Source organism: Ochotona princeps, chromosome 1, assembly GCF_030435755.1.
Source record: "Ochotona princeps isolate mOchPri1 chromosome 1, mOchPri1.hap1, whole genome shotgun sequence".
Lineage (NCBI taxonomy): Eukaryota > Metazoa > Chordata > Mammalia > Lagomorpha > Ochotonidae > Ochotona > Ochotona princeps.
The window spans coordinates 138,011,321-138,082,418 of NC_080832.1; positions in this window are offsets into that span (position 1 = coordinate 138,011,321).

Genomic DNA, 71,098 nt, shown 5'->3' on the forward strand with positions numbered 1-71,098 from the left:
TCATATCCACTTTCAGACATATGTGCTGCCGGAGCATTTGGTTTCCATGGCAGCGGGAAATGGCTTGGGCACTGAACTTGTCTTTGGCCGTGGAGTTTTGAGCGCCTTGAGTGAGGAGCTCCATGTTCGTTTTGTGTGGGTGCTGAAGCTGCTTGATTCCATCCCACTGGGCTCAATGGGCATGGGACCGGAAGTGACCCAACAGGGTTTCCTGGATAGCTGCCAGGACAGCTGATGGTATGTGAAGTTCATGAGGCAGGTGGAGTTGTTTTGGCACTGGAAGAGCTGTGCTGCTGCTTCGGGCAGTTGCCATTCACCAGCACACTCCCTTCCCTAGGTGTCATATCCACTTTCAGACATATGTGCTGCCAGAGCACTTGGTTTCCATGGCAGCGGGAAATGGCTTGGGCACTAAACTTGTCTTTGGCTGTGGCGTTTTGAGCACCTTGAGTGAGGAGCTCCATGTTCGTTTTGTGTGGGTGCTGAAGCTGCTTGATTCCATCCCACTGGGCTCAATGGGCATGGGACCGGAAGTGACCCAACAGGGTTTCCTAATCAGCTGCCAGGACAGCTGATGGTATGTGAAGTTCATGAGGCAGGTGGAGTTGTTTTGGCACTGGAAGAGCTGTGCTGCTGCTTCGGGCAGTTGCCATTCACCAGCACACTCCCTTCCCTAGGTGTCATATCCACTTTCAGACTTATGTGCTGCCAGAGCACTTGGTTTCCATGGCAGCGGGAAATGGCTTGGGCACTGAACTTGTCTTTGGCTATGGAATTTTGAGCACCTTGAGTGAGGAGCTCCATGTTAGTTCTGTGTGGGTGCTGAAGCTGCTTGATTCCATCCCACTGGGCTCAATGGGCATGGGACCGGAAGTGACACAACAGGGTTTCCTAGATAGCTGCCAGGACAGCTGATGGTATGTGAAGTTTATGAGGCAGGTGGAGTTGTTTTGGCAGTGGAAGAGCTGTGCTGCTGCTTCGGGCAGTTGCCATTCACCAGCACACTCCCTTCCCTAGGTGTCATATCCACTTTCAGACATATGTGCTGCCAGAGCACTTGATTTCTATGGCAACGGGAAATGGCCTGGGCACTCTATTGTGTTTTGGCTGTGAAGTTTTGAGCACCTTGAGTGAGGAGCTCCATGTTCATTTTGTGTGGGTGCTCAAGCTGCTTGATTCCATTCCACTGGGCTCAATGGGCATGGGACCGGAAGTGACCCAACAGGGTTTCCTAGATAGATGCCAGGACAGCTGATGGTATGTGAAGTTCATGAGGAAAGTGGAAATGTTTTGGCAGTGGAAGAGCTGTGCTGCTGCGTCGGGCAGTTGCCATTCACCAGCACACTCCCTTCCCTAGGTGTCATATCCACTTTCAGACATATGTGCTGCCAGAGCACTTGGTTTCCATGGCAGCGGGAAATGGCTTGGGCACTGAACTTGTTTTTGGCTATGGAGTTTTGAGCGCCTTGAGTGAGGAGCTCCATGTTCGTTTTGTGTGGGTGCTGAAGCTGCTTGATTCCATCCTACTGGGCTCAATGGGCATGGAAACGGAAGTGAGCCAACAGGGTTTCCTAGATAGCTGCCAAGACAGCTGATGGTATGTGAAGTTCATGAGGCAGGTGGAGTTGTTTTGGCACTGGAGAGCTGTGCTGCTGCTTCGGGCAGTTGCCATTCACCAACAGACTCCCTTCCCTAGGTGTCATATCCACTTTCAGACATATGTGCTGCCAGAGCACATGGTTTCCATGGCAGCGGGAAATGACTTGGGCACTGAACTTGTCTTTGGCCGTGGAGTTTTGAGCGCCTTGAGTGAGGAGCTCCATGTTCGTTTTGTGTGGGTGCTGAAGCTGCTTGATTCGATCCCACTGGGCTCAATGGGCATGGGACCGGAAGTGACCCAACAGGGTTTCCTAGATAGCTGCCAGGACAGCTGATGGTATGTGAAGTTCATGAGGCAGGTGGAGTTGTTTTGGCACTGGAAGAGCTGTGCTGCTGCTTCGGGCAGTTGCCATTCACCAGCACACTCCCTTCCCTAGGTGTCATATCCACTTTCAGACATATGTGCTGCCAGAGCACTTGGTTTCCATGGCAGCGGGAAATGGCTTGGGCACTGAACTTGTCTTTCGCTGTGGCGTTTTGAGCGCCTTGAGTGAGGAGCTCCATGTTCGTTTTGTGTGGGTGCTGAAGCTGCTTGATTCCATCCCACTGGGCTCAATGGGCATGGGACCGGAAGTGACCCAACAGGGTTTCCTAGATAGCTGCCAGGACAGCTGATGGCATGTGAAGTTCATGAGGCAGGTGGAGTTGTTTTGGCAGTGGAAGAGCTGTGCTGCTGCTTCGAGCAGTTGCCATTCACCAACACACTCCCTTCCCTAGTTCTCATATCCACCTTCAGACATATGTGCTTTCAGAGCACTTGGTTTCTATGGCAGCGGGAAATGGCTTGGGCACTGAACTTGTCTTTGGCTGTGGAGTTTTTACTGCCTTGAGTGAGGAGCTCCATGTTCGTTTTGTGTGGGTGCTGAAGCTGCTTGATTCCATCCCACTGGGCTCAATGGGCATGGGAGCGGAAGTGACCCAACAGGGTTTCCTAGATAGCTGCCAGGACAGCTGATGGTATGTGAAGTTCATGAGGCAGGTGGAGTAGTTTCGGCACTGGAAGAGCTGTGCTGCTGCGTCGGGCAGTTGCCATTCACCAACACACTCCCTTCCCTAGGTGTCATATCCACTTTCAGACAAATGTGCTGCCAGAGCACTTGGTTTCCATGGCAGCAGGAAATGGCTTGGGCACTGAACTTGTCTTTGGCTGTGAAGTTTTGAGCGCCTTGAGTGAGGAGCTCCATGTTCGTTTTGTGTGGGTGCTGAAACTGCTTGATTCCATCCCACTGGGCTCAATGGGCATGGGACCGGAAGTGACCCAACAATTTTTCCTTGATAGCTGCCAGGACAGCTGATGGTATGTGAAGTTCATGAGGCAGGTGGAGTTGTTTTGGCACTGGAAGAGCTGTGCTGCTGCTTCGGGCAGTTGTCATTCACCACCACACTCCCTTCCCTAGGTGTCATATCCACTTTCAGACATATGTGCTGCCAGAGCACTTGGTTTCTATGGCAGCGGGAAATGGCTTGGGCACTGAACTTGTCTTTGGCTGTGGAGTTTAGAGCGCCTTGAGTGAGGTGCTCCATGTTCGTTTTGTGTGGGTGCTGAAGCTGCTTGATTGCATCCCACTGGGCTCAATGGGCATGGGACCGGAAGTGACCCAACAGGGTTTCCTAGATAGCTGCCAGGACAGCTGATGGTATGTGAAGTTCATGAGGCAGGTGGAGTTGTTTTGGCACTGGAAGAGCTGTGCTGCTGCTTCAGGCAGTTGCCATTCACCAACACACTCCCTTCCCTAGGTGTCATATCCACTTTCAGACATATGTGCTGCCAGAGCACTTGATTTCCATGTCAGCGGGAAATGGCTTGGGCACTGAACTTGTCTTTGGCTGTGGAGTTTAGAGCGCCTTGAGTGAGGAGCTCCATGTTCGTTTTGTGTGGGTGCTGAAGCTGCTTGATTCCATCCCACTGGGCTCAATGGGCATGGGACCGGAAGTGACTCAACAGGGTTTCCTAAATAGCTGCCAGGAGAGCTGATGGTATGTGAAGTTCATGAGGCAGGTGGAGTTGTTTTGGCACTGGAAGAGCTGTGCTGCTGCTTCGGGCAGTTGCCATTCACCAGCACATTCAATTCCCTAGGTGTCATATCCACTTTCAGACATATGTGCTGCCAGAGCACTTGATTTCCGTGGCAGCGGGAAAAGGCTTGGGCACTGAACATGTCTTTCGCCATGTAGTTTTTAGCGCCTTGAGTGAGGAGCTCCATGTTCGTTTTGTGCGGGTGCTGAAGCTGCTTGATTCCATCCCTCTGGGCTAAATGGGCATGGGACCGGAAGTGACCCAACAGGGTTTCCTAGATAGCTGCCAGGACAGCTGATGGTATGTGAAGTTCATGAGGCAGGTGGAGTTGTTTTGGCAGTGGAAGAGCTGTGCTGCTGCTTCGGGCAGTTGCCATTCACCACCACACTCCCTTCCCTAGGTGCCATATCCACTTTCAGACATATGTGCTGCCAGAGCACTTGGTTTCCATGGCAGCGGGAAATGGCTTGGGCACTGAACTTGTCTTTGGCCGTCGAGTTTTGAGCGCCTTCAGTGAGGAGCTCCATGTTCATTTTGTGTGGGTGCTGAAGCTGCTTGATTCCATCCCACTGGGCTCAATGGGCATGGGACCGGAAGTGACCCAACAGGGTTTCCTAGATAGCTGCCAGGACAGCTGATGGAATGTGAAGTTCATGAGGCAGGTGGAGTTGTTTTGGCACTGGAAGAGCTGTGCTGCTGCTTCGGGCAGTTGCCATTCACCAGCACACTCCCTCCCTAGGTGTCATATCCTCTTTCTGACATATGTGCTGCCAGAGCACTTGGTTTCCATGGCAGCGGGAAATGGCTTGGGCACTGAACTTGTCTTTGGCCGTGGAGTTTTGAGCGCCTTGAGTGAGGAGCTCCATGTTCGTTTTGTGTGGGTGCTCAAGCTGCTTGATTCCATCCCACTGGGCTCAATGGGCATGGGACCGAAAGTGACCCAACAGGGTTTCCTAGATAGCTGCCAGGACAGCTGATGGTATGTGAAGTTCATATGGAAGGTGGAGTTGTTTTGGCACTCGAAGAGCTGTGCTGCTGCTTCGGGCAGTTGCCATTCACCAACACACTCCCTTCCCTAGGTGCCATATCCTCTTTCAGACATATGTGCTGCCAGAGCACTTGGTTTCCATGGCAGCGGGAAATGGCTTGGGCACTGAATTTGTCTTTGGCTGTGGAGTTTAGAGCGCCTTGAGTGAGGAGCTCCATGTTCGTTTTTTGTGGGTGCTGAAGCTGCTTGATTCCATCCCTCTGGGCTCAATGGGCATGGGACCGGAAGTGACCCAACAGGGTTTCCTAGATAGCGGCCAAGGCAGCTGATGGTATGTGAAGTTCATGAGGCAGGTGGAGTTGTTTTGGCAGTGGAAGAGCTGTGCTGCTGCTTCGGGCAGTTGCCATTCACCAACAGACTCCCTTCCCTAGGTGTCATATCCACTTTCAGACATATGTGCTGCCAGAGCACTTGGTTTCCATGGCAGCGGGAAATGGCTTGGACACTGAACTTGTCTTTGGCGAAGAGTTTTGAGCGCCTTGAGTGAGGAGCTCCATGTTAGTTTTGTCTGGATGCTGAAGCTGCTTGATTCCATCCCAGTGCGCTCAATGGGCATGGGACCGGAAGTGACCCAACAGGGTTTCCTAGATAGCTGCCAGGACAGCTGATGGTATGTGAAGTTCATGAGGCAGGTGGAGTTGTTTTGGCAGTGGAAGAGCTGTGCTGCAGCTTCGGACATTTGAAATTCACCAGCACACTCCCTTCCCTAGGTGTCATATCCACTTTCAGACATATGTGCTGCCAGAGCACTTGGTTTCCATGGCAGCGGCAAATAACTTGGGCACTGAACTTGTCTTTGGCTGTGGAGTTTTTACTGCCATGAGTGAGGAGCTCCATGTTCGTTTTGTGTGGGTGCTGAAGCTGCTTGATTCCATCCCACTGGGCTCAATGGGCATGGGACCGGCAGTGACCCAACAGGGTTTCCTAGATAGCTGCCAGGACAGCTGATGGTATGTGAAGTTCATGAGGAAAGTGGAAATGTTTTGGCACTGGAAGAGCTGTGCTGCTGCGTCGGGCAGTTGCCATTCACCAGCACACTCCCTTCCCTAGGTGTCATATCCACTTTCAGACATATGTGCTGCCAGAGCACTTGGTTTCCATGGCAGCGGGAAATGGCTTGGGCACTGAACTTGTCTTTGATGAAGAGTTTTGAGCGCCTTGAGTGAGGAGCTCCATGTTCGTTTTGTGTGGGTGCTCAAGCTGCTTGATTCCATCCCAGTGGGCTCAATGGGCATGGGAAACGGAAGTGAGCCAACAGGGTTTCCTAGATAGCTGCCAAGACAGCTGATGGTATGTGAAGTTCATGAGGCAGGTGGAGTTGTTTTGGCACTGGAGAGCTGTGCTGCTGCTTCGGGCAGTTGCCATTCACCAACACACTCCCTTCCCTAGGTGTCATATCCACTTTCAGACATATGTGCTGCCAGAGCACATGGTTTCCATGGCAGCGGGAAATGACTTGGGCACTGAACTTGTCTTTGGCCGTGGAGTTTTGAGCGCCTTGAGTGAGGAGCTCCATGTTCGTTTTGTGTGGGTGCTGAAGCTGCTTGATTCCATCCCACTGGGCTCAATGGGAATGGGACCGAAAGTGACCCAACAGGGTTTCCTAGATAACTGCCAGGACAGCTGATGGTATGTGAAGTTCATGAGGCAGGTGGAGTTGTTTTGGCAGTGGAAGAGCTGTGCTGCTGCTTCAGGCAGTTGCCATTCACCAGCACACTCCCTTCCCTAGGTGTCATATCCACTTTCAGACATATGTGCTGCCGGAGCACTTGGTTTCCATGGCAGCGGGAAATGGCTTGGGCACTGAACTTGTCTTTGGCCGTGGAGTTTTGAGCACCTTGAGTGAGGAGCTCCATGTTCGTTTTGTGTGGGTGCTCAAGCTGCTTGATTGCATCCCACTGGGCTCAATGGGCATGGGACCGGAAGTGACCCAACAGGGTTTCCTGGATAGCTGCCAGGACAGGTGATGGTATGTGAAGTTCATGAGGCAGGTGGAGTTGTTTTGGCACTGGAAGAGCTGTGCTGCTGCGTCGGGCAGTTGCCATTCACCAGCACACTCCCTTCCCTAGGTGTCATATCCACTTTCAGACATATGTGCTGCCAGAGCACTTGGTTTCCATGGCAGCGGGAAATGGCTTGGGCACTGAACTTGTCTTTGGCTGTGGCGTTTTGAGCACCTTGAGTGAGGAGCTCCATGTTCGTTTTGTGTGGGTGCTGAAGCTGCTTGATTCCATCCCACTGGGCTCAATGGGCATGGGACCGGAAGTGACCCAACAGGGTTTCCTAAACAGCTGCCAGGACAGCTGATGGTATGTGAAGTTCATGAGGCAGGTGGAGTTGTTTTGGCAGTGGAAGAGCTGTGCTGCTGCTTCGGGCAGTTGCCATTCACCAGCACACTCCCTTCCCTAGGTGTCATATCCACTTTCAGACATATGTGCTGCCAGAGCACTTGGTTTCCATGGCAGCAGGAAATAGCTTGGGCACTGAACTTGTCTTTGGCCGTAGAGTGTTGAGCGCATTGAGTGAGGAGCTCCATGTTCGTTTTGTGTGGGTGCTGAAGCTGCTTGATTCCATCCCACTGGGCTCAATGGGCATGGGACCGGAAGTGACCCAACAGGGTTTCCTAGATAGCTGCCAAGACAGCTGATGGTATGTGAAGTTCATGAGGCAGGTGGAGTTGTTTTGGCACTGGAAGAGCTGTGCTGCTGCTTCGGGCAGTTGCCATTCACCAACAGCAAACTCCCTTCCCTAGGTGTCATATCCACTTTCAGACCTATGTGCTGCCAGAGCACTTGGTTTCCATGGCAGCGGGAAATGGCTTGGACACTGAACTTGTCTTTGGATGTGAATTTTTTACTGCCTTGAGTGAGGAGCTCCATGTTCGTTTTGTGTGGGTGCTGAAGCTGCTTGATTTCATCCCACTGGGCTCAATGGGCATGGGACCGCAAGTGACCCAACAGGGTTTCCTGGATAGCTGCCAGAACAATTGATGGTATGTGAAGTTCATAAGGCAGGTGGAGTTGTTTTGGCACTGGAAGAGCTGTGCTGCTGCTTCGGGCAGTTGCCATTCACCAGCACACTCCCTTCATTAGGTGCCATATCCACTTTCAGACCTATGTGCTGCCAGAGCACTTGGTTTCCATGGCAGCGGGAAATGGCTTGGGCACTGAACTTGTCTTTGGCTGTGGCGTTTTGAGCACCTTGAGTGAGGAGCTCCATGTTCGTTTTGTGTGGGTGCTGAAGCTGCTTGATTCCATCCCACTGGGCTCAATGGGCATGGGACCGGAAGTGACCCAACAGGGTTTCCTAGATAGCTGCCAAGACAGCTGATGGTATGTGAAGTTCATGAGGCAGGTGGAGTTGTTTTTTCACTGGAAGAGCTGTGCTGCTGCTTCGGGCAGTTGCCATTCACCAGCAAACTCCCTTCCCTAGGTGTCATATCCACTTTCAGACCTATGTGCTGCCAGAGCACTTGGTTTCCATGGCAGCGGGAAATGGCTTGGACACTGAACTTGTCTTTGGATGTGAATTTTTTACTGCCTTGAGTGAGGAGCTCCATGTTCGTTTTGTGTCGGTGCTGAAGCTGCTTGATTTCATCCCACTGGGCTCAATGGGCATGGGACCGCAAGTGACCCAACAGGGTTTCCTGGATAGCTGCCAGGACAATTGATGGTATGTGAAGTTCATAAGGCAGGTGGAGTTGTTTTGGCACTGGAAGAGCTGTGCTGCTGCTTCGGGCAGTTGCCATTCACCAGCACACTCCCTTCATTAGGTGCCATATCCACTTTCAGACCTATGTGCTGCCAGAGCACTTGGTTTCCATGGCAGCGGGAAATGACTTGGGCACTGAACTTGTCTTTGGCTGTGGCGTTTTGAGCGCCTTGAGTGAGGAGCTCCATGTTGGTTTTGTGTGGGTGCTGAAGCTGCTTGATTCCATCCCACTGGGCTCAATGGGCATGGGACCGGAAGTGACCCAACAGGGTTTCCTAGATAGCTGCCAGGACAGCTGATGGCATGTGAAGTTCATGAGGCAGGTGGAGATGTTTTGGCAGTGGAAGAGCTGTGCTGCTGCTTCGAGCAGTTGCCATTCACCAACACACTCCCTTCCCTAGGTGTCATATCCACCTTCACACATATGTGCTGTCAGAGCACTTGGTTTCCATGGCAGCGGGAAATGGCTTGGGCACTGAACTTGTCTTTGGTGAAGAGTTTTGAGCGCCTTGAGTGAGGAGCTCCATGTTCGTTTTGTGTGGGTGCTGAAGCTGCTTGATTCCATCCCAGTGCGCTCAATGGGCATGGGACCGGAAGTGACCCAACAGGGTTTCCTAGATAGCTGCCAAGACAGCTGATGGTATGTGAAGTTCATCAGGCAGGTGGAGTTGTTTTGGCACTGGAGAGCTGTGCTGCTGCTTCGGGCAGTTGCCATTCACCAACAGACTCCCTTCCCTAGGTGTCATATCCACTTTCAGACATATGTGCTGCCAGAGCACATGGTTTCCATGGCAGCGGGAAATGACTTGGGCACTGAACTTGTCTTTGGCCATGGAGTTTTGAGCGCCTTGAGTGAGGAGCTCCATGTTCGTTTTGTGTGGGTGCTGAAGCTGCTTGATTCCATCCCACTGGGCTCAATGGGCATGGGACCGGAAGTGACCCAACAGGGTTTCCTAGATAACTGCCAGGACAGCTGATGGTATGTGAAGTTCATGAGGCAGATGGAGTTGTTTTGGCACTGGAAGAGCTGTGCTGCTGCTTCAGGCAGTTGCCATTCACCAGCACACTCCCTTCCCTAGGTGTCATATCCACTTTCAGACATATGTGCTGCCAGAGCACTTGATTTCTATGGCAGCGGGAAATTGCCTGGGCACTGAATTGTGTTTTGCATTGTAGTTTTGAGCACCTTGAGTGAGGAGCTCCATGTTCGTTTTGTGTGGGTGCTGAAGCTGCTTGATTCCATCCCACTGGGCTCAATGGGCATGGGACCGGAAGTGACCCAATAGGGTTTCCTATATAGCTGCCGAGACAGCTGATGGTATGTGAAGTTCATGAGGCAGGTGGAGTTGTTTTGGCAGTGGAAGAGCTGTGCTGCTGCTTCGGACATTTGAAATTCACCAGCACACTCCCTTCCCTAGGTGTCATATCCACTTTCAGACTTATGTGCTGCCAGAGCACTTGGTTTCCATGGCAGCGGGAAATGGCTTGGGCACTGAACTTGTCTTTGGACGTGGAGTTTTGAGCACCTTGTGTGAGGAGCTCCATGTTCGTTTTGTGTGGGTGCTCAAGCTGCTTGATTGCATCCCTCTGGGCTCAATGGGCATGGGACCGGAAGTGACCCAACAGGGTTTCCTAGATAGCTGCCAGGACAGCTGATTCTTTGTGAAGTTCATGAGGAAAGTGGAGTTGTTTTGGCACTGGAAGAGCTGTGCTGCTGCTTCGGGCAGTTGCCATTCACCAGCACACTCCCTTCCCTAGGTGCCATATCCACTTTCAGACATATGTGCTGCCAGAGCACTTGGTTTCCATGGCAGCGGGAAATGGCTTGGGCACTGAACTTGTCTTTGGCTGTGGCGTTTTGAGCGCCTTGAGTGAGGAGCTCCATGTTCGTTTTGTGTGGGTGCTGAAGCTGCTTGATTCCATCCCACTGGGCTCAATGGGCATGGGACCGGAAGTGACCCAACAGGGTTTCCTAGATAGCTGCCAGGACAGCTGATGGCATGTGAAGTTCATGAGGCAGGTGGAGTTGTTTTGGCAGTGGAAGAGCTGTGCTGCTGCTTCGAGGAGTTGCCATTCACCAACACACTCCCTTCCCTAGGTGTCATATCCACCTTCAGACATATGTGCTGTCAGAGCACTTGGTTTCCATGGCAGCGGGAAATGGCTTGGGCACTGAACTTGTCTTTGGCCGTGGAGTTTTGAGCGCCTTGAGTGAGGAGCTCCATGTTCGTTTTGTGTGGGTGCTGAAGCTGCTTGATTCCATCCCACTGAGCTCAATGGGCATGGGACCGGAAGTGACCCAACAGGGTTTCCTAGATAGCTGCCAGGACAGCTGATGGTATGTGAAGTTCATGAGGCAGGTGGAGTTGTTTTGGCACTGGAAGAGCTGTGCTGCTGCTTCGGGCAGTTGCCATTCACCAACACACTCCCTTCCCTAGGTGTCATATCCACTTTCAGACATATGTGCTGCCAGAGCACTTGGTTTCCATGGCAGCGGGAAATGGCTTGGGCACTGAACTTGTCTTTGGCTGTGAAGTTTTTACCGCCATGAGTGAGGAGCTCCATGTTCGTTTTGTGTGGGTGCTGAAGCTGCTTGATTCCATCCCACTGGGCTCAATGGGCATGGGACCGGAAGTGACCCAACAGGGTTTCCTAGATTGCTGCCAGGACAGCTGATGGTATGTGAAGTTCATGAGGCAGGTGGAGTTGTTTTGGCAGTGGAAGAGCTGTGCTGCTGCTTCGGGCAGTTGCCATTCACCAACACACTCCCTTCCCTAGGTGTCATATCCACTTTCAGATATATGTGCTGCCAGAGCACTTGATTTCCATGGCAGCGGGAAATGACTTGGGCACTGAACTTGTCTTTGGCTGTGGAGTTTTGAGCGCCTTGAGTGAGGAGCTCCATGTTCGTTTTGTGTGGGTGCTGAAGCTGCTTGATTCCATCCCACTGGGCTCAATGGGCATGGGACCGGAAGTGACCCAACAGGGTTTCCTGGATAGCTGCCAGGACAGCTGATGGTATGTGAAGTTCATGAGGCAGGTGGAGTTGTTTTGGCACTGGAGAGCTGTGCTGCTGCTTCGGGCAGTTGCCATTCACCAGCACACTCCCTTCCCTAGGTGTCATATCCACTTTCAGACATATGTGCTGCCAGAGCACTTGGTTTCCATGGCAGCGGGAAATGGCTTGGGCACTGAACTTGTCTTTGGCCATGTAGTTTAGAGCGCCTTGAGTGAGGAGCTCCATGTTCGTTTTGTGTGGGTGCTGAAGCTGCTTGATTCCATCCCACTGGGCTCAATGGGCATTTGACCGGAAGTGACCCAACAGGGTTTCCTAGATAGCTGCCAGGACAGCTGATGGCATGTGAAGTTCATGAGGCAGGTGGAGTTGTTTTGGCAGTGGAAGAGCTGTGCTGCTGCTTCGAGCAGTTGCCATTCACCAACACACTCCCTTCCCTAGTTGTCATATCCACCTTCAGCATATGTGCTGTCAGAGCACTTGATTTCTATGGCAGCGGGAAATGGCTTGGGCACTGAACTTGTCTTTGGCTGTGGCGTTTTGAGCGCCTTGAGTGAGGAGCTCCATGTTCGTTTTGTGTGGGTGCTGAAGCTGCTTGATTCCATCCCACTGGGCTCAATGGGCATGGGACCGGAAGTGACCCAACAGGGTTTCCTAGATAGCTGCCAGGACAGCTGATGGCATGTGAAGTTCATGAGGCAGGTGGAGTTGTTTTGGCAGTGGAAGAGCTGTGCTGCTGCTTCGAGGAGTTGCCATTCACCAACACACTCCCTTCCCTAGGTGTCATATCCACCTTCAGACATATGTGCTGTCAGAGCACTTGGTTTCCATGGCAGCGGGAAATGACTTGGGCACTGAACTTGTCTTTGGCTGTGGAGTTTTGAGCGCCTTGAGTGAGGAGCTCCATGTTCGTTTTGTGTGGGTGCTGAAGCTGCTTGATTCCATCCCACTGGGCTCAATGGGCATGGGACCGGAAGTGACCCAACAGGGTTTCCTGGATAGCTGCCAGGACAGCTGATGGTATGTGAAGTTCATGAGGCAGGTGGAGTTGTTTTGGCACTGGAGAGCTGTGCTGCTGCTTCGGGCAGTTGCCATTCACCAGCACACTCCCTTCCCTAGGTGTCATATCCACTTTCAGACATATGTGCTGCCAGAGCACTTGATTTCCATGGCAGTGGGAAATGGCTTGGGCACTGAACTTGTCTTTGGCCGTGGAGTTTTGAGCAACTTGTGTGAGGAGCTCCATGTTCGTTTTTTGTGGGTTCTCAAGCTGCTTGATTGCATCCCACTGGGCTCAATGGGCATTTTACGGGAAGTGACCCAACAGGGTTTCCTAGATAGCTGCCAGGACAGATGATGGTATGTGAAGTTCATGAGGCAGGTGGAGTTGTTTTGGCACTGGAAGAGCTGTGCTGCTGCTTCGGGCAGTTGCCATTCACCAGCACACTCCCTTCCCTAGGTGTCATATCCACTTTCAGACATATGTGCTGCCAGAGCACTTGGTTTCCATGGCAGCGGGAAATGGCTTGGGCACTGAACTTGTCTTTGGCCATGTAGTTTAGAGCGCCTTGAGTGAGGAGCTCCATGTTCGTTTTGTGTGGGTGCTGAAGCTGCTTGATTCCATCCCACTGGGCTCAATGGGCATTTGACCGGAAGTGACCCAACAGGGTTTCCTAGATAGCTGCCAGGACAGCTGATGGCATGTGAAGTTCATGAGGCAGGTGGAGTTGTTTTGGCAGTGGAAGAGCTGTGCTGCTGCTTCGAGCAGTTGCCATTCACCAACACACTCCCTTCCCTAGTTGTCATATCCACCTTCAGCATATGTGCTGTCAGAGCACTTGATTTCTATGGCAGCGGGAAATGGCTTGGGCACTGAACTTGTCTTTGGCTGTGGAGTTTAGAGCGCCTTGAGTGAGGAGCTCCATGTTCGTTTTGTGTGGGTGCTGAAGCTGCTTGATTCCATCCATCTAGGCTCAATGGGCATGGGACCGGAAGTGACCCAACAGGGTTTCCTAGATAGCTGCCAGAACAGCTGATGGTATGTGAGGTTCATGAGGCAGGTGGAGTTGTTTTGGCAGTGGAAGAGCTGTGCTGCTGCTTCGTGCAGTTGCCATTCACCACCACACTCCCTTCCCTAGGTGCCATATCCTCTTTCAGACATATGTGCTGCCAGAGCACTTGATTTCCATGGCAGCGGGAAATGGCTTGGGCCCTGAACTTGTCTTTGGCTGTGGAGTTTAGAGCGCCTTGAGTGAGGAGCTCCATGTTCGTTTTTTGTGGGTGCTGAAGCTGCTTGATTCCATCCCACTGGGCTCAATGGGCATGGGACCGGAAGTGACCCAACAGGGTTTCCTAGAGAGCTGCCAGGACAGCTGATGGTATGTGAAGTTCATGAGGCAGGTGGAGTTGTTTTGGCAGTGGAAGAGCTGTGCTGCTGCTTCGGGCAGTTGCCATTCACCAACACACTCCCTTCCCTAGGTGTCATATCCACTTTCAGACATATGTGCTGCCAGAGCACTTGGTTTCCATGGCAGCGGGAAATGGCTTGGGCACTGAACTTGTCTTTGGCCGTGAAGTTTTTACTGCCATGAGTGAGGAGCTCCATGTTCGTTTTGTGTGGGTGCTCAAGCTGCTTGATTCCATCCCACTGGGCTCAATGGGCATGGGACCGGAAGTGACCCAACAGGGTTTCCTAGATAGCTGCCAGGACAGCTGATGGTATGTGAAGTTCATGAGGCAGGTGGAGATGTTTTGTCAGTGGAAGAGCTGTGCTGCTGCTTCGGGCAGTTGCCATTCACCAACACACTCCCTTCCCTAGGTGTCATATCCACTTTCAGACTTATGTGCTGCCAGAGCACTTGGTTTCCATGGCAGCGGGAAAATGCCTTGGGCACTGAACTTGTCTTTGGCCGTGGAATTTTAAACGCCTTGAGTGAGGAGCTCCATGTTCGTTTTGTGTGGGTGCTGAAGCTGCTTGATTCCATCCCACTGGGCTCAATGGGCATGGGACCGGAAGTGACCCAACAGGGTTTCCTAGATAGCTGCCTGGACAGCTGATGGTATGTGAAGTTCATGAGGCAGGTGGAGTTGTTTTGGCACTGGAAGAGCTGTGCTGTTTCTTCGGGCAGTTGCCATTCACAACCACACTCCCTTCCCTAGGTGTCATATCCACTTTCAGACATATGTGCTGCCAGAGCACTTGGTTTCCATGGCAGCGGAAAATGGCTTGGGCACTGAACTTGTCTTTGGCCGTGGAGTTTTGGGCACCTTGAGTGAGGAGCTCCATGTTCGTTTTGTGTGGGTGCTCAAGCTGCTTGATTGCATCCCACTGGGCTCAATGGGCATGGGACCGGAAGTGACCCAACAGGGTTTCCTGGATAGTTGCCAGGACAGGTGATGGTATGTGAAGTTCATGAGGCAGGTGGAGTTGTTTTGGCACTGGAAGAGCTGTGCTGCTGCGTCGGGCAGTTGCCATTCACCAGCACACTCCCTTCCCTAGGTGTCATATCCACTTTCAGACATATGTGCTGCCAGAGCACTTGGTTTCCATGGCAGCGGGAAATGGCTTGGGCACTGAACTTGTCTTTGGCTGTGGCGTTTTGAGCACCTTGAGTGAGGAGCTCCATGTTCGTTTTGTGGGTGCTGAAGCTGCTTGATTCCATCCCACTGGGCTCAATGGGCATGGGACCGGAAGTGACCCAACAGGGTTTCCTAAACAGCTGCCAGGACAGCTGATGGTATGTGAAGTTCATGAGGCAGGTGGAGTTGTTTTGGCAGTGGAAGAGCTGTGCTGCTGCTTCGGGCAGTTGCCATTCACCAGCACACTCCCTTCCCTAGGTGTCATATCCACTTTCAGACATATGTGCTGCCAGAGCACTTGGTTTCCATGGCAGCAGGAAATAGCTTGGGCACTGAACTTGTCTTTGGCCGTAGAGTGTTGAGCGCATTGAGTGAGGAGCTCCATGTTCGTTTTGTGTGGGTGCTCAAGCTGCTTGATTCCGTCCCACTGGGCTCAATGGGCATGGGACCGGAAGTGACCCAACAGGGTTTCCTAGATAGCTGCCAAGACAGCTGATGGTATGTGAAGTTCATGAGGCAGGTGGAGTTGTTTTGGCACTGGAAGAGCTGTGCTGCTGCTTCGGGCAGTTGCCATTCACCAGCAAACTCCCTTCCCTAGGTGTCATATCCACTTTCAGACCTATGTGCTGCCAGAGCACTTGGTTTCCATGGCAGCGGGAAATGGCTTGGACACTGAACTTGTCTTTGGATGTGAATTTTTTACTGCCTTGAGTGAGGAGCTCCATGTTCGTTTTGTGTGGGTGCTGAAGCTGCTTGATTTCATCCCACTGGGCTCAATGGGCATGGGACCGCAAGTGACCCAACAGGGTTTCCTGGATAGCTGCCAGGACAATTGATGGTATGTGAAGTTCATAAGGCAGGTGGAGTTGTTTTGGCACTGGAAGAGCTGTGCTGCTGCTTCGGGCAGTTGCCATTCACCAGCACACTCCCTTCATTAGGTGCCATATCCACTTTCAGACCTATGTGCTGCCAGAGCACTTGGTTTCCATGGCAGCGGAAAATGGCTTGGGCACTGAACTTGTCTTTGGCTGTGGCGTTTTGAGCACCTTGAGTGAGGAGCTCCATGTTCGTTTTGTGTGGGTGCTGAAGCTGCTTGATTCCATCCCACTGGGCTCAATGGGCATGGGACCGGAAGTGACCCAACAGGGTTTCCTAGATAGCTGCCAAGACAGCTGATGGTATGTGAAGTTCATGAGGCAGGTGGAGTTGTTTTTTCACTGGAAGAGCTGTGCTGCTGCTTCGGGCAGTTGCCATTCACCAGCAAACTCCCTTCCCTAGGTGTCATATCCACTTTCAGACCTATGTGCTGCCAGAGCACTTGGTTTCCATGGCAGTGGGAAATGGCTTGGACACTGAACTTGTCTTTGGATGTGAATTTTTTACTGCCTTGAGTGAGGAGCTCCATGTTCGTTTTGTGTCGGTGCTGAAGCTGCTTGATTTCATCCCACTGGGCTCAATGGGCATGGGACCGCAAGTGACCCAACAGGGTTTCCTGGATAGCTGCCAGGACAATTGATGGTATGTGAAGTTCATAAGGCAGGTGGAGTTGTTTTGGCACTGGAAGAGCTGTGCTGCTGCTTCGGGCAGTTGCCATTCACCAGCACACTCCCTTCATTAGGTGCCATATCCACTTTCAGACCTATGTGCTGCTAGAGCACTTGGTTTCCATGGCAGCGGGAAATGACTTGGGCACTGAACTTGTCTTTGGCTGTGGAGTTTTGAGCACCTTGAGTGAGGAGCTCCATGGTCGTTTTGTGTGGGTGCTGAAGCTGCTTGATTCCATCCCACTGGGCTCAATGGGCATGGGACCGGAAGTGACCCAACAGGGTTTCCTAGATAGCTGCCAGGACAGCTGATGGCATGTGAAGTTCATGAGGCAGGTGGAGATGTTTTGGCAGTGGAAGAGCTGTGCTGCTGCTTCGAGCAGTTGCCATTCACCAACACACTCCCTTCCCTAGGTGTCATATCCACTTTCAGACATATGTGCTGCCAGAGCACTTGATTTCTATGGCAGCGGGAAATTGCCTGGGCACTGAATTGTGTTTTGCATTGTAGTTTTGAGCACCTTGAGTGAGGAGCTCCATGTTCGTTTTGTGTGGGTGCTGAAGCTGCTTGATTCCATCCCACTGGGCTCAATGGGCATGGGACCGGAAGTGACCCAATAGGGTTTCCTATATAGCTGCCGAGACAGCTGATGGTATGTGAAGTTCATGAGGCAGGTGGAGTTGTTTTGGCAGTGGAAGAGCTGTGCTGCTGCTTCGGACATTTGAAATTCACCAGCACACTCCCTTCCCTAGGTGTCATATCCACTTTCAGACTTCTGTGCTGCCAGAGCACTTGGTTTCCATGGCAGCGGGAAATGGCTTGGGCACTGAACTTGTCTTTGGACGTGGAGTTTTGAGCACCTTGTGTGAGGAGCTCCATGTTCGTTTTGTGTGGGTGCTCAAGCTGCTTGATTGCATCCCTCTGGGCTCAATGGGCATGGGACCGGAAGTGACCCAACAGGGTTTCCTAGATAGCTGCCAGGACAGCTGATTCTTTGTGAAGTTCATGAGGAAAGTGGAGTTGTTTTGGCACTGGAAGAGCTGTGCTGCTGCTTCGGGCAGTTGCCATTCACCAGCACACTCCCTTCCCTAGGTGCCATATCCACTTTCAGACATATGTGCTGCCAGAGCACTTGGTTTCCATGGCAGCGGGAAATGCCTTGGGCACTGAACTTGTCTTTGGCTGTGGCGTTTTGAGCGCCTTGAGTGAGGAGCTCCATGTTCGTTTTGTGTGGGTGCTGAAGCTGCTTGATTCCATCCCACTGGGCTCAATGGGCATGGGACCGGAAGTGACCCAACAGGGTTTCCTAGATAGCTGCCAGGACAGCTGATGGCATGTGAAGTTCATGAGGCAGGTGGAGTTGTTTTGGCAGTGGAAGAGCTGTGCTGCTGCTTCGAGGAGTTGCCATTCACCAACACACTCCCTTCCCTAGGTGTCATATCCACCTTCAGACATATGTGCTGTCAGAGCACTTGGTTTCCATGGCAGCGGGAAATGGCTTGGGCACTGAACTTGTCTTTGGCCGTGGAGTTTTGAGCGCCTTGAGTGAGGAGCTCCATGTTCGTTTTGTGTGGGTGCTGAAGCTGCTTGATTCCATCCCACTGAGCTCAATGGGCATGGGACCGGAAGTGACCCAACAGGGTTTCCTAGATAGCTGCCAGGACAGCTGATGGTATGTGAAGTTCATGAGGCAGGTGGAGTTTTTTTGGCACTGGAAGAGCTGTGCTGCTGCTTCGGGCAGTTGCCATTCACCAACACACTCCCTTCCCTAGGTGTCATATCCACTTTCAGACATATGTGCTGCCAGAGCACTTGGTTTCCATGGCAGCGGGAAATGGCTTGGGCACTGAACTTGTCTTTGGCTGTGAAGTTTTTACCGCCATGAGTGAGGAGCTCCATGTTCGTTTTGTGTGGGTGCTGAAGCTGCTTGATTCCATCCCCCTGGGCTCAATGGGCATGGGACCGGAAGTGACCCAACAGGGTTTCCTGGATAGCTGCCAGGACAGCTGATGGTATGTGAAGTTCATGAGGCAGGTGGAGTTGTTTTGGCACTGGAGAGCTGTGCTGCTGCTTCGGGCAGTTGCCATTCACCAGCACACTCCCTTCCCTAGGTGTCATATCCACTTTCAGACATATGTGCTGCCAGAGCACTTGATTTCCATGGCAGTGGGAAATGGCTTGGGCACTGAACTTGTCTTTGGCCGTGGAGTTTTGAGCAACTTGTGTGAGGAGCTCCATGTTCGTTTTTTGTGGGTTCTCAAGCTGCTTGATTGCATCCCACTGGGCTCAATGGGCATTTTACGGGAAGTGACCCAACAGGGTTTCCTAGATAGCTGCCAGGACAGCTGATGGTATGTGAAGTTCATGAGGCAGGTGGAGTTGTTTTGGCACTGGAAGAGCTGTGCTGCTGCTTCGGGCAGTTGCCATTCACCAGCACACTCCCTTCCCTAGGTGTCATATCCACTTTCAGACATATGTGCTGCCAGAGCACTTGGTTTCCATGGCAGCGGGAAATGGCTTGGGCACTGAACTTGTCTTTGGCCATGTAGTTTAGAGCGCCTTGAGTGAGGAGCTCCATGTTCGTTTTGTGTGGGTGCTGAAGCTGCTTGATTCCATCCCACTGGGCTCAATGGGCATTTGACCGGAAGTGACCCAACAGGGTTTCCTAGATAGCTGCCAGGACAGCTGATGGCATGTGAAGTTCATGAGGCAGGTGGAGTTGTTTTGGCAGTGGAAGAGCTGTGCTGCTGCTTCGAGCAGTTGCCATTCACCAACACACTCCCTTCCCTAGTTGTCATATCCACCTTCAGCATATGTGCTGTCAGAGCACTTGATTTCTATGGCAGCGGGAAATGGCTTGGGCACTGAACTTGTCTTTGGCTGTGGAGTTTAGAGCGCCTTGAGTGAGGAGCTCCATGTTCGTTTTGTGTGGGTGCTGAAGCTGCTTGATTCCATCCATCTAGGCTCAATGGGCATGGGACCGGAAGTGACCCAACAGGGTTTCCTAGATAGCTGCCAGAACAGCTGATGGTATGTGAGGTTCATGAGGCAGGTGGAGTTGTTTTGGCAGTGGAAGAGCTGTGCTGCTGCTTCGGGCAGTTGCCATTCACCAACACACTCCCTTCCCTAGGTGTCATATCCACTTTCAGACATATGTGCTGCCAGAGCACTTGGTTTCCATGGCAGCGGGAAATGGCTTGGGCACTGAACTTGTCTTTGGCCGTGAAGTTTTTACTGCCATGAGTGAGGAGCTCCATGTTCGTTTTGTGTGGGTGCTGAAGCTGCTTGATTCCATCCCACTGGGCTCAATGGGCATGGGACCGGAAGTCACCCAACAGGGTTTCCTGGATAGCTGCCAGGACAGCTGATGGTATGTGAAGTTCATGAGGCAGGTGGAGATGTTTTGTCAGTGGAAGAGCTGTGCTGCTGCTTCGGGCAGTTGCCATTCACCAACACACTCCCTTCCCTAGGTGTCATATCCACTTTCAGACTTATGTGCTGCCAGAGCACTTGGTTTCCATGGCAGCGGGAAAATGCCTTGGGCACTGAACTTGTCTTTGGCCGTGGAATTTTAAACGCCTTGAGTGAGGAGCTCCATGTTCGTTTTGTGTGGGTGCTGAAGCTGCTTGATTCCATCCCACTGGGCTCAATGGGCATGGGACCGGAAGTGACCCAACAGGGTTTCCTAGATAGCTGCCTGGACAGCTGATGGTATGTGAAGTTCATGAGGCAGGTGGAGTTGTTTTGGCACTGGAAGAGCTGTGCTGTTTCTTCGGGCAGTTGCCATTCACAACCACACTCCCTTCCCTAGGTGTCATATCCACTTTCAGACATATGTGCTGCCAGAGCACTTGGTTTCCATGGCAGCGGAAAATGGCTTGGGCACTGAACTTGTCTTTGGCCGTGGAGTTTTGAGCACCTTGAGTGAGGAGCTCCATGTTCGTTTTGTGTGGGTGCTGAAGCTGCTTGATTCCATCCCACTGGGCTCAATGGGCATGGGACCGGAAGTGACCCAACAGGGTTTCCTAGATAGCTGCCAGGACAGCTGATGGTATGTGAAGTTTATGAGGCAGGTGGAGTTGTTTTGGCACTGGAAGAGCTGTGCTGCTGCTTCGGGAAGTTGCCATTCACCAGCACACTCCCTTCCCTAGTTGTCATATCCAGTTTCAGACATATGTGCTGCCAGAGCACTTGGTTTCCATGGCAGCAGGCAATGGCTTGGACACTGAACTTGTCTTTGGATGTGAAGTTTTTACTGCCTTGAGTGAGGAGCTCCATGTTCGTTTTGTGTGGGTGCTGAGGCTGATTGATTCCATCCCACTGGGCTCAATGGGCATTTGACCGGAAGTGACCCAACAGGGTTTCCTAGATAGCTGCCAGGACAGCTGATGGTATGTGAAGTTCATGAGGAAGGTGGAGTTGTTTTGGCAGTGGAAGAGCTGTGCTGCTGCTTCAGTCAGTTGCCATTCACCAGCACACTCCCTTCCCTAGGTGTCATATCCACTTTCAGACATATGTGCTGCCAGAGCACTTGGTTTCCATGGCAGCAGGGAATGGCTTGGACACTGAACTTGTCTTTGGATGTGAAGTTTTTACTGCCTTGAGTGAGGAGCTCCATGTTCGTTTTGTGTGGGTGCTCAAGCTGCTTGATTTCATCCCACTGGGCTCAATGGGCATGGGACCGGAAGTCACCCAACAGGGTTTCCTAGATAGCTGCCAGGACAGCTGATGGTATGTGAAGTTCATGAGGCAGGTGGAGTTGTTTTGGCACTGGAAGAGCTGTGCTGCTGCTTCGGGCTGTTGCCATTCACCAGCACACTCCCTCCCTAGGTGTCATATCCACTTTCAGACATATGTGCTGCCGGAGCATTTGGTTTCCATGGCAGCGGGAAATGGCTTGGACACTGAACTTGTCTTTGGCCGTGGAGTTTTGAGCACCTTGAGTGAGGAGCTCCATGTTCGTTTTGTGTTGGTGCTCAAGCTGCTTGATTTCATCGCACTGGGCTCAATGGGCATGGGACCGGAAGTGACCCAACAGGGTTTCCTAGATAGCTGCCAGGACAGCTGATGGTATGTGAAGTTCATGAGGAAAGTGGAAATGTTTTGGCAGTGGAAGAGCTGTGCTGCTGCTTCGGGCAGTTGCCATTCACCAGCACACTCCCTTCCCTAGGTGTCATATCCACTTTCAGACATATGTGCTGCCAGAGCACTTGGTTTCCATGGCAGCGGGAAATGGCTTGGGCACTGAACTTGTCTTTGGTGAAGAGTTTTGAGCGCCTTGAGTGAGGAGCTCCATGTTCGTTTTGTGTGGGTGCTGAAGCTGCTTGATTCCATCCCAGTGCGCTCAATGGGCATGGGACCGGAAGTGACCCAACAGGGTTTCCTAGATAGCTGCCAGGACAGCTGATTCTTTGTGAAGTTCATGAGGCAGGTGGAGTTGTTTTGGCACTGGAAGAGCTGTGCTGCTGCTTCGGACATTTGAAATTCACCAGCACACTCCCTTCCCTAGGTGTCATATCCACTTTCAGACATATGTGCTGCCAGAGCACTTGGTTTCCATGGCAGCGGGAAATGGCTTGGGCACTGAACTTGTCTTTGGCCGTGGAGTTTTAAGCACCTTGTGTGAGGAGCTCCATGTTCGTTTTGTGTGGGTGCTCAAGCTGCTTGATTCCATCCCTCTGGGCTAAATGGGCATGGGACCGGGAGTGACCCAACAGGGTTTCCTAGATAGCTGCCAGGACAGCTGATGGTATGTGAAGTTCATGAGGAAAGTGGAGTTGTTTTGGCAGTGGAAGAGCTGTGCTGCTGCTTCGGGCAGTTGCCATTCACCAGCACACTCCCTTCCCTAGGTGTCATATCCACTTTCAGACATATGTGCTGCCAGAGCACTTGGTTTCCATGGCAGCGGGAAATAGCTTGGGCACTGAACTTGTCTTTGGCCGTAGAGTGTTGAGCGCCTTGAGTGAGGAGCTCCATGTTCGTTTTGTGTGGGTGCTGAAGCTGCTTGATTCCATCCCACTGGGCTCAATGGGCATGGGACCGGAAGTGACCCAACAGGGTTTCCTAGATAGCTGCCAAGACAGCTGATGGTATGTGAAGTTCATGAGGCAGGTGGAGTTGTTTTGGCAGTGGAAGAGCTGTGCTGCTGCTTCGGACATTAGAAATTCACCAGCACACTCCCTTCCCTAGGTGTCATATCCACCTTCAGACATATGTGCTGCCAGAGCACTTGGTTTCCATGGCAGCGGGAAATGGCTTGGGCACTGAACTTGTCTTTGGCCGTAGAGTTTTGAGCACCTTGTGTGAGGAGCTCCATGTTCGTTTTGTGTGGGTGCTGAAGCTGCTTGATTCCATCCCACTGGGCTCAATGGGCATGGGACCGGAAGTGACCCAACAGGGTTTCCTAGATAGCTGCCAGGACAGCTGATGGTATGTGAAGTTCATGAGGCAGGTGGAGTTGTTTTGGCAGTGGAAGAGCTGTGCTGCTGCTTCGGGCAGTTGCCATTCACCACCACACTCCCTTCCCTAGGTGTCATATCCACTTTCAGACATATGTGCTGCCAGAGTACTTGGTTTCCATGGCAGCGGGAAATGGCTTGGACACTGAACTTGTCTTTGGATGTGAATTTTTTACTGCCTTGAGTGAGGAGCTCCATGTTAGTTTTGTGTGGGTGCTGAAGCTGCTTGATTCCATCCCACTGGGCTCAATGGGCATGGGACCGGAAGTGACCCAACAGGGTTTCCTGGATAGCTGCCAGGACAATTGATGGTATGTGAAGTTCATGAGGCAGGTGGAGTTGTTTTGGCAGTGGAAGAGCTGTGCTGCTGCTTCGGGCAGTTGCCATTCACCAGCACACTCCCTTCCCTAGGTGCTATATCCACTTTCAGACATATGTGCTGCCAGAGCACTTGGTTTCCATGGCAGCGGGAAATGGCTTGGGCACTGAACTTGTCTTTGGCTGTGGCGTTTTGAGCGCCTTGAGTGAGGAGCTCCATGTTCGTTTTGTGTGGGTGCTGAAGCTGCTTGATTCCATCCCACTGGGCTCAATGGGCATGGGACCGGAAGTGACCCAACAGGGTTTCCTAGATAGCTGCCAGGACAGCTGATGGTATGTGAAGTTCATGAGGCAGGTGGAGTTGTTTTCGCACTGGAAGAGCTGTGCTGCTTCTTCGGGCAGTTGCCATTCACCAGCACACTCCCTTCCCTAGGTGTCATATCCACTTTCAGACATATGTGCTGCCAGAGCACTTGGTTTCCATGGCAGCAGGGAATGGCTTGGACACTGAACTTGTCTTTGGATGTGAAGTTTTTACTGCCTTGAGTGAGGAACTCCATGTTCGTTTTGTGTGGGTGCTGAAGCTGCTTGATTCCATCCCAGTAGGCTCAATGGGCATGGAAACGGAAGTGAGCCAACCGGGTTTCCTAGATAGCTGCCAAGACAGCTGATGGTATGTGAAGTTCATGAGGCAGGTGGAGTTGTTTTGGCAGTGGAAGAGCTGTGCTGCTGCTTCGAGGAGTTGCCATTCACCAACACACTCCCTTCCCTAGGTGTCATATCCACCTTCAGACATATGTGCTGTCAGAGCACTTGGTTTCCATGGCAGCGGGAAATGGCTTGGGCACTGAACTTGTCTTTGGCCGTGGAGTTTTGAGCGCCTTGAGTGAGGAGCTCCATGTTGGTTTTGTGTGGGTGCTGAAGCTGCTTGATTCCATCCCACTGAGCTCAATGGGCATGGGACCGGAAGTGACCCAACAGGGTTTCCTAGATAGCTGCCAGGACAGCTGATGGTATGTGAAGTTCATGAGGGAGGTGGAGTTGTTTTGGCACTGGAAGAGCTGTGCTGCTGCTTCGGGCAGTTGCCATTCACCACCACACTCCCTTCCCTAGGTGTCATATCCACTTTCAGACATATGTGCTGCCAGAGCACTTGGTTTCCATGGCAGCGGGAAATGGCTTGGGCACTGAACTTGTCTTTGGCTGTGAAGTTTTTACCGCCATGAGTGAGGAGCTCCATGTTCGTTTTGTGTGGGTGCTGAAGCTGCTTGATTCCATCCCACTGGGCTCAATGGGCATGGGACCGGAAGTGACCCAACAGGGTTTCCTAGATTGCTGCCAGGACAGCTGATGGTATGTGAAGTTCATGAGGCAGGTGGAGTTGTTTTGGCAGTGGAAGAGCTGTGCTGCTGCTTCGGGCAGTTGCCATTCACCAACACACTCCCTTCCCTAGGTGTCATATCCACTTTCAGATATATGTGCTGCCAGAGCACTTGATTTCCATGGCAGCGGGAAATGACTTGGGCTCTGAACTTGTCTTTGGCTGTGGAGTTTTGAGCGCCTTGAGTGAGGAGCTCCATGTTCGTTTTGTGTGGGTGCTGAAGCTGCTTGATTCCATCCCACTGGGCTCAATGGGCATGGGACCGGAAGTGACCCAACAGGGTTTCCTGGATAGCTGCCAGGACAGCTGATGGTATGTGAAGTTCATGAGGCAGGTGGAGTTGTTTTGGCACTGGAGAGCTGTGCTGCTGCTTCGGGCAGTTGCCATTCACCACCACACTCCCTTCCCTAGGTGTCATATCCACTTTCAGACATATGTGCTGCCAGAGCACTTGATTTCCATGGCAGTGGGAAATGGCTTGGGCACTGAACTTGTCTTTGGCCGTGGAGTTTTGAGCAACTTGTGTGAGGAGCTCCATGTTCGTTTTTTGTGGGTTCTCAAGCTGCTTGATTGCATCCCACTGGGCTCAATGGGCATTTGACGGGAAGTGACCCAACAGGGTTTCCTAGATAGCTGCCAGGACAGCTGATGGTATGTGAAGTTCATGAGGCAGGTGGAGTTGTTTTGGCACTGGAAGAGCTGTGCTGCTGCTTCGGGCAGTTGCCATTCACCAGCACACTCCCTTCCCTAGGTGTCATATCCACTTTCAGACATATGTGCTGCCAGAGCACTTGGTTTCCATGGCAGCGGGAAATGCCTTGGGCACTGAACTTGTCTTTGGCCATGTAGTTTAGAGCGCCTTGCGTGAGGAGCTCCATGTTCGTTTTGTGTGGGTGCTGAAGCTGCTTGATTCCATCCCACTGGGCTCAATGGGCATGGGACCGGAAGTGACCCAACAGGGTTTCCTAGATAGCTGCCAGGACAGCTGATGGCATGTGAAGTTCATGAGGCAGGTGGAGTTGTTTTGGCAGTGGAAGAGCTGTGCTGCTGCTTCGAGCAGTTGCCATTCACCAACACACTCCCTTCCCTAGTTGTCATATCCACCTTCAGCATATGTGCTGTCAGAGCACTTGATTTCTATGGCAGCGGGAAATGGCTTGGGCACTGAACTTGTCTTTGGCTGTGGAGTTTAGAGCGCCTTGAGTGAGGAGCTCCATGTTCGTTTTGTGTGGGTGCTGAAGCTGCTTGATTCCATCCATCTAGGCTCAATGGGCATGGGACCGGAAGTGACCCAACAGGGTTTCCTAGATAGCTGCCAGAACAGCTGATGGTATGTGAAGTTCATGAGGCAGGTGGAGTTGTTTCGGCAGTGGAAGAGCTGTGCTGCTGCTTCGTGCAGTTGCCATTCACCACCACACTCCCTTCCCTAGGTGCCATATCCTCTTTCAGACATATGTGCTGCCAGAGCACTTGGTTTCCATGGCAGCGGGAAATGGCTTGGGCCCTGAACTTGTCTTTGGCTGTGGAGTTTAGAGCGCCTTGAGTGAGGAGCTCCATGTTCGTTTTTTGTGGGTGCTGAAGCTGCTTGATTCCATCCCACTGGGCTCAATGGGCATGGGACCGGAAGTGACCCAACAGGGTTTCCTAGAGAGCTGCCAGGACAGCTGATGGTATGTGAAGTTCATGAGGCAGGTGGAGTTGTTTTGGCAGTGGAAGAGCTGTGCTGCTGCTTCGGGCAGTTGCCATTCACCAACAGACTCCCTTCCCTAGGTGTCATATCCACTTTCAGACATATGTGCTGCCAGAGCACTTGGTTTCCATGGCAGCGGGAAATGGCTTGGGCACTGAACTTGTCTTTGGCCGTGAAGTTTTTACTGCCATGAGTGAGGAGCTCCATGTTCGTTTTGTGTGGGTGCTGAAGCTGCTTGATTCCATCCCACTGGGCTCAATGGGCATGGGACCGGAAGTGACCCAACAGGGTTTCCTAGAGAGCTGCCAGGACAGCTGATGGTATGTGAAGTTCATGAGGCAGGTGGAGATGTTTTGTCAGTGGAAGAGCTGTGCTGCTGCTTCGGGCAGTTGCCATTCACCAACACACTCCCTTCCCTAGGTGTCATATCCACTTTCAGACTTATGTGCTGCCAGAGCACTTGGTTTCCATGGCAGCGGGAAAATGCCTTGGGCACTGAACTTGTCTTTGGCCGTGGAATTTTGAACGCCTTGAGTGAGGAGCTCCATGTTCGTTTTGTGTGGGTGCTGAAGCTGCTTGATTCCATCCCACTGGGCTCAATGGGCATGGGACCGGAAGTGACCCAACAGGGTTTCCTAGATAGCTGCCTGGACAGCTGATGGTATGTGAAGTTCATGAGGCAGGTGGAGTTGTTTTGGCACTGGAAGAGCTGTGCTGCTGCGTCGGGCAGTTGCCATTCACCACCACACTCCCTTCCCTAGTTGTCATATCCAGTTTCAGACATATGTGCTGCCAGAGCACTTGGTTTCCATGGCAGCAGGCAATGGCTTGGACACTGAACTTGTCTTTGCATGTGAAGTTTTTACTGCCTTGAGTGAGGAGCTCCATGTTCGTTTTGTGTGGGTGCTGAAGCTGCTTGATTCCATCCCACTGGGCTCAATGGGCATGGGACCGGAAGTGACCCAACAGGGTTTCCTAGATAGCTGCCAGGACAGCTGATGGTATGTGAAGTTCATGAGGCAGGTGGAGTTGTTTTGGCACTGGAAGAGCTGTGCTGCTTCTTCGGGCAGTTGCCATTCACCAGCACACTCCCTTCCCTAGGTGTCATATCCACTTTCAGACATATGTGCTGCCAGAGCACTTGGTTTCCATGGCAGCAGGGAATGGCTTGGACACTGAACTTGTCTTTGGATGTGAAGTTTTTACTGCCTTGAGTGAGGAACTCCATGTTCGTTTTGTGTGGGTGCTGAAGCTGCTTGATTCCATCCCAGTGGGCTCAATGGGCATGGAAACGGAAGTGAGCCAACCGGGTTTCCTAGATAGCTGCCAAGACAGCTGATGGTATGTGAAGTTCATGAGGCAGGTGGAGTTGTTTTGGCAGTGGAAGAGCTGTGCTGCTGCTTCGAGGAGTTGCCATTCACCAACACACTCCCTTCCCTAGGTGTCATATCCACCTTCAGACATATGTGCTGTCAGAGCACTTGGTTTCCATGGCTGCGGGAAATGGCTTGGGCACTGAACTTGTCTTTGGCCGTGGAGTTTTGAGCGCCTTGAGTGAGGAGCTCCATGTTCGTTTTGTGTGGGTGCTGAAGCTGCTTGATTCCATCCCACTGAGCTCAATGGGCATGGGACCGGAAGTGACCCAACAGGGTTTCCTAGATAGCTGCCAGGACAGCTGATGGTATGTGAAGTTCATGAGGCAGGTGGAGTTGTTTTGGCACTGGAAGAGCTGTGCTGCTGCTTCGGGCAGTTGCCATTCACCAACACACTCCCTTCCCTAGGTGTCATATCCACTTTCAGACATATGTGCTGCCAGAGCACTTGGTTTCCATGGCAGCGGGAAATGGCTTGGGCACTGAACTTGTCTTTGGCTGTGAAGTTTTTACCGCCATGAGTGAGGAGCTCCATGTTCGTTTTGTGTGGGTGCTGAAGCTGCTTGATTCCATCCCACTGGGCTCAATGGGCATGGGACCGGAAGTGACCCAACAGGGTTTCCTAGATTGCTGCCAGGACAGCTGATGGTATGTGAAGTTCATGAGGCAGGTGGAGTTGTTTTGGCAGTGGAAGAGCTGTGCTGCTGCTTCGGGCAGTTGCCATTCACCAACACACTCCCTTCCCTAGGTGTCATATCCACTTTCAGATATATGTGCTGCCAGAGCACTTGATTTCCATGGCAGCGGGAAATGACTTGGGCACTGAACTTGTCTTTGGCTGTGGAGTTTTGAGCGCCTTGAGTGAGGAGCTCCATGTTCGTTTTTTGTGGGTGCTGAAGCTGCTTGATTCCATCCCACTGGGCTCAATGGGCATGGGACCGGAAGTGACCCAACAGGGTTTCCTGGATAGCTGCCAGGACAGCTGATGGTATGTGAAGTTCATGAGGCAGGTGGAGTTGTTTTGGCACTGGAGAGCTGTGCTGCTGCTTCGGGCAGTTGCCATTCACCACCACACTCCCTTCCCTAGGTGTCATATCCACTTTCAGACATATGTGCTGCCACAGCACTTGATTTCCATGGCAGTGGGAAATGGCTTGGGCACTGAACTTGTCTTTGGCCGTGGAGTTTTGAGCAACTTGTGTGAGGAGCTCCATGTTCGTTTTTTGTGGGTTCTCAAGCTGCTTGATTGCATCCCACTGGGCTCAATGGGCATTTGACGGGAAGTGACCCAACAGGGTTTCCTGGATAGCTGCCAGGACAGCTGATGGTATGTGAAGTTCATGAGGCAGGTGGAGTTGTTTTGGCACTGGAAGAGCTGTGCTGCTGCTTCGGGCAGTTGCCATTCACCAGCACACTCCCTTCCCTAGGTGTCATATCCACTTTCAGACATATGTGCTGCCAGAGCACTTGGTTTCCATGGCAGCGGGAAATGGCTTGGGCACTGAACTTGTCTTTGGCCATGTAGTTTAGAGCGCCTTGAGTGAGGAGCTCCATGTTCGTTTTGTGTGGGTGCTGAAGCTGCTTGATTCCATCCCACTGGGCTCAATGGGCATGGGACCGGAAGTGACCCAACAGGGTTTCCTAGATAGCTGCCAGGACAGCTGATGGCATGTGAAGTTCATGAGGCAGGTGGAGTTGTTTTGGCAGTGGAAGAGCTGTGCTGCTGCTTCGAGCAGTTGCCATTCACCAACACACTCCCTTCCCTAGTTGTCATATCCACCTTCAGCATATGTGCTGTCAGAGCACTTGATTTCTATGGCAAAGGGAAATGGCTTGGGCACTGAACTTGTCTTTGGCTGTGGAGTTTAGAGCGCCTTGAGTGAGGAGCTCCATGTTCGTTTTGTGTGGGTGCTCAAGCTGCTTGATTCCATCCATCTAGGCTCAATGGGCATGGGACCGGAAGTGACCCAACAGGGTTTCCTAGATAGCTGCCAGAACAGCTGATGGTATGTGAGGTTCATGAGGCAGGTGGAGTTGTTTCGGCAGTGGAAGAGCTGTGCTGCTGCTTCGTGCAGTTGCCATTCACCACCACACTCCCTTCCCTAGGTGCCATATCCTCTTTCAGACATATGTGCTGCCAGAGCACTTGGTTTCCATGGCAGCGGGAAATGGCTTGGGCCCTGAACTTGTCTTTGGCTGTGGAGTTTAGAGCGCCTTGAGTGAGGAGCTCCATGTTCGTTTTTTGTGGGTGCTGAAGCTGCTTGATTCCATCCCACTGGGCTCAATGGGCATGGGACCGGAAGTGACCCAAAAGGGTTTCCTAGAGAGCTGCCAGGACAGCTGATGGTATGTGAAGTTCATGAGGCAGGTGGAGTTGTTTTGGCAGTGGAAGAGCTGTGCTGCTGCTTCGGGCAGTTGCCATTCACCAACAGACTCCCTTCCCTAGGTGTCATATCCACTTTCAGACATATGTGCTGCCAGAGCACTTGGTTTCCATGGCAGCGGGAAATGGCTTGGGCACTGAACTTGTCTTTGGCCGTGAAGTTTTTACTGCCATGAGTGAGGAGCTCCATGTTCGTTTTGTGTGGGTGCTGAAGCTGCTTGATTCCATCCCACTGGGCTCAATGGGCATGGGACCGGAAGTGACCCAACAGGGTTTCCTAGAGAGCTGCCAGGACAGCTGATGGTATGTGAAGTTCATGAGGCAGGTGGAGATGTTTTGTCAGTGGAAGAGCTGTGCTGCTGCTTCGGGCAGTTGCCATTCACCAACACACTCCCTTCCCTAGGTGTCATATCCACTTTCAGACTTATGTGCTGCCAGAGCACTTGGTTTCCATGGCAGCGGGAAATGGCTTGGGCACTGAACTTGTCTTTGGCCGTGGAGTTTTGAGCACCTTGAGTGAGGAGCTCCATGTTCGTTTTGTGTGGGTGCTGAAGCTGCTTGATTCCATCCCACTGGGCTCAATGGGCATGGGACCGGAAGTGACCCAACAGGGTTTCCTAGATAGCTGCCAGGACAGCTGATGGTATGTGAAGTTTATGAGGCAGGTGGAGTTGTTTTGGCACTGGAAGAGCTGTGCTGCTGCTTCGGGCAGTTGCCATTCACCAGCACACTCCCTTCCCTAGTTGTCATATCCAGTTTCAGACATATGTGCTGCCAGAGCACTTGGTTTCCATGGCAGCAGGGAATGGCTTGGACACTGAACTTGTCTTTGGATGTGAAGTTTTTACTGCCTTGAGTGAGGAGCTCCATGTTCGTTTTGTGTGGGTGCTGAAGCTGCTTGATTTCATCGCACTGGGCTCAATGGGCATGGGACCGGAAGTGACCCAACAGGGTTTCCTAGATAGCTGCCAGGACAGCTGATGGTATGTGAAGTTCATGAGGCAGGTGGAGTTGTTTTGGCACTGGAAGAGCTGTGCTGCTGCTTCGGGCTGTTGCCTTTCACCAGCACACTCCCTCCCTAGGTGTCATATCCACTTTCAGACATATGTGCTGCCGGAGCATTTGGTTTCCATGGCAGCGGGAAATGGCTTGGGCACTGAACTTGTCTTTGGCCGTGGAGTTTTGAGCACCTTGAGTGAGGAGCTCCATGTTCGTTTTGTGTGGGTGCTCAAGCTGCTTGATTTCATCGCACTGGGCTCAATGGGCATCGGACCGGAAGTGACCCAACAGGGTTTCCTAGATAGCTGCCAGGACAGCTGATGGTATGTGAAGTTCATGAGGAAAGTGGAAATGTTTTGGCAGTGGAAGAGCTGTGCTGCTGCTTCGGGCAGTTGCCATTCACCAGCACACTCCCTTCCCTAGGTGTCATATCCACTTTCAGACATATGTGCTGCCAGAGCACTTGGTTTCCATGGCAGCGGGAAATAGCTTGGGCACTGAACTTGTCTTTGGTGAAGAGTTTTGAGCGCCTTGAGTGAGGAGCTCCATGTTCGTTTTGTGTGGGTGCTGAAGCTGCTTGATTCCATCCCAGTGCGCTCAATGGGCATGGGACCGGAAGTGACCCAACAGGGTTTCCTAGATAGCTGCCAGGACAGCTGATGGTATGTGAAGTTCATGAGGCAGGTGGAGTTGTTTTGGCACTGGAAGAGCTGTGCTGCTGCTTCGGACATTTGAAATTCACCAGCACACTCCCTTCCCTAGGTGTCATATCCACTTTCAGACATATGTGCTGCCAGAGCACTTGGTTTCCATGGCAGCGGGAAATGGCTTGGGCACTGAACTTGTCTTTGGCCGTGGAGTTTTAAGCACCTTGTGTGAGGAGCTCCATGTTCGTTTTGTGTGGGTGCTCAAGCTGCTTGATTCCATCCCACTGGGCTCAATGGGCATGGGACCGGAAGTGACCCAACAGGGTTTCCTAGATAGCTGCCAGGACAGCTGATGGTATGTGAAGTTCATGAGGAAAGTGGAGTTGTTTTGGCACTGGAAGAGCTGTGCTGCTGCTTCGGGCAGTTGCCATTCACCAGCACACTCCCTTCCCTAGGTGTCATATCCACTTTCAGACATATGTGCTGCCAGAGCACTTGGTTTCCATGGCAGCGGGAAATAGCTTGGGCACTGAACTTGTCTTTGGCCGTAGAGTGTTGAGCGCCTTGAGTGAGGAGCTCCATGTTCGTTTTGTGTGGGTGCTGAAGCTGCTTGATTCCATCCCACTGGGCTCAATGGGCATGGGACCGGAAGTGACCCAACAGGGTTTCCTAGATAGCTGCCAAGACAGCTGATGGTATGTGAAGTTCATGAGGCAGGTGGAGTTGTTTTGGCAGTGGAAGAGCTGTGCTGCTGCTTCGGACATTAGAAATTCACCAGCACACTCCCTTCCCTAGGTGTCATATCCACCTTCAGACATATGTGCTGCCAGAGCACTTGGTTTCCATGGCAGCGGGAAATGGCTTGGGCACTGAACTTGTCTTTGGCCGTAGAGTTTTGAGCACCTTGTGTGAGGAGCTCCATGTTCGTTTTGTGTGGGTGCTGAAGCTGCTTGATTCCATCCCACTGGGCTCAATGGGCATGGGACCGGAAGTGAGCCAACAGGGTTTCCTAGATAGCTGCCAGGACAGCTGATGGTATGTGAAGTTCATGAGGCAGGTGGAGTTGTTTTGGCAGTGGAAGAGCTGTGCTGCTGCTTCGGGCAGTTGCCATTCACAACCACACTCCCTTCCCTAGGTGTCATATCCACTTTCAGACATATGTGCTGCCAGAGTACTTGGTTTCCATGGCAGCGGGAAATGGCTTGGACACTGAACTTGTCTTTGGATGTGAATTTTTTACTGCCTTGAGTGAGGAGCTCCATGTTAGTTTTGTGTGGGTGCTGAAGCTGCTTGATTCCATCCCACTGGGCTCAATGGGCATGGGACCGGAAGTGACAAAACAGGGTTTCCTGGATAGCTGCCAGGACAATTGATGGTATGTGAAGTTCATGAGGCAGGTGGAGTTGTTTTCGCACTGGAAGAGCTGTGCTGCTGCTTCGGGCAGTTGCCATTCACCAGCACACTCCCTTCCCTAGGTGCTATATCCACTTTCAGACATATGTGCTGCCAGAGCACTTGGTTTCCATGGCAGCGGGAAATGGCTTGGGCACTGAACTTGTCTTTGGCTGTGGCGTTTTGAGCGCATTGAGTGAGGAGCTCCATGTTCGTTTTGTGTGGGTGCTGAAGCTGCTTGATTCCATCCCACTGGGCTCAATGGGCATGGGACCGGAAGTGACCCAACAGGGTTTCCTAGATAGCTGCCAGGACAGCTGATGGTATGTGAAGTTCATGAGGCAGGTGGAGTTGTTTTCGCACTGGAAGAGCTGTGCTGCTTCTTCGGGCAGTTGCCATTCACCAGCACACTCCCTTCCCTAGGTGTCATATCCACTTTCAGACATATGTGCTGCCAGAGCACTTGGTTTCCATGGCAGCAGGGAATGGCTTGGACACTGAACTTGTCTTTGGATGTGAAGTTTTTACTGCCTTGAGTGAGGAGCTCCATGTTCGTTTTGTGTGGGTGCTGAAGCTGCTTGATTCCATCCCAGTGGGCTCAATGGGCATGGAAACGGAAGTGAGCCAACCGGGTTTCCTAGATAGCTGCCAAGACAGCTGATGGTATGTGAAGTTCATGAGGCAGGTGGAGTTGTTTTGGCACTGGAAGAGCTGTGCTGCTGCTTCGGGCAGTTGCCATTCACCAACACACTCCCTTCCCTAGGTGCTATATCCACTTTCAGACATATGTGCTGCCAGAGCACATGGTTTCCATGGCAGCGGGAAATGACTTGGGCACTGAACTTGTCTTTGGCCGTGGAGTTTTGAGCGCCTTGAGTGAGGAGCTCCATGTTCGTTTTGTGTGGGTGCTGAAGCTGCTTGATTCCATCCCACTGGGCTCAATGGGCATTGGACCGGAAGTGACCCAACAGGGTCTCCTAGATAACTGCCAGGACAGCTGATGGTATGTGAAGTTCATGAGGCAGGTGGAGTTGTTTTGGCAGTGGAAGAGCTGTGCTGCTGCTTCAGGCAGTTGCCATTCACCAGCACACTCCCTTCCCTAGGTGTCATATCCACTTTCAGACATATGTGCTGCCAGAGCACTTGATTTCTATGGCAGCGGGAAATTGCCTGGGCACTGAATTGTGTTTTGCATTGTAGTTTTGAGCGCATTGAGTGAGGAGCTCCATGTTCGTTTTGTGTGGGTGCTGAAGCTGCTTGATTCCATCCCACTGGGCTCAATGGGCATGGGAACGGAAGTGACCCAACAGGGTTTCCTAGATAGCTGCCAAGACAGCTGATGGTATGTGAAGTTCATGAGGCAGGTGGAGTTGTTTTGGCAGTGGAAGAGCTGTGCTGCTGCTTCGGACAGTTGCCATTCACCAACACACTCCCTTCCCTAGGTGTCATATCCACTTTCAGACATATGTGCTGCCAGAGCACTTGGTTTCCATGGCAGCGGGAAATGGCTTGGGCACTGAACTTGTCTTTGGCCGTGGAGTTTTGAGCACCTTGTGTGAGGAGCTCCATGTTCGTTTTGTGTGGGTGCTCAAGCTGCTTGATTTCATCCCACTGGGCTCAATGGGCATGGGACCGGAAGTGACCCAACAGGGTTTCCTGGATAGCTGCCAGGACAATTGATGGTATGTGAAGTTCATGAGGCAGGTGGAGTTGTTTTGGCACTGGAAGAGCTGTGCTGCTGCTTCGGGCAGTTGCCATTCACCAGCACACTCCCTTCCCTAGGTGCTATATCCACTTTCAGACATATGTGCTGCCAGAGCACTTGGTTTCCATGGCAGCGGGAAATGGCTTGGGCAGCTAACTTGTGTTTGGCCGTGGCCTTTTGAGCGCCTTGAGTGAGGAGCTCCATGTTCGTTTTGTGTGGGTGCTGAAGCTGCTTGATTCCATCCCACTGGGCTCAATGGGCATGGGACCGGAAGTGACCCAACAGGGTTTCCTAGATAGATGCCAGGACAGCTGATGGTATGTGAAGTTCATGAGGAAAGTGGAAATGTTTTGGCAGTGGAAGAGCTGTGCTGCTGCGTCAGGCAGTTGCCATTCACCAGCACACTCCCTTCCCTAGGTGTCATATCCACTTTCAGACATATGTGCTGCCAGAGCACTTGGTTTCCATGGCAGCGGGAAATGGCTTGGGCACTGAACTTGTCTTTGGTGAAGAGTTTTGAGCGCCTTGAGTGAGGAGCTCCATGTTCGTTTTGTGTGGGTGCTGAAGCTGCTTGATTCCATCCCAGTGGGCTCAATGGGCATGGAAACGGATGTGAGCCAACAGGGTTTCCTTGATAGCTGCCAAGACAGCTGATGGTATGTGAAGTTCATGAGGCAGGTGGAGTTGTTTTGGCAGTGGAAGAGCTGTGCTGCTGCTTCGGGCAGTTGCCATTCACCAACAGACTCCCTTCCCTAGGTGTCATATCCACTTTCAGACATATGTGCTGCCAGAGCACATGGTTTCCATGGCAGCGGGAAATGACTTGGGCACTGAACTTGTCTTTGGCCGTGGAGTTTTGAGCGCCTTGAGTGAGGAGCTCCATGTTCGTTTTGTGTGGGTGCTGAAGCTGCTTGATTCCATCCCACTGGGCTCAATGGGCATGGGACCGGAAGTGACCCAACAGGGTTTCCTAGATAACTGCCAGGACAGCTGATGGTATGTGAAGTTCATGAGGCAGGTGGAGTTGTTTTGGCAGTGGAAGAGCTGTGCTGCTGCTTCAGGCAGTTGCCATTCACCAGCACACTCCCTTCCCTAGGTGTCATATCCACTTTCAGACATATGTGCTGCCAGAGCACTTGATTTCTATGGCAGCGGGAAATTGCCTGGGCACTGAATTGTGTTTTGCTTTGTAGTTTTGAGCGCATTGAGTGAGGAGCTCCATGTTCGTTTTGTGTGTGTGCTGAAGCTGCTTGATTCCATCCCACTGGGCTCAATGGGCATCGGACCGGAAGTGACCCAACAGGGTTTCCTAGATAGCTGCCAGGACAGCTGATGGTATGTGAAGTTCATATGGAAGGTGGAGTTGTTTTGGCACTGGAAGAGCTGTGCTGCTGCTTCGGGCAGTTGCCATTCACCAACACACTCCCTTCCCTAGGTGTCATATCCACTTTCAGACATATGTGCTGCCAGAGCACTTGGTTTCCATGGCAGTGGGAAATGGCTTGGGCACTGAACTTGTCTTTGGCTGTGGAGTCTTGAGCGCCTTGAGTGAGGAGCTCCATGTTCGTTTTTTGTGGTTGCTGAAGCTGCTTGATTCCATCCCACTGGGCTCAATGGGCATGGGACCGGAAGTGACCCAACAGGGTTTCCTAGATAGCTGCCAGGACAGCTGATGGTATGTGAAGTTCATGAGGCAGGTGGAGTTGTTTTGGCAGTGGAAGAGCTGTGCTGCTGCTTCGGGCAGTTGCCATTCACCAACAGACTCCCTTCCCTAGGTGTCATATGCACTTTCAGACATATGTGCTGCCAGAGCACTTGGTTTCCATGGCAGCGGGAAATGGCTTGGACACTGAACTTGTCTTTGGAGAAGAGTTGAGCGCCTTGAGTGAGGAGCTCCATGTTAGTTTTGTCTGGATGCTGAAGCTGCTTGATTCCACCCCATTGCGCTCAATGGGCATGGGACCGGAAGTGACCCAACAGGGTTTCCTAGAGAGCTGCCAGGACAGCTGATGGTATGTGAAGTTCATGAGGCAGGTGGAGTTGTTTTGGCACTGGAAGAGCTGTGCTGCTGCTTCGGGCAGTTGCCATTCACCAGCACACTCCCTTCCCTAGGTGTCATATCCACTTTCAGACATATGTGCTGCCAGAGCACTTGGCTGCCATGGCAGAGGGAAATGGCTTGGGCACTGAACTTGTCTTTAGCTGCGGAGTTTTTAGCGCCTTGAGTGAGGAGCTCCATGTTCGTTTTGTGTGGGTGCTGAAGCTGCTTGATTCCATCCTACTGGGCTCAATGGGCATGGGACCGGAAGTGACCCAACAGGGTTTCCTAGATAGCTGCCAGGACAGCTGATGGTATGTGAAGTTCATGAGGAAGGTGGAGATGTTTTGGCAGTGGAAGAGCTGTGCTGCTGCTTCGGGCAGTTGCCATTCACCAACAGACTCCCTTCCCTAGGTGTCATATCCACTTTCAGACTTATGTGCTGCCAGAGCACTTGGTTTCCATGGCAGCGGAAAATGACTTGGGCACTGAACTTGTCTTTGGCCGTGGAGTTTTGAGCGCCTTGAGTGAGGAGCTCCATGTTCGTTTTGTGTGGGTGCTGAAGCTGCTTGATTCCATCCCACTGGGCTCAATGGGCATGGGACCGGAAGTGACCCAACAGGGTTTCCTAGATAGCTGCCAGGACAGCTGATGGTATGTGAAGTTCATGAGGCAGGTGGAGTTGTTTTGGCAGTGGAAGAGCTGTGCTGTGGCTTCGGGCAGTTGCCATTCACAACCACACTCCCTTCCCTAGGTGTCATATCCACTTTCAGACATATGTGCTGCCAAAGCACTTGGTTTCCATGGCAGCGGGAAATGGCTTGGGCACTGAACTTGTCTTTGGCCGTGGAGTTTTGAGCACCTTGAGTGAGGAGCTCCATGTTCGTTTTGTGTGGGTGCTGAAGCTGCTTGATTCCATCCCACTGGGCTCAATGGGCATGGGACCGGAAGTGACCCAACAGGGTTTCCTAGATAGCTGCCAGGACAGCTGATGGTATGTGAAGTTTATGAGGCAGGTGGAGTTGTTTTGGCACTGGAAGAGCTGTGCAGCTGCGTCGGGCAGTTGCCATTCACCAGCACACTCCCTTCCCTAGGTGTCATATCCACTTTCAGACATATGTGCTGCCAGAGCACTTGGTTTCCATGGCAGCGGGAAATGGCTTGGGCACTGAACTTGTCTTTGGCCGTGGAGTTTTGAGCACCTTGAGTGAGGAGCTCCATGTTCGTTTTGTGTGGGTGCTCAAGCTGCTTGATTGCATCCCACTGGGCTCAATGGGCATGGGACCGGAAGTGACCCAACAGGGTTTCCTAGATAGCTGCCAAGACAGCTGATGGTATGTGAAGTTCATGAGGCAGGTGGAGTTGTTTTGGCACTGGAAGAGCTGTGCTGCTGCTTCGGGCAGTTGCCATTCACCAGCACACTCCCTTCCCTAGGTGTCATATCCACTTTCAGACATATGTGATGCCAGAGTACTTGGTTTCCTTGGCAGCGGGAAATGTCTTGGACACTGAACTTGTCTTTGGATGTGAATTTTTTACTGCCTTGAGTGAGGAGCTCCATGTTCGTTTTGTGTGGGTGCTGAAGCTGCTTGATTCCATCCCACTGGGCTCAATGGGCATGGGACCGGAAGTGACCCAACAGTTTTTCCTAGATAGCTGCCAGGACAGCTGATGGTATGTGAAGTTCATGAGGCAGGTGGAGTTGTTTTGGCACTGGAAGAGCTGTGCTGCTGCTTCGGGCAGTTGCCATTCACCAACACACTCCCTTCCCTAGGTGTCATATCCACTTTCAGACATATGTGCTGCCAGAGCACTTGGTTTCCATGGCAGCGGGAAATGGCTTGGGCACTGAACTTGTCTTTGGCTGTGGAGTTTTGAGCGCCTTGAGTGAGGAGCTCCATGTTCGTTTTTTGTAGGTGCTGAAGCTGCTTGATTCCATCCCTCTAGGCTCAATGGGCATGGGACCGGAAGTGACCCAACAGGGTTTCCTTGATAGCTGCCAGCACAGCTGATGGTATGTGAAGTTCATGAGGGAGGTGGAGTTGTTTTGGCAGTGGAAGAGCTGTGCTGCTGCTTCGGGCAGTTGCCATTCACCAGCACATTCCCTTCCCTAGGTGTCATATCCACTTTCAGACATATGTGCTGCCAGAGCACTTGGTTTCCATGGCAGCGGGAAATGGCTTGGGCACTGAACTTCTCTTTGGCCGTGGAGTTTTGAGCGCTTGAGTGAGGAGCTCCATGTTCATTTTGTGTGGGTGCTCAAGCTGCTTGATTCCATCCCACTGGGCTCAATGGGCATGGGACCGGAAGTGAGCCAACAGGGTTTCCTAGATAGCTGCCAGGACAGCTGATGGTATGTGACGTTCATGAGGCAGGTGGAGTTGTTTTGGCACTGGAAGAGCTGTGCTGCTGCTTCGGGCAGTTGACATTCACCAACACACTCCCTTCCCTAGGTGTCATATCCACTTTCAGATATATGTGCTGCCAGAGCACTTGGTTTCCATGGCAGCGGGAAATGGCTTGGGCACTGAACTTGTCTTTGGCTGTGGAGTTTTAAGTGCCTTGAGTGAGGAGCTCCATGTTCGTTTTGTGTGGGTGCTGAAGCTGCTTGATTCCATCCCACTGGGCTCAATGGGCATGGGACCGGAAGTGACCCAACAGGGTTTCCTGGATAGCTGCCAGGACAGCTGATGGTATGTGAAGTTCATGAGGCAGGTGGAGTAGTTTTTTCACTGGAAGAACTGTGCTGCTGCTTCGGGCAGTTGCCATTCACCACCACACTCCCTTCCCTAGGTGTCATATCCACTTTCAGACATATGTGCTGCCAGAGCACTTGGTTTCCATGGCAGCGGGAAATGGCTTGGGCACTGAACTTGTCTTTGGCTGTGGAGTTTTGAGCGCCTTGAGTGAGGAGCTCCATGTTCGTTTTTTGTGGTTGCTGAAGCTGCTTGATTCCATCCCACTGGGCTCAATGGGCATGGGACCGGAAGTGACCCAACAGGGTTTCCTAGATAGCTGCCAGGACAGCTGATGGTATGTGAAGTTCATGAGGCAGGTGGAGTTGTTTTGGCACTGGAAGAGCTGTGCTGCTGCTTCGGGCAGTTGCCATTCACCAACAGACTCCCTTCCCTAGGTGTCATATGCACTTTCAGACATATGTGCTGCCAGAGCACTTGGTTTCCATGGCAGCGGGAAATGGCTTGGACACTGAACTTGTCTTTGGCTGTGGAGTTTTGAGCGCCTTGAGTGAGGAGCTCCATGTTAGTTTTGCGTGGGTGCTGAAGCTGCTTGATTCCACCCCATTGCGCTCAATGGGCATGGGACCGGAAGTGACCCAACAGGGTTTCCTAGAGAGCTGCCAGGACAGCTGATGGTATGTGAAGTTCATGAGGCAGGTGGAGTTGTTTTGGCACTGGAAGAGCTGTGCTGCTGCTTCGGGCAGTTGCCATTCACCAGCACACTCCCTTCCCTAGGTGTCATATCCACTTTCAGACATATGTGCTGCCAGAGCACTTGGCTGCCATGGCAGAGGGAAATGGCTTGGGCACTGAACTTGTCTTTAGCTGCGGAGTTTTTAGCGCCTTGAGTGAGGAGCTCCATGTTCGTTTTGTGTGGGTGCTGAAGCTGCTTGATTCCATCCCAGTGGGCTCAATGGGCATGGAAACGGATGTGAGCCAACAGGGTTTCCTTGATAGCTGCCAAGACAGCTGATGGTATGTGAAGTTCATGAGGCAGGTGGAGTTGTTTTGGCAGTGGAAGAGCTGTGCTGCTGCTTCGGGCAGTTGCCATTCACCAACAGACTCCCTTCCCTAGGTGTCATATCCACTTTCAGACATATGTGCTGCCAGAGCACATGGTTTCCATGGCAGCGGGAAATGACTTGGGCACTGAACTTGTCTTTGGCCGTGGAGTTTTGAGCGCCTTGAGTGAGGAGCTCCATGTTCGTTTTGTGTGGGTGCTGAAGCTGCTTGATTCCATCCCACTGGGCTCAATGGGCATGGGACCGGAAGTGACCCAACAGGGTTTCCTAGATAACTGCCAGGACAGCTGATGGTATGTGAAGTTCATGAGGCAGGTGGAGTTGTTTTGGCAGTGGAAGAGCTGTGCTGCTGCTTCAGGCAGTTGCCATTCACCAGCACACTCCCTTCCCTAGGTGTCATATCCACTTTCAGACATATGTGCTGCCAGAGCACTTGATTTCTATGGCAGCGGGAAATTGCCTGGGCACTGAATTGTGTTTTGCTTTGTAGTTTTGAGCGCATTGAGTGAGGAGCTCCATGTTCGTTTTGTGTGTGTGCTGAAGCTGCTTGATTCCATCCCACTGGGCTCAATGGGCATCGGACCGGAAGTGACCCAACAGGGTTTCCTAGATAGCTGCCAGGACAGCTGATGGTATGTGAAGTTCATATGGAAGGTGGAGTTGTTTTGGCACTGGAAGAGCTGTGCTGCTGCTTCGGGCAGTTGCCATTCACCAACACACTCCCTTCCCTAGGTGTCATATCCACTTTCAGACATATGTGCTGCCAGAGCACTTGGTTTCCATGGCAGTGGGAAATGGCTTGGGCACTGAACTTGTCTTTGGCTGTGGAGTCTTGAGCGCCTTGAGTGAGGAGCTCCATGTTCGTTTTTTGTGGTTGCTGAAGCTGCTTGATTCCATCCCACTGGGCTCAATGGGCATGGGACCGGAAGTGACCCAACAGGGTTTCCTAGATAGCTGCCAGGACAGCTGATGGTATGTGAAGTTCATGAGGCAGGTGGAGTTGTTTTGGCAGTGGAAGAGCTGTGCTGCTGCTTCGGGCAGTTGCCATTCACCAACAGACTCCCTTCCCTAGGTGTCATATGCACTTTCAGACATATGTGCTGCCAGAGCACTTGGTTTCCATGGCAGCGGGAAATGGCTTGGACACTGAACTTGTCTTTGGAGAAGAGTTGAGCGCCTTGAGTGAGGAGCTCCATGTTAGTTTTGTCTGGATGCTGAAGCTGCTTGATTCCACCCCATTGCGCTCAATGGGCATGGGACCGGAAGTGACCCAACAGGGTTTCCTAGAGAGCTGCCAGGACAGCTGATGGTATGTGAAGTTCATGAGGCAGGTGGAGTTGTTTTGGCACTGGAAGAGCTGTGCTGCTGCTTCGGGCAGTTGCCATTCACCAGCACACTCCCTTCCCTAGGTGTCATATCCACTTTCAGACATATGTGCTGCCAGAGCACTTGGCTGCCATGGCAGAGGGAAATGGCTTGGGCACTGAACTTGTCTTTAGCTGCGGAGTTTTTAGCGCCTTGAGTGAGGAGCTCCATGTTCGTTTTGTGTGGGTGCTGAAGCTGCTTGATTCCATCCTACTGGGCTCAATGGGCATGGGACCGGAAGTGACCCAACAGGGTTTCCTAGATAGCTGCCAGGACAGCTGATGGTATGTGAAGTTCATGAGGAAGGTGGAGATGTTTTGGCAGTGGAAGAGCTGTGCTGCTGCTTCGGGCAGTTGCCATTCACCAACAGACTCCCTTCCCTAGGTGTCATATCCACTTTCAGACTTATGTGCTGCCAGAGCACTTGGTTTCCATGGCAGCGGAAAATGACTTGGGCACTGAACTTGTCTTTGGCCGTGGAGTTTTGAGCGCCTTGAGTGAGGAGCTCCATGTTCGTTTTGTGTGGGTGCTGAAGCTGCTTGATTCCATCCCACTGGGCTCAATGGGCATGGGACCGGAAGTGACCCAACAGGGTTTCCTAGATAGCTGCCAGGACAGCTGATGGTATGTGAAGTTCATGAGGCAGGTGGAGTTGTTTTGGCAGTGGAAGAGCTGTGCTGTGGCTTCGGGCAGTTGCCATTCACAACCACACTCCCTTCCCTAGGTGTCATATCCACTTTCAGACATATGTGCTGCCAAAGCACTTGGTTTCCATGGCAGCGGGAAATGGCTTGGGCACTGAACTTGTCTTTGGCCGTGGAGTTTTGAGCACCTTGAGTGAGGAGCTCCATGTTCGTTTTGTGTGGGTGCTGAAGCTGCTTGATTCCATCCCACTGGGCTCAATGGGCATGGGACCGGAAGTGACCCAACAGGGTTTCCTAGATAGCTGCCAGGACAGCTGATGGTATGTGAAGTTTATGAGGCAGGTGGAGTTGTTTTGGCACTGGAAGAGCTGTGCAGCTGCGTCGGGCAGTTGCCATTCACCAGCACACTCCCTTCCCTAGGTGTCATATCCACTTTCAGACATATGTGCTGCCAGAGCACTTGGTTTCCATGGCAGCGGGAAATGGCTTGGGCACTGAACTTGTCTTTGGCCGTGGAGTTTTGAGCACCTTGAGTGAGGAGCTCCATGTTCGTTTTGTGTGGGTGCTCAAGCTGCTTGATTGCATCCCACTGGGCTCAATGGGCATGGGACCGGAAGTGACCCAACAGGGTTTCCTAGATAGCTGCCAAGACAGCTGATGGTATGTGAAGTTCATGAGGCAGGTGGAGTTGTTTTGGCACTGGAAGAGCTGTGCTGCTGCTTCGGGCAGTTGCCATTCACCAGCACACTCCCTTCCCTAGGTGTCATATCCACTTTCAGACATATGTGATGCCAGAGTACTTGGTTTCCTTGGCAGCGGGAAATGTCTTGGACACTGAACTTGTCTTTGGATGTGAATTTTTTACTGCCTTGAGTGAGGAGCTCCATGTTCGTTTTGTGTGGGTGCTGAAGCTGCTTGATTCCATCCCACTGGGCTCAATGGGCATGGGACCGGAAGTGACCCAACAGTTTTTCCTAGATAGCTGCCAGGACAGCTGATGGTATGTGAAGTTCATGAGGCAGGTGGAGTTGTTTTGGCACTGGAAGAGCTGTGCTGCTGCTTCGGGCAGTTGCCATTCACCAACACACTCCCTTCCCTAGGTGTCATATCCACTTTCAGACATATGTGCTGCCAGAGCACTTGGTTTCCATGGCAGCGGGAAATGGCTTGGGCACTGAACTTGTCTTTGGCTGTGGAGTTTTGAGCGCCTTGAGTGAGGAGCTCCATGTTCGTTTTTTGTAGGTGCTGAAGCTGCTTGATTCCATCCCTCTAGGCTCAATGGGCATGGGACCGGAAGTGACCCAACAGGGTTTCCTTGATAGCTGCCAGCACAGCTGATGGTATGTGAAGTTCATGAGGGAGGTGGAGTTGTTTTGGCAGTGGAAGAGCTGTGCTGCTGCTTCGGGCAGTTGCCATTCACCAGCACATTCCCTTCCCTAGGTGTCATATCCACTTTCAGACATATGTGCTGCCAGAGCACTTGGTTTCCATGGCAGCGGGAAATGGCTTGGGCACTGAACTTCTCTTTGGCCGTGGAGTTTTGAGCGCTTGAGTGAGGAGCTCCATGTTCATTTTGTGTGGGTGCTCAAGCTGCTTGATTCCATCCCACTGGGCTCAATGGGCATGGGACCGGAAGTGAGCCAACAGGGTTTCCTAGATAGCTGCCAGGACAGCTGATGGTATGTGACGTTCATGAGGCAGGTGGAGTTGTTTTGGCACTGGAAGAGCTGTGCTGCTGCTTCGGGCAGTTGACATTCACCAACACACTCCCTTCCCTAGGTGTCATATCCACTTTCAGATATATGTGCTGCCAGAGCACTTGGTTTCCATGGCAGCGGGAAATGGCTTGGGCACTGAACTTGTCTTTGGCTGTGGAGTTTTAAGTGCCTTGAGTGAGGAGCTCCATGTTCGTTTTGTGTGGGTGCTGAAGCTGCTTGATTCCATCCCACTGGGCTCAATGGGCATGGGACCGGAAGTGACCCAACAGGGTTTCCTGGATAGCTGCCAGGACAGCTGATGGTATGTGAAGTTCATGAGGCAGGTGGAGTAGTTTTTTCACTGGAAGAACTGTGCTGCTGCTTCGGGCAGTTGCCATTCACCACCACACTCCCTTCCCTAGGTGTCATATCCACTTTCAGACATATGTGCTGCCAGAGCACTTGGTTTCCATGGCAGCGGGAAATGGCTTGGGCACTGAACTTGTCTTTGGCTGTGGAGTTTTGAGCGCCTTGAGTGAGGAGCTCCATGTTCGTTTTTTGTGGTTGCTGAAGCTGCTTGATTCCATCCCACTGGGCTCAATGGGCATGGGACCGGAAGTGACCCAACAGGGTTTCCTAGATAGCTGCCAGGACAGCTGATGGTATGTGAAGTTCATGAGGCAGGTGGAGTTGTTTTGGCACTGGAAGAGCTGTGCTGCTGCTTCGGGCAGTTGCCATTCACCAACAGACTCCCTTCCCTAGGTGTCATATGCACTTTCAGACATATGTGCTGCCAGAGCACTTGGTTTCCATGGCAGCGGGAAATGGCTTGGACACTGAACTTGTCTTTGGCTGTGGAGTTTTGAGCGCCTTGAGTGAGGAGCTCCATGTTAGTTTTGCGTGGGTGCTGAAGCTGCTTGATTCCACCCCATTGCGCTCAATGGGCATGGGACCGGAAGTGACCCAACAGGGTTTCCTAGAGAGCTGCCAGGACAGCTGATGGTATGTGAAGTTCATGAGGCAGGTGGAGTTGTTTTGGCACTGGAAGAGCTGTGCTGCTGCTTCGGGCAGTTGCCATTCACCAGCACACTCCCTTCCCTAGGTGTCATATCCACTTTCAGACATATGTGCTGCCAGAGCACTTGGCTGCCATGGCAGAGGGAAATGGCTTGGGCACTGAACTTGTCTTTAGCTGCGGAGTTTTTAGCGCCTTGAGTGAGGAGCTCCATGTTCGTTTTGTGTGGGTGCTGAAGCTGCTTGATTCCATCCTACTGGGCTCAATGGGCATGGGACCGGAAGTGACCCAACAGGGTTTCCTAGATAGCTGCCAGGACAGCTGATGGTATGTGAAGTTCATGAGGCAGGTGGAGATGTTTTGGCAGTGGAAGAGCTGTGCTGCTGCTTCGGGCAGTTGCCATTCACCAACACACTCCCTTCCCTAGGTGTCATATCCACTTTCAGACTTATGTGCTGCCAGAGCACTTGGTTTCCATGGCAGCGGAAAACGACTTGGGCACTGAACTTGTCTTTGGCCGTGGAGTTTTGAGCGCCTTGAGTGAGGAGCTCCATGTTCGTTTTGTGTGGGTGCTGAAGCTGCTTGATTCCATCCCACTGGGCTCAATGGGCATGGGACCGGAAGTGACCCAACAGGGTTTCCTAGATAGCTGCCAGGACAGCTGATGGTATGTGAAGTTCATGAGGCAGGTGGAGTTGTTTTGGCAGTGGAAGAGCTGTGCTGTGGCTTCGGGCAGTTGCCATTCACAACCACACTCCCTTCCCTAGGTGTCATATCCACTTTCAGACATATGTGCTGCCAAAGCACTTGGTTTCCATGGCAGCGGGAAATGGCTTGGGCACTGAACTTGTCTTTGGCCGTGGAGTTTTGAGCACCTTGAGTGAGGAGCTCCATGTTCGTTTTGTGTGGGTGCTGAAGCTGCTTGATTCCATCCCACTGGGCTCAATGGGCATGGGAACGGAAGTGACCCAACAGGGTTTCCTAGATAGCTGCCAAGACAGCTGATGGTATGTGAAGTTCATGAGGCAGGTGGAGTTGTTTTGGCACTGGAAGAGCTGTGCTGCTGCGTCGGGCAGTTGCCATTCACCAGCACACTCCCTTCCCTAGGTGTCATATCCACTTTCAGACATATGTGCTGCCAGAGCACTTGGTTTCCATGGCAGCAGGGAATGGCTTGGACACTGAACTTGTCTTTGGATGTGAAGTTTTTACTGCCTTGAGTGAGGAGCTCCATGTTCGTTTTGTGTGGGTGCTCAAGCTGCTTGATTTCATCCCACTGGGCTCAATGGGCATGGGACCGGAAGTGACCCAACAGGGTTTCCTAGATAGCTGCCAGGACAGCTGATGGTATGTGAAGTTCATGAGGCAGGTGGAGTTGTTTTGGCACTGGAAGAGCTGTGCTGCTGCTTCGGGCAGTTGCCATTCACCAGCACACTCCCTCCCTAGGTGTCATATCCACTTTCAGACATATGTGCTGCCGGAGCATTTGGTTTCCATGGCAGCGGGAAATGGCTTGGGCACTGAACTTGTCTTTGGCCGTGGAGTTTTGAGCACCTTGAGTGAGGAGCTCCATGTTGGTTTTGTGTGGGTGCTCAAGCTGCTTGATTGCATCCCACTGGGCTCAATGGGCATGGGACCGGAAGTGACCCAACAGGGTTTCCTAGAGAGCTGCCAAGACAGCTGATGGTATGTGAAGTTCATGAGGCAGGTGGAGTTGTTTTGGCACTGGAAGAGCTGTGCTGCTGCTTCGGGCAGTTGCCATTCACCAGCACACTCCCTTCCCTAGGTGTCATATCCACTTTCAGACATATGTGCTGCCAGAGTACTTGGTTTCCATGGCAGCGGGAAATGGCTTGGACACTGAACTTGTCTTTGGCTGTGGAGTTTTGAGCGCCTTGAGTGAGGAGCTCCATGTTCGTTTTTTGTGGTTGCTGAAGCTGCTTGATTCCATCCCACTGGGCTCAATGGGCATGGGACCGGAAGTGACCCAACAGGGTTTCCTAGATAGCTGCCAGGACAGCTGATGGTATGTGAAGTTCATGAGGCAGGTGGAGTTGTTGTGGCACTGGAAGAGCTGTGCTGCTGCTTCGGGCAGTTGCCATTCACCAACACACTCCCTTCCCTAGGTGTCATATCCACTTTCAGACATATGTGCTGCCAGAGCACTTGGTTTCCATGGCAGCGGGAAATGGCTTGGGCACTGAACTTGTCTTTGGCTGTGGAGTTTAGAGCGCCTTGAGTAAGGTGCTCCATGTTCGTTTTGTGTGGGTGCTGAAGCTGCTTGATTCCATCCCACTGGGCTCAATGGGCATGGGACCGGAAGTGACCCAACAGGGTTTCCTAGATAGCTGCCAGGACAGCTGATGGTATGTGAAGTTCATGAGGCAGGTGGAGTTGTTTTGGCACTGGAAGAGCTGTGCTGCTGCTTCGGACAGTTGCCATTCACCAGCACATTCCCTTCCCTAGGTGTCATATCCACTTTCAGACATATGTGCTGCCAGAGCACTTGATTTCCATGGCAGCGGGAAAAGGCTTGGGCACTGAACATGTCTTTCGCCATGTAGTTTTTAGCGCCTTGAGTGAGGAGCTCCATGTTCGTTTTGTGCGGGTGCTGAAGCTGCTTGATTCCATCCCACTGGGCTCAATGGGCATGGGACCGGAAGTGACCCAACAGGGTTTCCTAGATAGCTGCCAGGACAGCTGATGGTATGTGAAGTTCATGAGGCAGGTGGAGTTGTTTTGGCACTGGAAGAGCTGTGCTGCTGCTTCGGGCAGTTGCCATTCACCTCCACACACCCTTCCCTAGGTGCCATATCCTCTTTCAGACATATGTGCTGCCAGAGCACTTGGTTTCCATGGCAGCGGGAAATGGCTTGGGCACTGAACTTGTCTTTGGCTGTGGCGTTTAGAGCGCCTTGAGTGAGGAGCTCCATGTTCGTTTTTTGTGGGTGCTGAAGCTGCTTGATTGCATCCCACTGGGCTCAATGGGCATGGGACCGGAAGTGACCCAACAGGGTTTCCTAGATAGCTGCCAGGACAGCTGATGGTATGTGAAGTTCATGAGGCAGGTGGAGTTGTTTTGGCACTGGAAGAGCTGTGCTGCTGCTTCGGGCAGTTGCCATTCACCAACACACTCCCTTCCCTAGGTGTCATATCCACTTTCAGACATATGTGCTGCCAGAGCACTTGATTTCCATGTCAGCGGGAAATGGCTTGGGCACTGAACTTGTCTTTGGTCTTGGACTTTTGAGCGCCTTGAGTGAGGCGCTCCATGTTCGTTTTGTGTGGGTGCTGAAGCTGCTTGATTCCATCCCACTGGGCTCAATGGGCTTGGGAGAGGAGGTGACCCAACAGGGTTTCCTAGATAGCTGCCAGGACAGCTGATGGTATGTGAAGTTCATGTGGAATGTGGAGTTGTTTTGATAGTGGAAGAGCTGTGCTGCTGCTTCGGGCAGTTGCCATTCACCACCACACTCCCTTCCCTAGGTGTCATATTCACTTTCAGACATATGTGCTGCCAGAGCACTTGGTTTCCATGGCAGCGGGAAATGGCTTGGGCACTGAACTTGTCTTTGGCTGTGGAGTTTTGAGCGCCTTGAGTGAGGAGCTCCATGTTCGTTTTTTGTAGGTGCTGAAGCTGCTTGATTCCATCCCTCTAGGCTCAATGGGCATGGGACCGGAAGTGACCCAACAGGGTCTCCTAGATAGCTGCCAGGACAGCTGATGGTATGTGAAGTTCATGAGGGAGGTGGAGTTGTTTTGGCAGTGGAAGAGCTGTGCTGCTGCTTCGGGCAGTTGCCATTCACCAGCACACTCCCTTCCCTAGGTGTCATATCCACTTTCAGACATATGTGCTGCCAGAGCACTTGGTTTCCATGGCAGCGGGAAATGGCTTGGGCACTGAACTTGTCTTTGGCCGTGGAGTGTTGGGCGCCTTGAGTCAGGAGCTCCATGTTCGTTTTGTGTGTGTGCTGAAGCTGCTTGATTCCATCCCACTGGGCTCAATGGGCATGGGACCGGAAGTGACCCAACAGGGTTTCCTAGATAGCTGCCAAGACAGCTGATGGTATGTGAAGTTCATGAGGCAGGTGGAGTTGTTTTGGCACTGGAAGAGCTGTGCTGCTGCTTCGGTCAGTTGCCATTCACCAACACACTCCCTTCCCTAGGTGAAATATCCACTTTCAGATATATGTGCTGCCAGAGCACTTGGTTTCCATGGCAGCGGGAAATGGCTTGGGCACTGAACTTGTCTTTGGCTGTGGAGTTTTAAGTGCCTTGAGTGAGGAGCTCCATGTTCGTTTTGTGTGGGTGCTGAAGCTGCTTGATTCCATCCCACTGGGTTCAATGGGCATGGGACCGGAAGTGACCCAACAGGGTTTCCTGGATAGCTGCCAGGACAGCTGATGGTATGTGAAGTTCATGAGGCAGGTGGAGTAGTTTTTTCACTGGAAGAACTGTGCTGCTGCTTCGGGCAGTTGCCATTCACCACCACACTCCCTTCCCTAGGTGTCATATCCACTTTCAGACATATGTGCTGCCAGAGCACTTGGTTTCCATGGCAGCGGGAAATGGCTTGGGCACTGAACTTGTCTTTGGCCGTGGAGCCTTGAACGCCTTGAGTGAGGAGCTCCATGTTCGTTTTGTGTGGATGCTGAAGCTGCTTGATTCCATCAAACTGGGCTCAATGGGCATGGGACCGGAAGTGACACAACAGGGTTTCCTAGATAACTGCCAGGACAGCTGATGGTATGTGAAGTTCATGTGGAATGTGGAGTTGTTTTGATAGTGGAAGAGCTGTGCTGCTGCTTCGGGCAGTTGCCATTCACCACCACACTCCCTTCCCTAGGTGTCATATTCACTTTCAGACATATGTGCTGCCAGAGCACTTGGTTTCCATGGCAGCGGGAAATGGCTTGGGCACTGAACTTGTCTTTGGCTGTGGAGTTTTGAGCGCCTTGAGTGAGGAGCTCCATGTTCGTTTTTTGTAGGTGCTGAAGCTGCTTGATTCCATCCCTCTAGGCTCAATGGGCATGGGACCGGAAGTGACCCAACAGGGTCTCCTAGATAGCTGCCAGGACAGCTGATGGTATGTGAAGTTCATGAGGGAGGTGGAGTTGTTTTGGCAGTGGAAGAGCTGTGCTGCTGCTTCGGGCAGTTGCCATTCACCAGCACACTCCCTTCCCTAGGTGTCATATCCACTTTCAGACATATGTGCTGCCAGAGCACTTGGTTTCCATGGCAGCGGGAAATGGCTTGGGCACTGAACTTGTCTTTGGCCGTGGAGTGTTGGGCGCCTTGAGTCAGGAGCTCCATGTTCGTTTTGTGTGTGTGCTGAAGCTGCTTGATTCCATCCCACTGGGCTCAATGGGCATGGGACCGGAAGTGACCCAACAGGGTTTCCTAGATAGCTGCCAAGACAGCTGATGGTATGTGAAGTTCATGAGGCAGGTGGAGTTGTTTTGGCACTGGAAGAGCTGTGCTGCTGCTTCGGTCAGTTGCCATTCACCAACACACTCCCTTCCCTAGGTGAAATATCCACTTTCAGATATATGTGCTGCCAGAGCACTTGGTTTCCATGGCAGCGGGAAATGGCTTGGGCACTGAACTTGTCTTTGGCTGTGGAGTTTTAAGTGCCTTGAGTGAGGAGCTCCATGTTCGTTTTGTGTGGGTGCTGAAGCTGCTTGATTCCATCCCACTGGGTTCAATGGGCATGGGACCGGAAGTGACCCAACAGGGTTTCCTGGATAGCTGCCAGGACAGCTGATGGTATGTGAAGTTCATGAGGCAGGTGGAGTAGTTTTTTCACTGGAAGAACTGTGCTGCTGCTTCGGGCAGTTGCCATTCACCACCACACTCCCTTCCCTAGGTGTCATCTCCACTTTCAGACATATGTGCTGCCAGAGCACTTGGTTTCCATGGCAGCGGGAAATGGCTTGGGCACTGAACTTGTCTTTGGCCGTGGAGCCTTGAACGCCTTGAGTGAGGAGCTCCATGTTCGTTTTGTGTGGATGCTGAAGCTGCTTGATTCCATCAAACTGGGCTCAATGGGCATGGGACCGGAAGTGACACAACAGGGTTTCCTAGATAACTGCCAGGACAGCTGATGGTATGTGAAGTTCATGAGGCAGGTGGAGTTGTTTTGGCACTGGAAGTGCTGTGCTGCTGCTTCGGGCAGTTGCCATTGACCACCACAATCCCTTCCCTAGGTGTCATATCCACTTTCAGACATATGTGCTGCCAGAGCACTTGGTTTCCATGGCAGCGGGAAATGGCTTGGGCAATGAACTTGTCTTTGGCCATGGAGTTTTGAGCGCCTTGAGTGAGGAGCTCCATGTTCGTTTTGTGAGGATGCTGAAGCTGCTTGATTCCATCCCACTGGGCTCAATGTTCATGGGACCGGAAGTGACCCAACAGGGTTTCCTAGATAACTGCCAGGACAGCTGATGGTATGTGAAGTTCATGAGGCAGGTGGAGTAGTTTTGGCACTGAAACAGCTGTGCTGCTGCTTCGGGCAGTTGCCATTCACCACCACACTCCCTTCCCTAGGTGTCATATCCACCTTCAGACATATGTGCTGAAAGAGCACTTGGTTTCCATGGCAGCGGGAAATGGCTTGGGCACTGAACTTGTCTTTGGCCGTGCAGTTTTGAGCGCATTGAGTGAGGAGCTCCATGTTCGTTTTGTGTGGGTGCTGAAGCTGCTTGATTCCATCCCTCTAGGCTCAATGGGCATGGGACCGGAAGTGACCCAACAGGGTTTCCTAGATAGCTGCCAGGACAGCTGATGGTATGTGAAGTTCATGAGGCAGGTGGAGTAGTTTTGGCACTGGAAGAGCTGTGCTGCTGTTTCGGGCAGTTGCCATTCACCAGCACACTCCCTTCCCTAGGTGTCATATCCACCTTCAGACATATGTGCTGCCAGAGCACTTGGTTTCCATGGCAGCAGGAAATGGTTTTGGCACTGAACTTGTCTTTCGCCATGTGGATTTGAACCCATTGAGTGAGCAGCTGTATGTTAGTTTTGTGTGGGTGCTGAAGCTGCTTGATTCCATCCCACTGGGCTCAATGGGCATGGGACCGGAAGTGACCCAACAGGGTTTCCTAAATAGCTGCCAGGACAGCTGATGGTATGTGAAGCTCATGAGGCGAGTGGTGTTGTTTTGGCACTGGAAGAGCTGTGCTGCTGCTTCGGGCAGTTGCCATTCACCACCACACTCCCTTCCCTAGGTGTCATATCTAATTTCAGACATATGTGCTGCCAGAGCACTTGGTTTCCATGGCAGCGGGAAATGGCTTGGGCAATGAACTTGTCTTTGGCCGTAGACATTTGAGCGCCTTGAGTGAGGAGCTCCATGTTCGTTTTGTGTGGGTGCTTAAGCTGCTTGATTCCATTGCACTGGGCTCAATGGGCATGGGCATGGAAGTGACCCAACAGGGTTTCCTAGATAGCTGCCAGGACAACTGATGGTATGTGAAGTTCATGAGGAAAGTGGAGTTGTTTTGGCACTGGAAGAGCTGTGCTGCTGCTTCGGGCTGTTGCCATTCACCAGCACACTCCCTTCCCTAGGTGTCATATCCACTTTCAGACATATGTGCTGCCAGAGCACTTGGTTTCCATGGCAGCGGGAAATGGCTTGGGCACTGAACTTGTCTTTGTCCGTGGAGTTTTGAGCGCCTTTAGTGAGGAGCTGCATGTTCGTTTTGTGTGGGTGCTCAAGCTGCTTGATTCCATCCCAATGGGCTCAATGGGCATGGGACTGGAAGTGACCCAACAGGGTTTCCTAGATTGCTGCCAGGACAGCTGATGGTATGTGAAGTTCATGAGGCAGGTGGAGTTGTTTTGGCAGTGGAAGAGCTGTGCTGCTGCTTCGGGCAGTTGCCATTCACCAGCACACTCCCTTCCCTAGGTGTCATATCCACTTTCAGACATATGTGCTGCCAGAGCACTTGGTTTCCATGGCAGCGGGAAATGGCTTCGGCATTGAACTTGTCCTTGTCCGTGGAATTTTGAGCACCTTGAGTTAGGAACTTCATGCTCGTTTTGTGTGGGTGCTCAAGCTGCTTGATTCCATCCCACTGGGCTCAATGGGCATGGGACCGCAAGTGACCCAACAGGGTTTCCTAGATAGCTGCCAAGACAGCTGATGGTATGTGAAGTTCATGAGGCAGGTGGAGTTGTTTTGGCACTGGAAGAGCTGTGCTGCTGCTTCGGGCAGTTGCCATTCACCAGCACACTCCCTTCCCTAGGTGTCATATCCACCTTCAGACATATGTGCTGCCAGAGCACTTGGTTTCCATGGCAGCGGGAAATGGCTTGGGCACTGAACTTGTCTTTGGCCGTGCAGTTTTGAGCGCATTGAGTGAGGAGCTCCATGTTCGTTTTGTGTGGGTGCTGAAGCTGCTTGATTCCATCCCTCTAGGCTCAATGGGCATGGGACCGGAAGTGACCCAACAGGGTTTCCTAGATAGCTGCCAGGACAGCTGATGGTATGTGAAGTTCATGAGGCAGGTGGAGTAGTTTTGGCACTGGAAGAGCTGTGCTGCTGTTTCGGGCAGTTGCCATTCACCAGCACACTCCCTTCCCTAGGTGTCATATCCACCTTCAGACATATGTGCTGCCAGAGCACTTGGTTTCCATGGCAGCAGGAAATGGTTTTGGCGCTGAACTTGTCTTTCGCCATGTGGATTTGAACCCATTGAGTGAGCAGCTGTATGTTAGTTTTGTGTGGGTGCTGAAGCTGCTTGATTCAATCCCCCTGGCCTAATGGACATGGGACCAGAAGTGACCCAACAGGGTTTCCTAGATAGCTGCCAGGACAGCTGATGGTATGTGAAGTTCATGAGGCAGGTGGAGTAGTTTTGGCACTGGAAGAGCTGTGCTGCTGCTTCGAGCAGTTGCCATTCACCAACACACTCCCTTCCCTAGGTGTCATATCCAATTTCAGACATATGTGCTGCCAGAGCACTTGGTTTCCATGGCAGCGGGAAATGGCTTGGGCAATGAACTTGTCTTTGGTCGTGGACTTTTGAGCGCCTTGAGTGAGGAGCTCCATGTTTGTTTTGTGTGGGTGCTCAAGCTGCTTGATTCCATCACACTGGGCTCAATGGGCATGGGACCGGAAGTGACCCAACAGGGTTTCCTAAATAGCTGCCAGGACAGCTGATGGTATGTGAAGCTCATGAGGCGAGTGGTGTTGTTTTGGCACTGGAAGAGCTGTGCTGCTGCTTCGGGCTGTTGCCATTCACCAGCACACTCCCTTCCCTAGGTGTCATATCCACTTTCAGACACATGTGGTGCCAGAGCACTTTGTTTCCATGGCAGTGGGAAATGGCTTGGGCACTGAACTTGTCTTTGGCTGTGGAGTTTTGAGCGCCTTGAGTGAGGAGCTCCATGTTTGTTTTGTGTAGGTGCTCAAGCTGCTTGATTCCATCCCACTGGGCTCAATGGGCATGGGACCGGAAGTGACCCAACAGGGTTTCCTAGATAGCTGCCAGGACAGCTGATGGTATGTGAAGTTCATGAGGCAGGTGGAGTTGTTTTGGCAGTGGAAGAGCTGTGCTGCTGTTTCGGGCAGTTGCCATTCAACAGCACACTCCCTTCCCTAGGTGTCATATCCACTTTCAGACATATGTGCTGCCAGAGCACTTGGTTTCCACGGCAGCGGGAAATGGCTTGGGCACTGAACTTGTCTTTGTCCGTGGAGTTTTGAGCGCCTTTAGTGAGGAGCTCCATGTTCGTTTTGTGTGGGTGCTCAAGCTGCTTGATTCCATCCCACTCGGCTCAATGGGCATGGGACTGGAAGTGACCCAACAGGGTTTCCTAGATAGCTGCCAGGACAGCTGATGGTATGTGAAGTTCATGAGGCAGGTGGAGTTGTTTTGGCACTGGAAGAGCTGTGCTGCTGCTTCGGGCAGTTGCCATTCACCACCACACTCCCTTCCCTAGGTGTCATATCCACTTTCAGACATATGTGCTGCCAGAGCACTTGGTTTCCATGGCAGCGGGAAATGGCTTCGGCACTGAACTTGTCCTTGTCCGTGGAATTTTGAGCAACTTGAGTGAGGAACTTCATGTTCGTTTTGTGTGGGTGCTCAAGCTGCTTGATTCCATTCCACTGGGCTCAATGGGCATGGGACCGGAAGTGACCCAACAGAATTTCCTAGATAGCTGCCAGGACAGCTGATGGTATTTGAAGTTCATGAGGCAGGTGGAGTTGTTCCGGTAGTGGAAAAGCTGTGCTGCTGCTTCGGGCAGTTGCCATTCACCAACACACTCCCTTCCCTAGGTGTCATATCCACCTTCAGACATATGTGCTGCCAGAGCACTTGGTTTCCATGGCAGCGGGAAATGGCTTGGGCACTGAACTTGTCTTTGGCCGTGCAGTTTTGAACTCCTTGAGTGAGGAGCTCCATGTTTGTTTTGTGTGGGTGCTCAAGCTGCTTGATTCCATCCCACTGGGCTCAATGGGCATGGGACCGGAAGTGACCCAACAGGGTTTCCTAAATAGCTGCCAGGACAGCTGATGGTATGTGAAGCTCATGAGGCGAGTGGTGTTTTTTTGGCACTGGAAGAGCTGTGCTGCTGCGTCGGGCAGTTGCCATTCACCAGCACACTCCCTTCCCTAGGTGTCATATCTAATTTCAGACATATGTGCTGCCAGAGCACTTGGTTTCCATGGCAGCGGGAAATGGCTTGGGCACTGAATTGTGTTTCGACTAGTAGTTTTTAGAGCTTTGAGTGAGGAGCTCCATGTTCGTTTTGTGTGGGTGCTGAAGCTGCTTGATTCCATTGCACTGGGCTCAATGGGCATGGGCATGGAAGTGACCCAACAGGGTTTCCTAGATAGCTGCCAGGACAACTGATGGTATGTGAAGTTCATGAGGCAGGTGGAGTTGTTTTGGCAGTGGAAGAGCTGTGCTGCTGTTTCGGGCAGTTGCCATTCAACAGCACACTCCCTTCCCTAGGTGTCATATCCACTTTCAGACATATGTGCTGCCAGAGCACTTGGTTTCCATGGCAGCGGGAAATGGCTTGGGCACTGAACTTGTCTTTGGCCGTGGAGTTTTGAGCGCCTTTAGTGACGAGCTCCATGTTCGTATTGTGTGGGTGCTCAAGCTGCTTGATTCCATCCCACTCGGCTCAATGGGCATGGGACTGGAAGTGACCCAACAGGGTTTCCTAGATAGCTGCCAGGACAGCTGATGGTATGTGAAGTTCATGAGGCAGGTGGAGTTGTTTTGGCAGTGGAAGAGCTGTGCTGCTGCTTCGGGCAGTTGCCATTCACCACCACACTCCCTTCCCTAGGTGTCATATCCACTTTCAGACATATGTGCTGCCAGAGCACTTGGTTTCCATGGCAGCGGGAAATGGCTTCGGCACTGAACTTGTCCTTGTCCGTGGAATTTTGAGCAACTTGAGTGAGGAACTTCATGTTCGTTTTGTGTGGGTGCTCAAGCTGCTTGATTCCATTCCACTGGGCTCAATGGGCATGGGACCGGAAGTGACCCAACAGGGTTTCCTAGATAGCTGCCAGGACAGCTGATGGTATTTGAAGTTCATGAGGCAGGTGGAGTTGTTCCGGTAGTGGAAAAGCTGTGCTGCTGCTTCGGGCAGTTGCCATTCACCAACACACTCCCTTCCCTAGGTGTCATATCCACCTTCAGACATATGTGCTGCCAGAGCACTTGGTTTCCATGGCAGCGGGAAATGGCTTGGGCACTGAACTTGTCTTTGGCCGTGCAGTTTTGAACTCCTTGAGTGAGGAGCTCCATGTTTGTTTTGTGTGGGTGCTCAAGCTGCTTGATTCCATCCCACTGGGCTCAATGGGCATGGGACCGGAAGTGACCCAACAGGGTTTCCTAAATAGCTGCCAGGACAGCTGATGGTATGTGAAGCTCATGAGGCGAGTGGTGTTGTTTTGGCACTGGAAGAGCTGTGCTGCTTCGTCGGGCAGTTGCCATTCACCAGCACACTCCCTTCCCTAGGTGTCATATCTAATTTCAGACATATGTGCTGCCAGAGCACTTGGTTTCCATGGCAGCGGGAAATGGCTTGGGCACTGAATTGTGTTTCGACTAGTAGTTTTTAGAGCTTTGAGTGAGGAGCTCCATGTTCGTTTTGTGTGGGTGCTGAAGCTGCTTGATTCCATTGCACTGGGCTCAATGGGCATGGGCATGGAAGTGACCCAACAGGGTTTCCTAGATAGCTGCCAGGACAGCTGATGGTATGTGACGTTCATGAGGAAAGTGGAGTTGTTTTGGCAGTGGAAGAGCTGTGCTGCTGCTTCGGGCAGTTGCCATTCACCAGCACACTCCCTTCCCTAGGTGTCATATCCACTTTCAGACACATGTGCTGCCAGAGCACTTTGTTTCCATGGCAGTGGGAAATGGCTTGGGCACTGAACTTGTCTTTGTCCGTGGAGTTTTGAGCGACTTGAGTGAGGAGCTCCATGTTCGTTTTGTGTGGGTGCTCAAGCTGCTTGATTCCATCCCACTGGGCTCAATGGGCATGGGACCGGAAGTGACCCAACAGGGTTTCCTAGATAGCTGCCAGGACAGCTGATTGTATGTGAAGTTCATGAGGCAGGTGGAGTTGTTTTGGCACTGGAAGAGCTGTGCTGCTGCTTCGGGCAGTTGCCATTCACCAACACACTCCCTTCCCTAGGTGTCATATCCACTTTCAGACATATGTGCTGCCAGAGCACTTGGTTTCCATGGCAGCGGGAAATGGCTTCGGCACTGAACTTGTCCTTGTCCGTATAATTTTGAGCACCTTGAGTGAGGAACTTCATGTTCGTTTTGTGTGGGTGCTGAAGCTGCTTGATTCCATCCCACTGGGCTCAATGGGCATGGGACCGGAAGTGACCCAACAGGGTTTCCTAGATAGCTGCCAGGACAGCTGATGGTATGTGAAGTTCATGAGGCAGGTGGAGTTGTTTCGGTAGTGGAAAAGCTGTGCTGCTGCTTCGGGCAGTTGCCATTCACCACCACACTCCCTTCCCTAGGTGTCATATCCACCTTCAGACATATGTGCTGCCAGAGCACTTGGTTTCCATGGCAGCGGGAAATGGCTTGGGCACTGAACTTGTCTTTGGCCGTGCAGTTTTGAACTCCTTGAGTGAGGAGCTCCATGTTTGTTTTGTGTGGGTGCTCAAGCTGCTTGATTCCATCCCACTGGGCTCAATGGGCATGGGACCGGAAGTGACCCAACAGGGTTTCCTAAATAGCTGCCAGGACAGCTGATGGTATGTGAAGCTCATGAGGCGAGTGGTGTTGTTTTGGCACTGGAAGAGCTGTGCTGCTGCGTCGGGCAGTTGCCATTCACCAGCACACTCCCTTCCCTAGGTGTCATATCTAATTTCAGACATATGTGCTGCCAGAGCACTTGGTTTCCATGGCAGCGGGAAATGGCTTGGGCACTGAATTGTGTTTCGACTAGTAGTTTTTAGAGCTTTGAGTGAGGAGCTCCATGTTCGTTTTGTGTGGGTGCTGAAGCTGCTTGATTCCATTGCACTGGGCTCAATGGGCATGGGCATGGAAGTGACCCAACAGGGTTTCCTAGATAGCTGCCAGGACAACTGATGGTATGTGACGTTCATGAGGAAAGTGGAGTTGTTTTGGCACTGGAAGAGCTGTGCTGCTGCTTCGGGCAGTTGCCATTCACCAGCACACTCCCTTCCCTAGGTGTCATATCCACTTTCAGACACATGTGCTGCCAGAGCACTTTGTTTCCATGGCAGTGGGAAATGGCTTGGGCACTGAACTTGTCTTTGTCCGTGGAGTTTTGAGCGACTTGAGTGAGGAGCTCCATGTTCGTTTTGTGTGGGTGCTCAAGCTGCTTGATTCCATCCCACTGGGCTCAATGGGCATGGGACCGGAAGTGACCCAACAGGGTTTCCTAGATAGCTGCCAGGACAGCTGATTGTATGTGAAGTTCATGAGGCAGGTGGAGTTGTTTTGGCACTGGAAGAGCTGTGCTGCTGCTTCGGGCAGTTGCCATTCACCACCACACTCCCTTCCCTAGGTGTCATATCCACTTTCAGACATATGTGCTGCCAGAGCACTTGGTTTCCATGGCAGCGGGAAATGGCTTCGGCACTGAACTTGTCCTTGTCCGTATAATTTTGAGCACCTTGAGTGAGGAACTTCATGTTCGTTTTGTGTGGGTGCTGAAGCTGCTTGATTCCATCCCACTGGGCTCAATGGGCATGGGACCGGAAGTGACCCAACAGGGTTTCCTAGATAGCTGCCAGGACAGCTGATGGTATGTGAAGTTCATGAGGCAGGTGAAGTTGTTTCGGTAGTGGAAAAGCTGTGCTGCTGCTTCGGGCAGTTGCCATTCACCACCACACTCCCTTCCCTAGGTGTCATATCCACCTTCAGACATATGTGCTGAAAGAGCACTTGGTTTCCATGGCAGCGGGAAATGGCTTGGGCACTGAACTTGTCTTTGGCCGTGGAATCTTGAGCGCCTTGAGTGAGGAGCTCCATGTCAGTTTTGTGTGGGTGCTGAAGCTGCTTGATTCAATCGCTCTAGGCTCAATGGGCATGGGACCGGAAGTGACCCAACAGGGTTTCCTAGATAGCTGCCAGGACAGCTGATGGTATGTGAAGTTCATGAGGAAAGTTGAGTTGCTTTGGCAGTGGAAGAGCTGTGCTGCTGTTTCGGGCAGTTGCCATTCACCAGCACACTCCCTTCCCTAGGTGTCATATCCACCTTCAGACATATGTGCTGCCAGAGCACTTGGTTTCCATGGCAGCGGGAAATGGTTTTGGCACTGAACTTGTCTTTCGCCATGTAGATTTGAACCCTTTGAGTGAGCAGCTGTATGTTAGTTTTTTGTGGGTGCTGAAGCTGCTTGATTCAATCCCCCTGGGCTCAATGGACATGGGACCAGAAGTGACCCAACAGGGTTTCCTAGATAGCTGCCAGGACAGCTGATGGTATGTGAAGTTCATGAGGCAGGTGGAGTTGTTTTGGCAGTGGAAGAGCTGTGCTGCTGTTTCGGGCAGTTGCCATTCAACAGCACACTCCCTTCCCTAGGTGTCATATCCACTTTCAGACATATGTGCTGCCAGAGCACTTGGTTTCCACGGCAGCGGGAAATGGCTTGGGCACTGAACTTGTCTTTGTCCGTGGAGTTTTGAGCGCCTTTAGTGAGGAGCTCCATGTTCGTTTTGTGTGGGTGCTCAAGCTGCTTGATTCCATCCCACTCGGCTCAATGGGCATGGGACTGGAAGTGACCCAACAGGGTTTCCTAGATAGCTGCCAGGACAGCTGATGGTATGTGAAGTTCATGAGGCAGGTGGAGTTGTTTTGGCAGTGGAAGAGCTGTGCTGCTGCTTCGGGCAGTTGCCATTCACCACCACACTCCCTTCCCTAGGTGTCATATCCACTTTCAGACATATGTGCTGCCAGAGCACTTGGTTTCCATGGCAGCGGGAAATGGCTTCGGCACTGAACTTGTCCTTGTCCGTGGAATTTTGAGCGCCTTGAGTGAGGAACTTCATGTTCGTTTTGTGTGGGTGCTCAAGCTGCTTGATTCCATCCCACTGGGCTCAATGGGCATGGGACCGGAAGTGACCCAACAGAATTTCCTAGATAGCTGCCAGGACAGCTGATGGTATGTGAAGTTCATGAGGCAGGTGGAGTAGTTTCGGTAGTGGAAAAGCTGTGCTGCTGCTTCGGGCAGTTGCCATTCACCAACACACTCCCTTCCCTAGGTGTCATATCCACCTTCAGACATATGTGCTGCCAGAGCACTTGGTTTCCATGGCAGCGGGAAATGGCTTGGGCACTGAACTTGTCTTTGGCCGTGCAGTTTTGAACTCCTTGAGTGAGGAGCTCCATGTTTGTTTTGTGTGGGTGCTCAAGCTGCTTGATTCCATCCCACTGGGCTCAATGGGCATGGGACCGGAAGTGACCCAACAGGGTTTCCTAAATAGCTGCCAGGACAGCTGATGGTATGTGAAGCTCATGAGGCGAGTGGTGTTGTTTTGGCACTGGAAGAGCTGTGCTGCTGCGTCGGGCAGTTGCCATTCACCAGCACACTCCCTTCCCTAGGTGTCATATCTAATTTCAGACATATGTGCTGCCAGAGCACTTGGTTTCCATGGCAGCGGGAAATGGCTTGGGCACTGAATTGTGTTTCGACTAGTAGTTTTTAGAGCTTTGAGTGAGGAGCTCCATGTTCGTTTTGTGTGGGTGCTGAAGCTGCTTGATTCCATTGCACTGGGCTCAATGGGCATGGGCATGGAAGTGACCCAACAGGGTTTCCTAGATAGCTGCCAGGACAACTGATGGTATGTGACGTTCATGAGGAAAGTGGAGTTGTTTTGGCACTGGAAGAGCTGTGCTGCTGCTTCGGGCAGTTGCCATTCACCAGCACACTCCCTTCCCTAGGTGTCATATTCACTTTCAGACACATGTGCTGCCAGAGCACTTTGTTTCCATGGCAGTGGGAAATGGCTTGGGCACTGAACTTGTCTTTGTCCGTGGAGTTTTGAGCGACTTGAGTGAGGAGCTCCATGTTAGTTTTGTGTGGGTGCTGAAGCTGCTTGATTCCATCCCACTGGGCTCAATGGGCATGGGACCGGAAGTGACCCAACAGGGTTTCCTAGATAGCTGCCAGGACAGCTGATTGTATGTGAAGTTCATGAGGCAGGTGGAGTTGTTTTGGCACTGGAAGAGCTGTGCTGCTGCTTCGGGCAGTTGCCATTCACCACCACACTCCCTTCCCTAGGTGTCATATCCACTTTCAGACATATGTGCTGCCAGAGCACTTGGTTTCCATGGCAGCGGGAAATGGCTTCGGCACTGAACTTGTCCTTGTCCGTGGAATTTTGAGCACCTTGAGTGAGGAGCTCCATGTTCGTTTTGTGTGGGTTCTCAAGCTGCTTGATTCCATCCCACTGGGCTCAATGGGCATGTGACCGGAAGTGACCCAACAGGGTTTCCTAGATAGCTGCCAGGACAGCTGATGGTATGTGAAGTTCATGAGGCAGGTGGAGTTGTTTCGGTAGTGGAAAAGCTGTGCTGCTGCTTCGGGCAGTTGCCATTCACCACCACACTCCCTTCCCTAGGTGTCATATCCACCTTCAGACATATGTGCTGAAAGAGCACTTGGTTTCCATGGCAGCGGGAAATGGCTTGGGCACTGAACTTGTCTTTGGCCGTGGAATCTTGAGCGCCTTGAGTGAGGAGCTCCATGTTTGTTTTGTGTGGGTGCTCAAGCTGCTTGATTCAATCCCCCTGGGCTCAATGGACATGGGACCAGAAGTGACCCAACAGGGTTTCCTAGATAGCTGCCAGGACAGCTGATGGTATGTGAAGTTCATGAGGAAGGTGGAGTAGTTTTGGCACTGGAAGAGCTGTGCTGCTGCTTCGGGCAGTTGCCATTCACCAACACACTCCCTTCCCTAGGTGTCATATCCACTTTCAGACATATGTGCTGCCAGAGCACTTGGTTTCCATGGCAGCGGATAATGGCTTGGGCACTGAACTTGTCTTTGGCCGTGGAGTTTTTAGCGACTTGAGTGAGGAGCTCCATGTTCGTTTTGTGTGGGTGCTCAAGCTGCTTGATTCTATGGCCCTGGGCTCAATGGGCATGGGACTGGAAGTGACCCAACAGGGTTTCCTAGATAGCTGCCAGGACAGCTGATGGTATGTGAAGTTCATGAGGTAGGTGGAGTTGTTTTGGCACTGGAAGAGCTGTGCTGCTGCTTCGGGCAGTTGCCATTCACCAGCACACTCCCTTCCCTAGGTGCTATATCCACTTTCAGACATATGTGCTGCCAGAGCACTTGGTTTAAATGGCAGCGGGAAATGGCTTGGGCACTGAACTTGTCTTTGGCTGTGGCGTTTTGAGCGCATTGAGTGAGGAGCTCCATGTTCGTTTTGTGTGGGTGCTGAAGCTGCTTGATTCCATCCCACTGGGCTCAATGGGCATGGGACCGGAAGTGAGCCAACAGGGTTTCCTAGATAGCTGCCAGGACAGCTGATGGTATGTGAAGTTCATGAGGCAGGTGGAGTTGTTTTCGCACTGGAAGAGCTGTGCTGCTGCTTCGGGCAGTTGCCATTCACCAGCACACTCCCTTCCCTAGGTGTCATATCCACTTTCAGACATATGTGCTGCCAGAGCACTTGGTTTCCATGGCAGCAGGGAATGGCTTGGACACTGAACTTGTCTTTGGATGTGAAGTTTTTACTGCCTTGAGTGAGGAGCTCCATGTTCGTTTTGTGTGGGTGCTGAAGCTGCTTGATTTCATCCCACTGGGCTCAATGGGCATGGGACCGGAAGTGAGCCAACAGGGTTTCCTGGATAGCTGCCAGGACAGCTGATGGTATGTGAAGTTCATGAGGCAGGTGGAGTTGTTTTGGCACTGGAAGAGCTGTGCTGCTGCTTCGGGCAGTTGCCATTCACCAGCACACTCCCTTCCCTAGGTGTCATATCCACTTTCAGACATATGTGCTGCCAGAGCACTTGATTTCCATGGCAGCGGGAAATGGCTTGGGCACTGAACTTGTCTTTGGCCGTGGAGTTTTGAGCACCTTGTGTGAGGAGCTCCATGTTCGTTTTTTGTGGGTTCTCAAGCTGCTTGATTCCATCCCACTGGGCTCAATGGGCATTTGACCGGAAGTGACCCAACAGGGTTTCCTAGATAGCTGCCAGGGCAGCTGATGGTATGTGAAGTTCATGAGGCAGGTGGAGTTGTTTTGGCACTGGAAGAGCTGTGCTGCTGCTTCGGGCAGTTGCCATTCACCACCACACTCCCTTCCCTAGGTGTCATATCCACTTTCAGACATATGTGCTGCCAGAGCACTTGGTTTCCATGGCAGCGGGAAATGGCTTCGGCACTGAACTTGTCCTTGTCCGTAGAATTTTGAGCGCCTTGAGTGAGGAGCTCCATGTTCGTTTTGTGTGGGTGCTGAAGCTGCTTGATTCCATCCCACTGGGCTCAATGGGCATGGGACCGGAAGTGACCCAACAGGGTTTCCTAGATAGCTGCCAGGACAGCTGATGGCATGTGAAGTTCATGAGGCAGGTGGAGTTGTTTTGGCAGTGGAAGAGCTGTGCTGCTGCTTCGAGCAGTTGCCATTCACCACCACACTCCCTTCCCTAGTTCTCATATCCACCTTCAGACATATGTGCTGTCAGAGCACTTGGTTTCTATGGCAGCGGGAAATGGCTTGGGCACTGAACTTGTCTTTGACTGTGGAGTTTTTACTGCCTTGAGTGAGGAGCTCCATGTTCGTTTTGTGTGGGTGCTGAAGCTGCTTGATTTCATCGCACTGGGCTCAATGGGCATGGGACCGGAAGTGACCCAACAGGGTTTCCTAGATAGCTGCCAGGACAGCTGATGGTATGTGAAGTTCATGAGGCAGGTGGAGTAGTTTCGGCACTGGAAGAGCTGTGCTGCTGCGTCGGGCAGTTGCCATTCACCAGCACACTCCCTTCCCTAGGTGTCATATCCACTTTCAGACAAATGTGCTGCCAGAGCACTTGGTTTCCATGGCAGCAGGAAATGGCTTGGGCACTGAACTTGTCTTTGGCCGTGCAGTCTTGAGCGCCTTGAGTGAGGAGCTCCATGTTCGTTTTGTGTGGGTGCTGAAGCTGCTTGATTCCATCCCACTGGGCTCAATGGGCATGGGACCGGAAGTGACCCAACAGGGTTTCCTAGATAGCTGCCAGGACAGCTGATGGTATGTGAAGTTCATGTGGAAAGTGGAGTTGTTTTGGCACTGGAAGAGCTGTGCTGCTGCTTCGGGCAGTTGCCATTCACCAACACACTCCCTTCCCTAGGTGTCATATCCACTTTCAGACATATGTGCTGCCAGAGCACTTGGTTTCCATGGCAGCGGGAAATGGCTTGGGCACTGAACATGTCTTTCGCCATGTAGTTTTTAGCGCCTTGAGTGAGGAGCTCCATGTTCGTTTTGTGCGGGTGCTGAAGCTGCTTGATTCCATCCCACTGGGCTCAATGGGCATGGGACCGGAAGTGACCCAACAGGGTTTCCTAGATAGCTGCCAGGACAGCTGATGGTATGTGAAGTTTATGAGGCAGGTGGAGTTGTTTTGGCACTGGAAGAGCTGTGCTGCTGCGTCGGGCAGTTGCCATTCACCAGCACACTCCCTTCCCTAGGTGTCATATCCACTTTCAGACATATGTGCTGCCAGAGCACTTGGTTTCCATGGCAGCGGGAAATGGCTTGGGCACTGAACTTGTCTTTGGCTGTGGCGTTTATAGCGCCTTGAGTGAGGAGCTCCATGTTCGTTTTGTGTGGGTGCTGAAGCTGCTTGATTCCATCCCACTGGGCTCAATGGGCATGGGACCGGAAGTGACCCAACAGGGTTTCCTAGATAGCTGCCAAGACAGCTGATGGTATGTGAAGTTCATGAGGCAGGTGGAGTTGTTTTGGCAGTGGAAGAGCTGTGCTGCTGCTTCGGGCAGTTGCCATTCACCAGCACCCTCCCTTCCCTAGGTGTCATATCCACTTTCAGACATATGTGCTGCCAGAGCACTTGGTTTCCATGGCAGCAGGGAATGGCTTCGACACTGAACTTGTCTTTGGATGTGAAGTTTTTACTGCCTTGAGTGAGGAGCTCCATGTTCGTTTTGTGTGGGTGCTCAAGCTGCTTGATTTCATCCCACTGGGCTCAATGGGCATGGGACCGGAAGTGACCCAACAGGGTTTCCTAGATAGCTGCCAGGACAGCTGATGGTATGTGAAGTTCATGAGGCAGGTGGAGTTGTTTTGGCACTGGAAGAGCTGTGCTGCTGCTTCGGGCAGTTGCCATTCACCAGCACACTCCCTCCCTAGGTGTCATATCCACTTTCAGACATATGTGCTGCCGGAGCATTTGGTTTCCATGGCAGCGGGAAATGGCTTGGGCACTGAACTTGTCTTTGGCCGTGGAGTTTTGAGCACCTTGAGTGAGGAGCTCCATGTTCGTTTTGTGTGGGTGCTCAAGCTGCTTGATTGCATCCCACTGGGCTCAATGGGCATGGGACCGGAAGTGACCCAACAGGGTTTCCTAGATAGCTGCCAAGACAGCTGATGGTATGTGAAGTTCATGAGGCAGGTGGAGTTGTTTTGGCACTGGAAGAGCTGTGCTGCTGCTTCGGGCAGTTGCCATTCACCAGCACACTCCCTTCCCTAGGTGTCATATCCACTTTCAGACATATGTGCTGCCAGAGTACTTGGTTTCCATGGCAGCGGGAAATGGCTTGGACACTGAACTTGTCTTTGGATGTGAATTTTTTACTGCCTTGAGTGAGGAGCTCCATGTTCGTTTTGTGTGGGTGCTGAAGCTGCTTGATTCCATCCCACTGGGCTCAATGGGCATGGGACCGGAAGTGACCCAACAGTTTTTCCTAGATAGCTGCCAGGACAGCTGATGGTATGTGAAGTTCATGAGGCAGGTGGAGTTGTTTTGGCACTGGAAGAGCTGTGCTGCTGCTTCGGGCAGTTGCCATTCACCAACACACTCCCTTCCCTAGGTGTCATATCCACTTTCAGACATATGTGCTGCCAGAGCACTTGGTTTCCATGGCAGCGGGAAATGGCTTGGGCACTGAACTTGTCTTTGGCTGTGGAGTTTAGAGCGCCTTGAGTAAGGTGCTCCATGTTCGTTTTGTGTGGGTGCTGAAGCTGCTTGATTCCATCCCACTGGGCTCAATGGGCATGGGACCGGAAGTGACCCAACAGGGTTTCCTAAATAGCTGCCAGGACAGCTGATGGTATGTGAAGTTCATGAGGCAGGTGGAGTTGTTTTGGCACTGGAAGAGCTGTGCTGCTGCTTCGGGCAGTTGCCATTCACCAGCACATTCCCTTCCCTAGGTGTCATATCCACTTTCAGACATATGTGCTGCCAGAGCACTTGATTTCCATGGCAGCGGGAAAAGGCTTGGGCACTGAACATGTCTTTCGCCATGTAGTTTTTAGCGCCTTGAGTGAGGAGCTCCATGTTCGTTTTGTGCGGGTGCTGAAGCTGCTTGATTCCATCCCACTGGGCTCAATGGGCATGGGACCGGAAGTGACCCAACAGGGTTTCCTAGATAGCTGCCAGGACAGCTGATGGTATGTGAAGTTCATGAGGCAGGTGGAGTTGTTTTGGCACTGGAAGAGCTGTGCTGCTGCTTCGGGCAGTTGCCATTCACCACCACACTCCCTTCCCTAGGTGCCATATCCTCTTTCAGACATATGTGCTGCCAGAGCACTTGGTTTCCATGGCAGCGGGAAATATCTTGGGCACTGAACTTGTCTTTGGCTGTGGAGTTTAGAGCGCCTTGAGTGAGGAGCTCCATGTTTGTTTTTTGTGGGTGCTGAAGCTGCTTGATTGCATCTCACTGGGCTCAATGGGCATGGGACCGGAAGTGACCCAACAGGGTTTCCTAGATAGCTGCCAGGACAGCTGATGGTATGTGAAGTTCATGAGGCAGGTGGAGTTGTTTTGGCACTGGAAGAGCTGTGCTGCTGCTTCGGGCAGTTGCCATTCACCAACACACTCCCTTCCCTAGGTGTCATATCCACTTTCAGACATATGTGCTGCCAGAGCACTTGATTTCCATGTCAGCGGGAAATGGCTTGGGCACTGAACTTGTCTTTAGCTGTGGAGTTTAGAGCGCCTTGAGTGAGGCGCTCCATGTTCGTTTTGTGTGGGTGCTGAAGCTGCTTGATTCCATCCCACTGGGCTCAATGGGCTTGGGAGAGGAGGTGACCCAACAGGGTTTCCTAGATAGCTGCCAGGACAGCTGATGGTATGTGAAGTTCATGTGGAATGTGGAGTTGTTTTGATAGTGGAAGAGCTGTGCTGCTGCTTCGGGCAGTTGCCATTCACCACCACACTCCCTTCCCTAGGTGTCATATTCACTTTCAGACATATGTGCTGCCAGAGCACTTGGTTTCCATGGCAGCGGGAAATGGCTTGGGCACTGAACTTGTCTTTGGCTGTGGAGTTTTGAGCGCCTTGAGTGAGGAGCTCCATGTTCGTTTTGTGTGGGTGCTGAAGCTGCTTGATTCCATCCCTCTAGGCTCAATGGGCATGGGACCGGAAGTGACCCAACAGGGTTTCCTTAATAGCTGCCAGCACAGCTGATGGTATGTGAAGTTCATGAGGCAGGTGGAGTTGTTTTGGCACTGGAAGAGCTGTGCTGCTGCGTCGGGCAGTTGCCATTCACCAGCACACTCCCTTCCCTAGGTGTCATATCCACTTTCAGACATATGTGCTGCCAGAGCACTTGGTTTCCATGGCAGCGGGAAATGGCTTGGGCACTGAACTTGTCTTTGGCTGTGGCGTTTATAGCGCCTTGAGTGAGGAGCTCCATGTTCGTTTTGTGTGGGTGCTGAAGCTGCTTGATTCCATCCCACTGGGCTCAATGGGCATGGGACCGGAAGTGACCCAACAGGGTTTCCTAGATAGCTGCCAAGACAGCTGATGGTATGTGAAGTTCGTGAGGCAGGTGGAGTTGTTTTGGCACTGGAAGAGCTGTGCTGCTGCGTCGGGCAGTTGCCATTCACCAGCACACTCCCTTCCCTAGGTGTCATATCCACTTTCAGACATATGTGCTGCCAGAGCACTTGGTTTCCATGGCAGCAGGGAATGGCTTGGACACTGAACTTGTCTTTGGATGTGAAGTTTTTACTGCCTTGAGTGAGGAGCTCCATGTTCGTTTTGTGTGGGTGCTCAAGCTGCTTGATTTCATCCCACTGGGCTCAATGGGCATGGGACCGGAAGTGACCCAACAGGGTTTCCTAGATAGCTGCCAGGACAGCTGATGGTATGTGAAGTTCATGAGGCAGGTGGAGTTGTTTTGGCACTGGAAGAGCTGTGCTGCTGCTTCGGGCAGTTGCCATTCACCAGCACACTCCCTCCCTAGGTGTCATATCCTCTTTCAGACATATGTGCTGCCGGAGCATTTGGTTTCCATGGCAGCGGGAAATGGCTTGGGCACTGAACTTGTCTTTGGCCGTGGAGTTTTGAGCACCTTGAGTGAGGAGCTCCATGTTCGTTTTGTGTGGGTGCTCAAGCTGCTTGATTGCATCCCACTGGGCTCAATGGGCATGGGACCGGAAGTGACCCAACAGGGTTTCCTAGATAGCTGCCAAGACAGCTGATGGTATGTGAAGTTCATGAGGCAGGTGGAGTTGTTTTGGCACTGGAAGAGCTGTGCTGCTGCTTCGGGCAGTTGCCATTCACCAGCACACTCCCTTCCCTAGGTGTCATATCCACTTTCAGACATATGTGCTGCCAGAGTACTTGGTTTCCATGGCAGCGGGAAATGGCTTGGACACTGAACTTGTCTTTGGATGTGAATTTTTTACTGCCTTGAGTGAGGAGCTCCATGTTCGTTTTGTGTGGGTGCTGAAGCTGCTTGATTCCATCCCACTGGGCTCAATGGGCATGGGACCGGAAGTGACCCAACAGGGTTTCCTAGATAGCTGCCAGGACAGCTGATGGTATGTGAAGTTCATGAGGCAGGTGGAGTTGTTTTGGCACTGGAAGAGCTGTGCTGCTGCTTCGGGCAGTTGCCATTCACCAACACACTCCCTTCCCTAGGTGTCATATCCACTTTCAGACATATGTGCTGCCAGAGCACTTGGTTTCCATGGCAGCGGGAAATGGCTTGGGCACTGAACTTGTCTTTGGCTGTGGAGTTTAGAGCGCCTTGAGTAAGGTGCTCCATGTTCGTTTTGTGTGGGTGCTGAAGCTGCTTGATTCCATCCCACTGGGCTCAATGGGCATGGGACCGGAAGTGACCCAACAGGGTTTCCTAAATAGCTGCCAGGACAGCTGATGGTATGTGAAGTTCATGAGGCAGGTGGAGTTGTTTTGGCACTGGAAGAGCTGTGCTGCTGCTTCGGGCAGTTGCCATTCACCAGCACATTCCCTTCCCTAGGTGTCATATCCACTTTCAGACATATGTGCTGCCAGAGCACTTGATTTCCATGGCAGCGGGAAAAGGCTTGGGCACTGAACATGTCTTTCGCCATGTAGTTTTTAGCGCCTTGAGTGAGGAGCTCCATGTTCGTTTTGTGTGGGTGCTGAAGCTGCTTGATTCCATCCCACTGGGCTCAATGGGCATGGGACCGGAAGTGACCCAACAGGGTTTCCTAGATAGCTGCCAGGACAGCTGATGGTATGTGAAGTTCATGAGGCAGGTGGAGTTGTTTTGGCACTGGAAGAGCTGTGCTGCTGCTTCGGGCAGTTGCCATTCACCACCACACTCCCTTCCCTAGGTGCCATATCCTCTTTCAGACATATGTGCTGCCAGAGCACTTGGTTTCCATGGCAGCGGGAAATATCTTGGGCACTGAACTTGTCTTTGGCTGTGGAGTTTAGAGCGCCTTGAGTGAGGAGCTCCATGTTTGTTTTTTGTGGGTGCTGAAGCTGCTTGATTGCATCGCACTGGGCTCAATGGGCATGGGACCGGAAGTGACCCAACAGGGTTTCCTAGATAGCTGCCAGGACAGCTGATGGTATGTGAAGTTCATGAGGCAGGTGGAGTTGTTTTGGCACTGTAAGAGCTGTGCTGCTGCTTCGGGCAGTTGCCATTCACCAACACACTCCCTTCCCGAGGTGTCATATCCACTTTCAGACATATGTGCTGCCAGAGCACTTGATTTCCATGTCAGCGGGAAATGGCTTGGGCACTGAA